Raw genomic sequence first — 72,089 nt, 5'->3', positions numbered from 1 at the left:
AAAACAATTGTTAACAATAAAGTGGCCGACCCCTCTATAAGGACCTGTCACCAGGTCAGAAGTGACCGGCTGTTGCTCTTATTTTATTCCCGCTGCTCCCCTAAGTTTTCCACTATTCGGCTCCAGAGATATGGACTTTTTTATTCAGTGCCAATTTGTATTGTTTTTACTAAGAGGGTGTGGCTCACAGGGTAATTATGCAGAGAAGCCTATATTTACGCCCTAGAGGATTCAGTGAGCCACACCCACTTGGTGAAGACCAAAAAATTAGGACTATGTGAAAAGAAAAGAAAACTGAACACTCGGGAACAGCTGGAATAAAACAAGAGCAACAACTGACCATTTTTGACCTGGTGACAGGTCCTCTTTAAGGACATGGTGTGACCAATCACCACCCCTGTGTAGTTTAGGTTTGTTCAGTTTGAAAAAAAAAATTAAATGTGGTCAGACCCTGATGAATTGCAGATTTTCACTGTCTTTCCTTTTATTGCTGTGCATCCCACATACAGTAAGGTACATTCTAAATAGCCATAAAAAAACATACAACATGTTGATCAAAATGAATGAATAATTTATGGTAATTTTGCCACAAAAGAGGAAAACATTCCCATTAATGGCAAATTTTATACATGTACGTCATGAGATCTCATGCCGCTGCCGATGTAAAAAAGGCATGTTCTGAAAACCATTATTAGATGAGCTAATAAACATCCTGGCGTAAAGTATGTTTACCAGTGATCTAATCTGTTTAATTGCACATTTTTTTGTAAAATATTACACAAATTCTCATACAAAAAAAGGAACAGACACTTATAAAAGATTTTCCTCACATCATTGAAATTGTTGAAAACCTGGATAGACGGGGACTCACTTTCTAGTGCTACATCTCAAAAAGAAAGAACTTTTTGCGTTTTAGTTTTTTAAAGCATATAGTGCACTTGTGAGAATACAATCCTTGTGTCTATGTCAAATCTAAAAATGTACTGTGAGCATAGAATAGTAACCTGTGATTTTCAGATTAGACTGAATATTATTAATGCATTGGAGGAAAATTGGTGTAGAAGCTACATTGCAAGTGCAATCCTACAGGACGTCATCAATGTAGCGGCCGTTCCATAGAATAGAGTCATAGAAAGGATAATCTGTGGGGAAAAACAAAATTGTGCCTCAAAAGATTGAGCTGGTGAGAATTTAAAACCAATTGGGGTCTAAACTCCACAGGTCTGGATATGTTGGTAAATGTGCATTAGGAAAACAGCTCACACATGGTAAGCTCGGAAGGGTAGACTGTGGAGGGTATATTACATCATTAGGTACAAAAAAAAAATCTTCATTCATATTTCATGGAGCCAGCGCATTCTCCAGCTTAAAACAGCACAGTCTAGTTTATGCCATGTCTTACCCTGTCACTTACAGTTTGTATACCAGTGTAGTTCTCAAAACTACCCCAAGCCCACTAAAGGCCTCTGTGTTGGTAAGGGGCCATGCCAAAAGTCCTTCTTTTAGAGAATCCTTAACCACAAGCTTAAAAAAGGGAGGAGAAAAGGATGTGTGAACATTAGCTTAGTGACTTCCTTTCAGAGGGCATTGATGCAGGAGCTGGTGTTATCACTGAGAGATTGATACAGGAAAGTATTTAGTTGAGGGTAACAGACTCAGTAATGCAACATGCAAGGAAATAGCACAACAGATACCATATAAAGGGGCAGCAGGCACGGTACAAAGGGGCAGCAGGCACGGTACAAAGGGGCAGCAGGCACGGTACAAAGGGGCAGCAGGCACGGTACAAAGGGGCAGCAGGCACGGTACAAAGGGGCAGCAGGCACGGAACAAAGGGGCAGCAGGCACGGAACAAAAGGGACAGCAGGCACGGAACAAAAGGGACAGCAGGCACGGAACAAAAGGGACAGCAAGCACGGTACAAAGGGGCTGCAGGCACGGTACAAAGGGGCTGCAGGCACGGTACAAAGGGGCTGCAGGCACGGTACAAAGGGGCAGCAGGCACGGTACAAAGGGGCAGCAGGCACGGTACAAAGGGACAGCAGGCACGGTACAAAGGGACAGCAGGCACGGTACAAAGGGACAGCAGGCACATTAAGTAGGTCATTATACGGAAAAAACACTGCAGGTAAACTACAAGCAGGTAGAGCACAAGGGAGATAGAAGGAACAATGCAAAACAGTACAAGGGCATAAAGGGCGCAATATTGCAAGGTACTTTAGGGCAGCATCAGACAAGTCATAGCTTGAAGAAGCTGTGATGAATGCATTGGTCAGATAAAGCAAACACTATAGTAAGACAGCCCTCAAAACAGCTTTTTATTATTTTTTTTTTGCAAGCAAAAGGGGATCAAATCTGTCTGACTTTTGCCATGGTGCCTTGTGCTTTTTCTGCATTGAAGTTATTAGGAAATAAATACACACAATAATGTATTCATTTGTTCAATCCTCTATCCTTTCCCAGATATAACGTCAACTTCTGTGATACAAATTTACCAACCATGAACAGGAAGCTTTTACATTAAAGGCCCCGTCACACTTAGCGACGCTACAGTGATCCCGACAACGATACGACCTGTCAGGGATCGTTGCTGCGTCGCTATGTGGTTGCTGGTGAGCTGTCAAACAGGCAGGCTCACCAACGATCGGGGGAGCAGCGACATCGTGGAAAGAATCTTTCCACGATGTCCTGGTTACCAGCCTGCCGAAGCAGGAGCAGGCTGGTAACCATGATAAACAGCGGGTTACTAGGGGCACACGCGCACCTAGTAACCCGCTGTTTTTCATGGTTACGAGCCTGCTACGGTGAGCAGGAGGTTACCGCTCACCGTAGCAGAGTGGTAACCATGATAAACAGCGGGTTACTAGGTGCGCGTGTGCCCCTAGTAACCCGTTGTTTATCATGGTTACCACTCTGCTACAGTGAGCGGTAACCTCCCGCTCACCGTAGCAGGCTCGTAACCATGATAAACAGCGGGTTACTAGGTGCGCGTGTGCCCCTAGTAACCCGTTGTTTATCATGGTTACCACTCTGCTACAGTGAGCGGTAACCTCCCGCTCACCGTAGCAGGCTCGTAACCATGATAAACAGCGGGTTACTAGGTGCGCGTGTGCCCCTAGTAACCCGCTGTTTATCATGGTTACCAGCCTGATCGCTGGTCACATACAGCGATGTGGGCTGACCAGCGGGAGGGCAAAGACCAAAAAATGGTCCAGGACATTTTGCAGCGATCAGTGACCTCACAGCAGGGGCCTGATCGCTGCAAAGTGTCACACATAGCGACATCGCTGGTGAGGTCGCTGTTGCGTCACTAAAACCGTGACTCAGCAGCGATCTCGCTAGCGATCTTGCTATGTGAGATGGGGGCTTTAGTTTAAGGAAACTCTTTGCAAACCACACAATTGAAAGTAAAAATGTAGATAAAAGTAGGTACCAACCACAGAAAATTGCCCATTTGCATAATACTTTGAACCATCTTTTTCAAGAGAACTAAAAGTTCATCAATAGATATAAAAATACTAGGTGAGGCGCTGCCCGTACAGTCAGCTGTCACAAGCGTTGGTGGTGGTAAAAAGGATACTATAGCTTAGGTGGGTGAGGGCGTCATCTAGAAGGCATTTTGCTAAAATTAATTAAAAATGCTCAAAATTATTTCAATTTTCCTAATTTTAGGACATTGCAAGCAATACCACGGCCTAAAACACTAGTTAAGCAACTGCAAAAAAATTCATTGCCCAAATAATGTTGACAAACATCAGTAAAATAATAGTGCTCTACACTGCCTAAACAAAAGTGACGCATGTGTTCATATGCTCCACAGATAATGCTTCCACATAATGCTAAACCAAACAGTCTCCAAATAACAATGTCATTAATTTTCCAATAATACTGCCATTTAATATTACCCTTTGTCACGATTCCCCCCTCAGTGAGTCTGGGATGCAGTTACTGACAGCTCAGCCGTCCAATATGGTACAGGAGCGTGCTGAGGCTGTCAGTACTTTGATTGACAGTTCTGCCTGCTAATCTGAGACTGGGAGGTTCTGGGCTGCCTTCAAGTGTTCCCTGTCCCAGATGATTGCCCAGCTACTTAGCTGGGCTGTCAGACCCAGAACTCTGCCAGACATACATTCAGTTCTCTGTTTGTCTCTTTATGCCTTGTGCTTTGCTCTTGGATCTTTTTGCTGCCTATCCTTGGACCTCGTTCTGCCCATCCGTTTTGCCTGCTCCCTTTGCTCTGATCCGCTTTCCTCCTGGTATTCTGACCTCAGACTGTTACTTGACTACTCCTTTGTCTCTTCCCTCTGTTTATGACGTGCCCTCCCGGCTTTTGACCTTGGACTCCTTGACAGCCCTGACTCACGGCTTGTCTGTGAGAAGTGACTCAGCGTCACACCCTTAACCCTAATTCTCATAGCGCCAATATAATATGAGCCATATTCCCTATATAATAGACTGCATCCATATCAGTGCCTGTATTAAAGAACATATCATATTAAAATAAAACAGCAAGAGAGTAATATCAGTAAGTTTAGCCGTGCCAATAAGAGTGCTAATGGGATACCGGGCAGTAGAGGTATACAGTATGTCTTGGAGACCTTCCGTGTATAGTATGCATCTTACCTTACAAACTGTGCCTGCTGCCACTAATTCTTGATGCAGGTCTTCTGATTGTTGACCTCTTGCCTCCTCAAAAATCTAATGGCAACTGGTGACAGCTTCCTTTCTGCCATGTCCAGGTAGTGTAGCCATTGTCCCTGTAACTCTGAACTTGCAAACTAGTCACCGAGCTGTATCTCTAGGAAAATTGAATTTTCATAAGAAGTCCTGGAAGATCCAGGAGCGGCCGTCACAGACTCACAGTCACTTGACTTGAAAATAGTTGATGGGATGTGAAGAAGGCGATTGCAGCAGCAAGCCCAAAACTATTAGGGAACAACAGGCCACTGCCAATGAGTAATGGGCTGAGGTTACTCAAGAACACTGCCAGAAGCTGATGTTTATACAGTGCTGGCCAAAAGTATTGGCACCCCTGCAATTCTGTCAGATAATACTCAGTTTCTTCCTGAAAATGATTGCAATCACAAATTCTTTGGTATTATTCTCATTTAATTTGTCTTCAATGAAAAAAACACAAAGAATTGTCCTAAAGCCAAATTGGATATAATTCCACACCCAACCTAAAAAAGGGGGTGGACAAAAGTATTGTCACCCTTTGAAAAATCATGTGATGCTTCTCTAATTCGTGTAATTAACAGCACCTGTAACTTACCTGTGGCACCTAACAGGTGTTGGCAATAACCAAATCACACTTGCAGCCAGTTAACATGGATTAAAGTTGACTCAACCTCTGTCCTGTGTCCTTGTGTGTACCACATTGAGCATGGAGAAAAGAAAGAAGACCAAAGAACTGTCTGAGGACTTGAGAAACCAAATTGTGAGGAAGCATGAGCAATCTCAAGGCTACAAGTCCATCTCCAAAGACCTGAATGTTCCTGTGTCTTCCGTGCGCAGTGTCATCAAGAAGTTTAAAGCCCATGGCACTGTGGCTAACCTCCCTAGATGTGGACGGAAAAGGAAAATTGACGAGAGATTTCAACGCAAGATTGTGCGGATGGTGGATAAAGAACCTCGACAAACATCCAAACAAGTTCAAGCTGCCCTGCAGTCCGAGGGTACAACAGTGTCAACCCGTACTATCCGTCAACGTCTGAATGAAAAGGGACTGTATGGTAGGATACCCAGGAAGACCCCACTTCTTACCCCGAGACATAAAAAAAGCCAGGCTGGAGTTTGCCAAAACTTACCTGAGAAAGCCTAAAACGTTTTGAAAGAATGTTCTCTGGTCAGATGAGACAAAAGTAGAGCTTTTTGGGAAAAAGCATCAACATAGAGTGTACAGGAAAAAAAAAAGAGGCATTCAAAGAAAAGAACACGGTCCCTACACTCAAACATGGTGGAGGTTTCCTGATGTTTTGGGGTTGCTTTGCTGCCTCTGGCACTGGACTGCTTGACCGTGTGCATGGCATTATGAAGTCTGAAGACCACCAACAAATTTTGCAGCATAATGTAGGGCCCAGTGTGAGAAAGCTGGGTCTCCCTCAGAGGTCATGGGTCTTCCAGCAGGACAATGACCCAAAACACACTTCCAAAAGCACTATAAAATGGTTTTAGAGAAAGCACTGGAGACTTCTAAGGTGGCCAGCAATGAGTCCAGACCTAAATCCCATAGAACACCTGTGGAGAGATCTCAAAATGGTAGTTTGGAGAAGGCACCCTTCAAATATCAGGGACCTGGAGCAGTTTGCCAAAGAAGAATGGTCTACAATTCCAGCAGAGCATTGTAAGAAACTCATTGATGGTTACCGGAAGCGGTTGTTCGCAGTTATTTTGGCTAAAGGTTGTGCAACCAAGTATTAGGCTGAGGGTGTCAATACTTTTGTCCGGCCCTTTTTTGGAGTTTTGTGTGAAATGATCAATGATTTGATTTTTGCTTCATTCTCTTTTGTGTTTTTTCCCTGCAAGCAAATTAAATGAAGAGAATAATACCAAAGAATTTGTGATTGCAATCATTTTCAGGAAGAAACTGAGTATTATCTGACAGAATTGCAGTTGTGCCAATACTTTTGGACAGCACTGTATGTGCATCACATTGGCAGCAGGTCACAACAGCCAGAAGGGCTCTACTAAACATTAAGGACACTAGTCATGAAGGTAGTGAATAATTCTAAGACTGCAGTAGTCAATAAAAATTACATTTTATACTGAATTTGATGAAACCACTTGTGCTACCCTAAAGTACCTTCTAAAATCGCACCTTCTATGCCCTTGTACTGTATCCCATTGTGTTGTTCCTTCTATCTTCCTTGCAGTCTTCCTCCTTGTAATTTGCCTGCAGTGTTTTTTGTGTTGCATTAATATTTTGGAGTTATTTAAATGTTTGATTGTTTTACTACAAAATAGCAAAAAGTTTGGAAATTTTGCTAATAAATTTAATTTACAATGGGGGTTAAATACTTTTAATATCAACGGTATTTGTCATTAAAATATGGTCTCTGGTGTGTGATAATTGAAATTTTACTGTAATTGTAATATTTAGCTCTTCCAAAACTTTCTACAACTCGTATATCCAAAAATAGGACTTGTAGTGAACTATCCTTAGCATCCATTAATTGAATAACACCAAATCAACTGAATGAGGTGACAAGTTACACGCTTTTTACTACGTGTGTAACGGTAAGAAAAAGCAATTGTAATATATTCAAAAGGGGAAATATATCAAAAAATAAACACAAAAAGTGGCTCCTTTAGACTAAAACCTTCTAAATAGAAGTACAACACACAGAGTATAGTAAAACTAGTCACACCAATCTACACTGGACACACAAACACCTTGGATCAGTGCCTTATGTGTGGCACGGATGATTATAATCAGGATGCATATGCACTATTCACACCTAGGACAGGACTCTAAAATGGTATTTACACTCTCTCATGCAGGACACACATAATTCACATGTCACAAAAGCGCCACTCACAGACGGCACAGGTGATGCACAAGAGCCACTAACTTAGCACTAAATACTGTTGTCGTCACTTCGTGTGGGACATTCTGAGACGCTGTGCATGTTACAAATTAAAATTGTCTGCCCTTATTCACACATTGAGGGTGTGGTAAGGTTTTTAATATTAGACAGTGTAGGACCGTCCCGAACGGGTTCACCTTGTCGATGGTGGGATGGCTTATATACTATTTTTGATCAAAAACAGTGTTACTAAGAACCCTATTTTATTTAAATGCACTTGCTTTTTATTTATTTACAGCAGGGTTTATGTTCATTTTGCTTCTTGTAGGTTTATCGGATTCATGGCCCTTGTGAAACATGCATTTATGTGCTGCATGTATACCAACTTATACCAAGCTCAAATTTTGTGCTTTTTTCTACAAATTAAATTGTAAAATCCAAGTACGTACAATGAGAGAAGTACCACACTGACACTCTTAAGTATCAGAACAGAACTCTGTTTATTACATCATTGGTCACTCTTCATATAGGCATTTACTGGACATACATTTTAGCAATATTATTGGCTCTGCTTATCTTTACATACGTGCTGGCACTAGCATATATACATCTCATTGGCTAAAGTTAATACTGTCTACACCCATCGTAAAGAAGTTGTCCACTACTTTAACATTGATGCCCTATGTATGATCAGCCGGGGTCCCACACGCGACACCCCCGCTGATTAGCCGTTATCGGTGCTGACGGCGGCCGCCGGCCGGAGGTCCTTACCTGCGGTGCTCGACCGTCCATCTGTAGTGGCCACCGTGGGGTACTGCACATCCGCCTCCTATTCAATTGAATGGGAGGCGGATGTGCAGTAACAAGCGCCGGCCACTACAACTTGACGGCCAGGCACGTCAGGTAAGGACTTCCGGCCGCCAAAGCTATAGATAGGGCATCAATGTGAAAGTAGTGGATAGTGTGAGTGCTGCTGACTGGCATTATCAATTCCTTGGATATTTTTTGCATCCCTTTCCTGTGTTATACAGTTCAACTACCTTTTCCCGTAGATCTGTTGAAAATTCTTTTGCTTTCCCCATGACTCCAGAAACACCAGTGGCTGGATGAAAGATGCAAGAGTCTGTCTGGATCCCAGAAACTCGCTCAGCTTTTATGCACACACACTGATTACAAGCAAACAGGTCACAGGTGAGGATTTTACCTTTAGTAGCCATTCAAACCCATTTGTGTCAAATTCTGTGCATGTTATCAGGCCAAAATCACCAGGGTATGTGAACTTTTGATCAGAGACATTTGGATGTTTTTGGTTGTCATTAAGATTTAAAAAGAGAAAACACAGCAGTTTGACAATAAATGGCTTCACCCAACCAATAACCATGAGTGGAGAAAAAGGTTTTTTGTTATCATTCATATTCTCTGAAACAAGACCAAGAAAGCAAAAATTCTGCAGAGGTATGTACACTTTTGAGTACAACTGTAGAAACCTCCTATCCTTTGGGTCCCCTGTGTAGCTGCACTCGCTGCATAGGTTGTACATCTGCATTCAATTTTAGATGAAAAGTATAGCTCTGCAATAATGCTCCTTGGAAATATCTTTTCATTTGGGCTTCGGCAATGAAAAAAAAGGTTTTATCTGCATGATTTCTACCTTTAAATAGATAATACATGTATCTAACAACTTATATAAACTACCAAAGAAACGCTCTCATTTAATCTTCAAATAAACCATCTGGAGCTCAGTTCTTGGCTTCACTCCCCGCCCCCCATTTCCTTGCGTTTTTCTTACATCCTGCTTCCTTTTCCTGCAGCCCAATAGTCTCTATCATTGGCAGATCAAATACCTTGCAAGCTATTATTTTTACATTTATCACTGTTTCTCAAGTTGTTTCCTGTTTTCCTGATTGCAGTCCTGCCAAAATCACTTTCTGGTAGAGGCGAAACGGTGTCATAGAAGTAATGTGGTATCACTGAGCCATCAGGATGGTCACTTAGCATTCCTGTATGACTGTCATCCAGCACTTATGAACTTGACCCCCCACCCCAATACTTATAGAATATATTAATTGCATATTTCCTGTCACAGTGACTGTCGACAAGCTTTATGTAAATGATGTAGCACTTCCAAAAGACAAGGCTGAGTTGGCCCTAAACTCCTTGGCTGAAACAAACTGATGTCACTGTACCCAGCATGGCGTGTTATTGGGAGACGCTCAACATGCTGACTTACATTCATTTACATACAGTAGCTACAATGGTCAAAGATAAGTAATGGGTAGAGGTGCCACTTGAAGCTCCTGGACCCCAATGCAGATTTGTAACAAATGCCCTAAACTGCAATGTGTCACACTAGTACTTTCCCGCATGGTAGAGATGTCTTCGGACCCCTGGGAAACCAGGACACAGGTGTGAATGCCCTCTGCATCCCTTATAATAAAGCCCTTGTTGATAATTAATAAAATTATTATTTTTTTATTCATAGCATTTTTATAAGTTTTGTTATTATTATTCAAAGCAGAAAGGCTTTAATCCATTGCACTGTAAAGAAGAAGACCAGCATCTCCTTGAAGAGGTTGTGACTGCTGTAATGGGTTATATTGATGCATTTTCTGTATAGAATGTTTCATGCACCTGTTCACATTATTATTTTGTCTTGTAAATGTGTGTAATTGGGAGAGAGAAAAGTGATGTTGAAGTCACAAGGCATAAAAGAAGTTAAGTTAGCCAGCATATGGGTGTGTGTGGGAAGGAGTTATGACCCCTTAGGTAGCAAGCTAGAAAAGGAACTAGTGTCAGAGAGATCTGGAAACAGAAGGCAGCTGGGGTGGCCTGAGAGTGGAGGAAACTGACAACAGACTAGAGAGCTCAGATTCCAGAGTATTGAAAGCCGTTGGCCTGAAGATATTGCTATGGGTTAGTGGGGACCCTGAGACAGCACAGGAGTGTGAAGGGACAGAGGCTTCGTGTAGGCCAGATCTAGGGGCTTTGGTGAACAGATGCTAGGTCTATTAGGCTGGTGCAGGAGCGCTATATGGGAGTGAGCTGAAGATGGAGGGTCCTATTGAAGAGTGCTGTGTTATTGTAATGTTATTCACAAGATGTGTGCCACCACCTCCAACCACAAAGTGTGAGCCTCTTTACTATACAGTAATGTATACTAGCTGCGATAGCCAAATGTAATACCTGCTACCTATTGTATATACGTTCCACCTCTTTCCTCAGTAAACAACAGTTTATTTATGTACCCCGGAGTGCCTCCTTTCCTGACTAAGCTATATGGTCCTGTTTTGCTATTTCATCAAGCAGAACACAGTTTAGAAGAAAGAAATAATAAAGGGATATTTTTGCATACATAAACCCAGGCATCCACAGAACAATTCGGTCCATGCAAATTTTACAGAAGCACCACTTTACAGCTCCGAAGACTGGTTGATAAAAAACATGGGATGTGGTAGGCTGAAAGCGTTGGTGATATAAGTCAGCACGAATGGGATCACAATAGCAGATAATGGTGAAAAATTGTGGGGTTGAACCAAGGTACTACTGTCATACTGGACACTGATGCTCAATGGTTGTCCTCAAGGACTGCTAGTTTTCTCTTAATAACGACTCCCTTACTACTGAAGAAGGCTTCTGACTTTTAGACAACTCATCATACACTGGATAGAGAACTCATCATCCATGGGAAAACCAAATGTCAAAAACAAGTTCTACTCGAACAGTACAGTATGATTCACTCGCTACTTTACCCGGAAAAACTGCTGTAACTTCTAAAAGAGACGATCTACTGTACTGAAATTTGGACTGTACATACCCAGGATCATGAGAAACCGATGTTTTAAGGCAGGTCTTGAAAATATCCATTGTTCGCATATAAGCATGCCTGTTCCTTATTATTGAATGTAGGACGTCTGGGGTCATAGCCTGAATTTCTCGCTGTATGTTCTCTCGGAGTGCCTGTAATGTTCGTAGCTTGTCACTGTACACCTGAACTTTCAAATTGCCCCAAAAGAAAAAATCTGTCTGTGTTAAATCAGTACAGTGTCTCTGAATGGGCGAACACGATCTTTCTTGGCCGCTCATTGACATGTGGAATACGACATGCCTGTCCCCTGGGAAAGCCGGTGCAATGATTTATGCGGAGATGACAGTAGTAGCTCCTTCACATCTTGAATTGTTTCCTCAGACATTTTCGGATGTCCTTCATCATGCCTATCCAGTAATGTTCCTGTACGTTTCAGCTTATCTACCGATGACAGAATACACGGTTTGAATGATGGATTTCGACCTCCAAGCTTCTTCAGAAACTCACTTTGGTACTTCTTTAAGAACTAAGTTTTCCAATAAGTTTTCACAATGAAAACACGTTCCTCCAAACCAGGGGTCTCAAACTCGGCTGGGTATATGGGCCGCACATGGAAAAAATTTTAATTTGGGGGGCCGCATTCTTTGTTCAATGTGACATTTTTAGTGATACCATTTTTTTTTGTGTACACCTTTTGAACATTTTTGCAGTGTTTATTTTTTTATGGCTTGGGTCGTTATGGATGTGGCGATAATAAACGTGCACTTTTTTGTGTTTACTTTAGTTTACATATAAAACAGCATTTTTAGTGCCCAATATTTTTTCATGCTTTATTTTATTTTTTATTTTTTTTACAATTTTATTTCCCCCAATTGGCCACATACAGTAATATTGTCTTACAATTAGCATCATATAGTAATAATGGAAAACATCTTGTAGTAATGTTCCCCATCCAAGTCCCCATCTTGTACTAATGTGCCCCATCCAGGTCCCCATCCTGTGGCTATGTGCCCCATCCAGGTCCCCATCCTGTGGCAACGTTCCCCATCCTGGCGCCCATCTTGTACTAATGTGCCTCATCCAGGTCCCCATCTTGGGGCTATGTGCCCCATCCAGGTCCCCATCCTGTGGCAATGTTCCCCATCCAGGTCCCCATCCTGTGGCAATGTTCCCCATCCAGGTCCCCATCCTGTGGCAATGTTCCCCATCCAGGTCCCCATCTTGTGGCTCTGGTCCCCATCTTGTGGCTCTGGTCCCCATCTTGTGGCTCTGGTCCCCATCTTGTGGCTCTGTGCCCCATCCAGGTCCCCATTATGTGCCCCATCCAGGTCCACATCTTGAGGCTATGTGCCCCATCCAGGTCCACATCTTGAGGCTCTGTGCCCCATCCAGGTCCCCATCCTGTGGCTATGTGCCCCATCCAGGTCCCCTCTTGTGGCTATGTGCCCCATCCAGGTCCCCTCTTGTGGCTATGTGCCCCATCCAGGTCCCCTCTTGTGGCTATGTGCCCCATCCAGGTCCCCTCTTGTGGCTATGTGCCCCATCCAGGTCCCCTCTTGTGGCTATGTGCCCCATCCAGGTCCCCTCTTGTGGCTATGTGCCCCATCCAGGTCCCCTCTTGTGGCTATGTGCCCCATCCAGGTCCCCTCTTGTGGCTATGTGCCCCATCCTGGTCCCCATGTTGTGGCTCTGTGCCCCCTGTGCTGTTCTTCACACACATAAAATAGAAAAAAAAAAAAGATGATTCTCACCTGTCCTCCGTTCCCTCGGCGGCCTTCCTGCAGATGTGGCCCGCAGGCACCACAGAGTCCGACCCCTTGACGATCCCGACCTGGTCCAGGAGGAGCCGCCGACAGCAGCGCTGCATTGCCGCACAGAGACTGTCTCCCAGCACAGCATTTTCAATGTCAGCCGCCGGCCAATCAGAGGCCAGCAGCTGACATCTGCATATGGCAATGACGTCATACTTGCTGCGCCGACACGCAGATATCAGCTGCTGGCCTCTGATGGGCCAGCGGCTGGCATTGGAAATACAGTGCTGGGAAACAGTCTCTGTGCGGCAATTCAGCGCTGCTGGCGGCGGCTCCTCCTGGACCAGGTCGGGATCGTCAAGGGGTCTGTGCCTGCGGGCCGCATAAAGCAGCCTCAGGGGCCGCATGCGGCCCGCGGGCCGCGTGTTTGAGACCCCTGCTCCAAACTGTATCTGTACATTGTTAACAAATGAAGAAGGAATTCGGCAGGAGTGAAATGCAAGCACCACACAAACTATTGACGCACAAAAAGGAGTTAAGTCTATATCATGGAAGAGATGACCGGCGGGACGTCAAGTCGGCAAGAACACTTGGCACGAGGATGTTTCTCGTCGCTGTCGTTGAGGTTCATTGCATTCTCACTTCTCATGAACCAAAGTATGTACAGTTCAAATTTGAGTACGGTCGACTGTCTCTTTTAGAATGTACAGCAATTTTTCTCCGGGTAAAGTAACGTGTAAAACACCCTGTATAAAGTCCCCGGAATGGAAGATTATAGGGAACTGCCTACAAATTATGTTTGATGAAATAAAATAAAAAAAACATCAATCTTCCAACCCCATTTTCTCTTTAGATTCTCCATCTACCACCAGAGGAAAAGAAGAAGTATAATCGGCTGGAGGAATTAGATGGGTGCTGCTTTGGGTCTTTGTTTTTATTTCTTCTTTCATTCTGACAATTTAGTGGTTAGAGAAAACATTGGAGAACAACCTATTGTAGTTAGATTTCTACTCAGTTTATATTTAATTTTAAGAAATTAAATTCTTTAAGACATTAAGGCTATGTGCACACGTTGAGTTTCTGCATCTCTTGTCAGCAAATACGCTGCGGAAAAAATATGCGCTTTTGTCGCAATTTTGACGTGTTTTGCATGTGTTTTTTGCATGCTTTTCTTGATGCGTTTTTGTACAGCAATGAATGCTTTTTGGAGCTAAATAAAGGTATTTGAAAAAAGAAAAGTGGGACATCCGACTGTAATCCAAAGGTTAAGCCGACCTGGGGTGTGTATATTGGTTAATTTAACTGATTAAAGAATGTGTCTGTTGTATTTCAAATAAAGTGTTTTATTCTCGGTGTGTGTTTATTTAACTCTTTACTTACAAGTTTAGTAATGAGGGTGTCTGGTTGACACCTCTTCATCACTAAACCTAGGGCTTGGTATCAGCGACACCTAATCCCATTACCCTTAGTCCCATTCAAATATGAAGTGTCATTTCTGGGGCAGCTGAAGGCTGCTATTTTTAGCCTAGAAAGGGGACGTTAGGTCAACCTTTTTTACCTGGCTATTAATAACAGCTCACAACTATTTGGTTAGCCTTTAGGCTACGCCCCCACGATCAGCAATCAGCAGTGCTTTGGATGCAGCATATTTTCGCTGCGTGCAAAATACTGCGTTTTAATGCCGCACTTGTTTTGTCAGTACATGCGGATACACAGCATTTAATGACATTTCAATCAGTTGACCCATTAAATGCACTGAAAAAAATGCTCCAAAAATGCACAGAGAATTGACATGCTGATGATTATGTTCTGCATCAAATCTGCAAGTCAAAAAATACTCAACATGTGCATGACACTTCACGTTTCTCATTCACTTTGCTGCAGAATTTTCGGTGTGGTTTTTGCTTGCGTTTTTGCACAGCAATTAATGCTTTTTGGAGCTAAAGATATTTGGAAAAAGAAACTTGGGACATCGCTTTAAGGGTATGTGCACACGATCAGGAGCCGCTGCGGGTTTGACACTGCATGCTTATGCAGCGTCATCCCCACAGCGGCCAGATGTTACAGAATAGTGGATGCGATTTGTAGAAATCCCATTTCCACTATGCGATCATCTGTGCCTGCGGATCACCCGCGGACACGGACATGCGGTGCGTCTTTCAAGACCGCACCATGTCAATTTCTCTTGCAGAGTCGCTAGTCTCCACAAGAGAAGTCTGATCCGTACAATTTACGGAATGCGCTGAATCCGCATGGCTCAATGAACACAAGCAGATTCACCTGCATTCAATAGAATGCAGCGCTTTGGACGCAGCATAAAGTATGCTGCATCCAAAACGCTGCCTGTCAGGATCGTGTGCACATACCCTAACCCTTGGATTATCACCAGACCAGGGGTAAGTATTTTCGTTGCATCCAAAATGCTACGTTCTAATACTGCATTTGTTTTGTCAGTACACGTGGATCCACCGCATGTAATGACATTTCAATAGGTCAAAATCTGCAGTGGAGACTAGTGTGTCAAAAACAAGCACAGTGAACATGGGATTTCTTATAAATGAAATAAAATGAAGCATTAAATAAAAAAAATGACGTGGGCTGCCGCGTCATTTTCATAACCAGCAGAGGGAAAGTCAACTGCTGGGGGAAGGGGACATTAGCCAAAAATGTTCCCTGGCTATTAATAACAGCTCACAGCTGTTTGCTTAGCGTTTACTGGCTAGATTGTAGGGGCACCCCAGAAAAAAATTGACATAGGGTCCCCCTATAAAATCTAACCAGCAAAGGTTAAACAGATAGCTGTGAGCTGATATTAATAGCCAAGGAAGGGGCCATTTTCACTGAACCCCCCCAGGCTAATAATATCAGCACTCAGCAGCCCCAGAAATGGCGCATCAATAAGATGAGCCAAATCTGGCGCTCAGCCTCGCTCTTCCAACTTGCCTTGGTGCACCACGTAAGGGGTCTAGAGTCACAAACAGGGGTCGTCCCAATCCCGCTGAGGGCCCTGCAAAGACTGTTGTTAAGGACGTGGTCTGTTGGTGTTGTCATAATCCTGAACATATTGCCGCCCGGTGCCATGTGTCCCCTGAACAAATGAACTGCAGCCTAGGCCGGCATTGTTCCTATTATGCCTATCCGGCCTTTAGAGTGGACAGTCAACCAGGTGAGGGGCCGCAGGCGTGTGCCATGTCCATTAATGGGGTGATGGTGCTTGGACTATTGGACTCGAGGAGTCTGGTGACCCTAATCAGTGTCCCCCTTCCCCACCAGCTGATCCCTGCCAAAACTGTTGGCGTTCGTTGCATACATGGGGACGCAAAGGACTACCCTGTGGCCAGAGTGACAGTGGGAACAGACTTTGGTGCCCAGTCCCTACGAGGTCGGGGTGGTCAAGGACCTAATGCATCCCATCATATTGGGGAGTGATTTTTCTTTGTTTTGGGACTTGTGGGGGAAGAGAACCGGAATGAGTCGCGTGGACAAAAGCCAGGTCCCTAGGAAAATACCCCGGTCGAAATCTCAAGTGGATGAGTTCCAATTGTGTGTCCTTGCCAGCGACGAGGACGAGACTGTGACTGAGGAGGCAGACCTCCCTGAGTTAGAGGTGTCCGGAGAGAACTTTGGGTCTGCTCAAGTTCGGGACTTGACTTTAACGGGGGTGTGGGACAATGTTTACTGTTTGTAATGGGGTTGCTCAAGAGCTGGGGGCAGACACCAGGTACCCACACTTTGCATCTCAGAGGGAGTTATTGTACCGGGTGACCAAACTCAGAGGTGAAGGGATAGTGGAACAGCTGTTAGTTCCAGGGCCATACCGACGGAGGGTATTAGATATGGCCCATTCACATGTTCTGGGGGGACATCTGGGGGTCGAGAAAACTCAGGAGAGAATAATGAGGAGGTTCTAATAGCAAGGATGTTACCGGGAGATCCTAGACTATTGTAGGTCCTGCCCCACCTGCCAGATAACCACACCCTCCTCCCACTTCCGTAGGCCCTTGGTCCCACTACCTGTGATAGAGGTTCCCTTTGAGAGGATTACCATGGACCTCGTGGGTCCCTTAGTTAAATAGGCCCGGGGCCACCAAGACATCCTGGTGGTCATATACTATGCGACCTGGTACCCCGAAGCAGTACCCCTAAGGAACTGTTCAAGCGAGAGTATAGCCTGGGAACTAGTCCATATTTTTGCCAGGACAGGTGTAACGGGTCTGGGAGGCGGAACCTCTGGGCTACTATACAAGGGAGCGGTCCTTGTAAGGGAGCGGGTGGCGACCAGGCAGGCAGTCACAGCAGGTGACCGGGACAGTCTCTGGGTGTACGGGCAGGAGGTCACGGCAAGTGATCAGGGCAGTCTCTGGAAGAACGGGCTGGAGGTCACGGCAAGTGACCGGGGCAGTCTCTGGAAGAACGGGCTGGAGGTCATGGCAAGTGACCGGGGCAGTCTCTGGAAGAACGGGCTGGAGGTCACGGCAAGTGACCGGGGCAGTCTCTAGGTAAAGGGTAGGTACGACCTGTGATGGCTGAACCTCCAGGTAGGCTAGCAAGGCAGATGGAGGATGTGTGCTCCCAGGTGAGCAAGCGAGAGTCTCTGGAATAGCAGGTGGTCACAGCACGTGACGGCGGAGCCTCCAGGTAGGCAAGCAGGCAGGTAGCGGAGAAGCGCTCTCAGGTGAGCGGGCAAGAGTCTCTGGAATAGCTGGTGGTCCCAGCATGTGACAGCAGAACCCCCGGGCAGGCAAGCAGGCAGGTAGTGGAGAAGCGCTCCCAGGTGAGCGGGCAAGAGTCTGGAATAGCTGGTGGTCACAGCACGTGACAGCGGAGCCTCCGGGCAGGCAAGCAGGCAGGTAACAGGAAATCAGGCAGGATTAGGACAGCAAGCTGGCAGGAATCTGGCAGGTAACTGGCAGGTAATTGGCAACGGGACCTGAGGGCTGAAGCAGAGTAGAACGGTGCAACAACATTGCTCGGGCACCTCCATTTTGGAGGAGGTGCCTTATATATGGTAAAGTCCTCCGGCCATTGGCCGGGGACTCCTTAGGACGACGCGCGCGGCCCCTTTAAGAGGGAGGGAGGGGGCGCGCGCGCGCCCTAAGCACAGTGGCCGGGAAGGAGCGCGCGCTGCCAGCAGAGCGGGAGAGGGACGCCGGGCACGGAGCAGAGCGGTGAGGGGAACAGCGTCCCTGCCTAGCAGTGGGCAGGGACGCCGGCACTACAGTACCCCCCCTTTAGGCCCCCCCCTTTTTTAGGCCAGATAGAAATTCAGCTAGGATGAGAGGGGCATGGATGTTCTCCCGGGGCTCCCACGTTCTCTCCTCAGGACCAAACCCCTTCCAATCTACCAGAAAAAAGGTCTTTCCTCTTACCCTTTTGGTGGCAAGAATGTTCTCTACCTCAAACTCGTCCTCAGCAGAAACCGGAGCAGGAGGCGTACCTGTAGACTTGGAAAAAGAGTTAAGCACCACGGGTTTGAGGAGAGATACATGGAAGGAGTTAGGGATCCGTAAGTTGGCCGGGAGTTTCAATTTATAGGCCACCGGGTTGATCTGACTGATGACCTCCAGAGGACCGATGAACCGAGGCCCTAACTTGTAAGAAGGTATCTTGAGTCGAACATATTTAGATGAGAGCCAGACTTTATCTCCTGGACGAAATTGTGGAGGATCCAGGCGTTTTTTGTCAGCGTGTCTTTTCATACGCTCGGATGACAGAAGGAGTGCGGACCGGGTACTCTCCCATATGGAGGAAAATTTGCTAACGAGAGATTCCGCAGCCGGGTTGTCCACAGAGGTGGAGACAGGAAAAGGAATCCGAGGATGCTGACCAAAGACTACAAAAAACGGGGATTTGGAGGAGGATTCACTCTCGTGATTATTATAAGAGAACTCGGCCCATGGTAGGAGATCCACCCAGTCAGAATGGTGGGCATTAACGAAGTGCCGGAGGTAACTGGTCAGGTTCTGATTGATCCGCTCCACTTGACCATTGGACTGTGGGTGGTAAGCGGAAGAAAAGTCCAGGGTGACGTCTAGTAGTTTACAAGTGGCTCTCCAGAAACGTGAGGTGAACTGTACCCCACGATCCGACACGATGTGGAGGGGCAGGCCATGAAGACGGAAGATGTGGCGGATAAAGTCTTTAGCCAGCTCGGGTGCAGACGGAAGGCCTGGCAGGGGAATAAAGTGAGCCATCTTGGAAAAGCGGTCAGCGACCACCCAAATGACCGTACAACCGGCAGAGACGGGGAGATCAGTTATAAAGTCCATTGCTATATGCTGCCAGGGGGCAGCAGGTACAGGAAGCGGAAGGAGGCGTCCGGCTGGCAGATGTCTCGGGACTTTGTTGCGGGCGCAGGACACACAGGCAGAAACAAAGTCTATTATGTCCTTGTGCAGGGTAGGCCACCAATAGTGCCGGGCAATAAGCTGGAGGGTCTTTTTCTGACCGGCGTGGCCAGCTAGTTTAGACGAATGGCCCCAGTGTAGGATCTTCTCCCGATCAGGTACTGAAACAAACGTCTTACCGGGAGGGAGACGATTTAGACTCACGGGAGCCACCTGCATTACTCTGGCGGGATCGATGATATGTTTAGGTTCTTCCTCGAGATCGGACACCAGAAAGGATCGGGACAAGGCGTCTGCTTTGACGTTTTTGTCAGCCGGGCGAAAATGAAGAACAAAATCAAAGCGAGCAAAAAACAAGGACCACCGGGCTTGGCGCGGGTTAAGTCTCTGGGCATGCTGGAGGTAAGCCAAGTTCTTGTGGTCAGTGTAAATTATTACCGGATGAAGAGCCCCCTCGAGTAGGTAACGCCACTCCTCCAACGCCAGCTTGATGGCCAATAACTCTCGGTCTCCTATGGAATAGTTGCACTCAGAAGAGGAGAAGAGTTTGGAGAAGAAGCCACAAGTTACCATTCTCCCGGAAGATGATTTTTGAGTAAGTACCGCTCCGGCTCCAGAGGAGGAGGCGTCAACTTCCAGGAAGAACAGCTTGTTGCCGTCCGGGCGATGCAGCACCGGGGCGGAAGAGAAGGCCTGTTTTAGGGAAAGAAAGGCCTCCTCTGCTTCGGGCGGCCACTCTTTGGGATTAGTACCCTTACGGGTGAGCGTGGAAATTGGGGCAGTCCGGGAAGAGAAGTGCGGGATGAAGAGGCGGTAATAGTTGGCGAAGCCCAGGAACCGTTGAATAGCCTTCAACCCCTCTGGTCGGGGCCATTTCTCGATGGCAGACAGTTTCTCAGGATCCATTTGTAGGCCGGTCTGAGAGATAATGTAGCCCAGAAACGGAAGCGAGGTCTGCTCAAAGAGGCACTTCTCATATTTAGCGTAGAGATGGTTCTGCCTGAGCCTGAGCAGGACCTGACGAACATCCCTCCGGTGAGTGAGAAGATCCGGAGAGAAGACCAATATGTCGTCCAGGTACACCACTACGCAGGAGTAGAGAAGGTCCCGGAAGATGTCATTGACCAACTCTTGAAAGACGGCAGGAGCGTTACAGAGGCCAAAGGGCATTACCAGATATTCATAGTGGCCGTCACGGGTGTTGAATGCCGTCTTCCATTCATCCCCCTGACGGATACGAACCAGGTTGTACGCCCCACGGAGGTCCAGTTTGGTGAAGATTCTAGCCCCCCTCAGACGATCAAATAACTCCGGAATGAGCGGAAGGGGGTACTTATTCTTCACTGTGATCTGGTTAAGGCCTCTATAGTCTATACAGGGACGGAGAAAGCAGTCCTTCTTTTTGACGAAAAAGAAGCCTGCTCCTGCCGGGGAGGTAGATTTCCGGATGAATCCCCTGGCCAGATTCTCCTCAATATATTCGGACATCGACCGGGTCTCAGCAGCGGATAATGGATAAATACGCCCACGGGGAGGAGAAGTACCAGGTAACAGGTCGATAGGGCAGTCGTATGGTCTATGAGGGGGTAGTGTCTCTGCCTCCTTTTTATTAAAGACATCAGCATAAGACCAATAAGGAATCGGAAGTCCAGGTAGATTAGCTGGGGTAGGAGAAGGACGGACGGGATGAACGGGAACTAGACAGGTCTTATGGCAGCCCTGTCCCCAGCGAAGGACTTCTCCGGTCTGCCAGTCAAGAACGGGTGCATGTTTCTGGAGCCAAGGTAGGCCTAGCAAGAGGGCGTGAGAGAGTCCAGGCAGAACATGGAAGGAGATACTTTCAGAATGCATCATTCCCACCTGCAGAGTAATGGATTCGGTGATGAGTTGGATGGGGCGTGGTAAGAGCCCCCCATCCACGGCAGCAACAGACAAGGGTACAGCCAGAGGTTTGGTGGGGATGCGGTATTTCTCTACCAGGGACTGTGAAATAAGATTCCCGGCTGCTCCAGAGTCCAGTTGGGCTAGTTCGAAATAACGGTTCTCCCCGTAGACGATTGAAACTGACAACAGCAGGGATGGAGAGGATTTATTCTTGTCTAGGTGGACCTCTCTGAGCGAACCTAGACACAGGCGTTTCCCGACCTCTCCGGGCAGGCACGGATCCGGTGCTCCTTACTGCCACAGTAGAAGCAGGTCCCCTCGGCACGGCGTAAGTCCTGACGGGTCTTGACCATCTTGGTCTGGTCGACCTGCATAGGCTCAGGAGGGTGTACCTGGTTAGAGACAGAAGGAGTGACGGGTTTCTGAAAAGTAGGAGCTAGACGTGGTAACCTCCTCTCACGGGTGACCTCTCTGGCACGCTCCTGGAACCGTAGGTCAATCCGGGTGGCAAGAGTTATTAAGTCATCGAGAGTGGTAGGAATGTCCCGACCGGCAAGTTCATCTTTAATACGGCCGGACAGACCCTCCCAGAAGACGGAAACCAGAGCGTCGTTATCCCAGGCCAGCTCCGAGGCAAGGGTACGGAACCGTATGGCATATTGGCCCACGGTGAGACTTTCCTGACGGAGGCGTAGCAACGATGATGCGGATGAGGTCTTCCGTCCGGGTTCGTCGAAGACTTTCCGGAAGGCCGTGAGAAAAGCAGGCAAGTTGGACACCAGGGGGTCTCCTCTCTCCCATAGAGGATTTAGCCAGGCCAGGGCCTCCCCGGTGAGATGGGACATGATGAATGCAATTTTGGCTCGGTCGGAGTTAAACTGGTGGGACAATAGTTCAAAGTGCAGGGTGCACTGATTTATGAAGCCCCGAGCCTGGGCTGAGTCGCCTCCGAAGCGAGGAGGTGCAGAAAGCCGAGGTCCGGGGTAGGATATCATGGTGTTAGTGGACAGCGGAGCTGCCGGATTGCGAGACATGGCACTGGCGGAGGTTGTTGGTGGAACAGTCAGAGTGTCCAGGCGAGTATTGACATTCCGCAGGTGACCCAGGATGGACTCCTGTTGGGACCTTTGACGGGACAGTTCATGACACAGGTCCGAGAGCGAGGGAGCTTGGGTGCCACCGGGTTCCATGGCCCGAGCAAACTGTAAAGGGTCTGGGAGGCGGAACCTCTGGGCTACTATACAAGGGAGCGGTCCTTGTAAGGGAGCGGGTGGCGACCAGGCAGGCAGTCACAGCAGGTGACCGGGACAGTCTCTGGGTGTACGGGCAGGAGATCACGGCAAGTGATCAGGGCAGTCTCTGGAAGAACGGGCTGGAGGTCACGGCAAGTGACCGGGGCAGTCTCTGGAAGAACGGGCTGGAGGTCACGGCAAGTGACCGGGGCAGTCTCTGGAAGAACGGGCTGGAGGTCACGGCAAGTGACCGGGGCAGTCTCTAGGTAAAGGGTAGGTATGACCTGTGATGGCTGAACCTCCAGGTAGGCTAGCAAGGCAGATGGAGGATGTGTGCTCCCAGGTGAGCAAGCGAGAGTCTCTGGAATAGCAGGTGGTCACAGCACGTGACGGCGGAGCCTCCAGGTAGGCAAGCAGGCAGGTAGCGGAGAAGCGCTCTCAGGTGAGCGGGCAAGAGTCTCTGGAATAGCTGGTGGTCCCAGCACGTGACAGCGGAACCCCCGGGCAGGCAAGCAGGCAGGTAGTGGAGAAGCGCTCCCAGGTGAGCGGGCAAGAGTCTGGAATAGCTGGTGGTCACAGCACGTGACAGCGGAGCCTCCGGGCAGGCAAGCAGGCAGGTAACAGGAAATCAGGCAGGATTAGGACAGCAAGCTGGCAGGAATCTGGCAGGTAACTGGCAGGTAACTGGCAACGGGACCTGAGGGCTGAAGCAGAGTAGAACGGTGCAACAACATTGCTCGGGCACCTCCATTTTGGAGGAGGTGCCTTATATATGGTAAAGTCCTCCGGCCATTGGCCGGGGACTCCTTAGGACGGCGCGCGCGGCCCCTTTAAGAGGGAGGGAGGGCGCGCGCGCCCTAAGCACAGTGGCCGGGAAGGAGCGCGCGCTGCCAGCAGAGCGGGAGAGGGACGCCGGGCACGGAGCAGAGCGGTGAGGGGAACAGCGTCCCTGCCTAGCAGAGGGCAGGGACGCCGGCACTACAACAGGTCTGCCAGAGGAGATTTTGACAGACCTGGGAACCCCCTTCATGAACAAAGTGATGAAAGAGCTTTGTAAGGTCCTTCAGATTGTCCAGCTATGGACCTCAGTGCTTTAACAAGATCTTAAAGGCGATGTTCAGGAAGGTCGTTGAGAAGGATGGGTGAGACTGGGACTACCTGCTTCCGTTTCTGCTCTTCTCCATCAGAAAAGTTCCTCAAGCCTCCACTGGCTTCTCTCCATTCGAGCTCTTTTATGGTCTGCATCCAAGAGGACTCCTAGACACCACCAAGGAAACCTGGGAGCCCAAGGTCACGCCCCACCAGAGAATCATCAAACATGTCACCCAGTTGCAGGAGAGAATGGTGAAAGTGATGCCCATCATGAAGGAACAGCTCCTCCAAGCGCAGGAAACCCAAGCGAGGGTGTATAACCGGTCAGCGAGGGTGAGGCAGTTCCAGCCTGGGGATCGTGTTCTGGTACTTATTCCCACCGTCGAGAGCAAGTTCCTGGCCAAGTGGAAAGGCCCTATGAGGTGGTGAAGAAACTCAGCAAAGTGAACTACAAAGTCCACCAGCTTGGCAGAAGAAAGCCGCACCAAGTGTACCATGTGAACTTGCCCAAGCCATGGCGAGATTGGGAAACGCTGGGGGCTCCTTGTTTGGGAGTCAGTCCCAAAGCCAAAGTGGACGACGTCACTATAGCAGAGACTCTATCTCTGCAACAGTGTGGAGAGCTGCTGCAACAGAACCGTGACCTCTTCTCGGAGTTGCCGGGGCGTATGCAGGTGGTCAAGCATGACGTGCTGACGGAAGCGCATGTTAGGGTAAATCTGAAGCTCTATAGGATTCCTGAAGCCCACCGTCTCGATCTCAGCCGAGGTGAAGAGGATGCTGGACCTCGGTGTGGTAGATGAATCACAGAGCGGATGGTCGAGTTCCATCGTTCTCATGCCAAAGCCCGATGGGGAGTGGAGGTTTTGCAATGACTACTGCCGGCTTAATGAGGTATCCAAGTGTGACGCATACCCGATGCCCTGCGTTGATGAACTCATCAAGAGGTTTGGACCTACAAGGTATATTACCACTTTCGACCTGACGAAGGGCTACTGGCAGATTCCCATGTCCCAGAGGGCCAAGGAGATGACGGCGTTCTCAACACCTGATGTGTGTTTCCACTCGAAAGCCTTTTGGACTGCAGGGGGCCCCAGCCACCTTCCAGAGGGCCATGGATCAGATCCTCGGCCCCCATAAGAAGTATACCGCAGCCTATCATGATGACATTGCCGTCTTTAGCCCAGACTGGGATAGTCATCTACCAGAAGTACAGGCGATTCTGGATGCTCTGAGGAAGGCGGAATTTACTATAAATCCGAAAAAATGTGCCAATGGAAAAGAGGAAGCCAAGTACTTAGGCTTTTTCGTCGCGAGAGGCGAAATTAAGCCACAAATCAATAAAATCGAGGCAATCCAGAACTGGCAGCAACTGCTCTTCAAGAAGCAGGTGAGAGAGTGTTTATTGGAATAATGGGATATTACTGGTGGTTTATCCCAAATTTCGCCATGATGGCCGCGCCACTTACGGATCTTCTCAGAGGTACCAAATCAACGATGGCAAAACGAACGGTTGAAATGGAGACTGCGTTCCAACAGCTGAAGCTGGCACTGTGTAAGCAGCCCGTTCTGGTCGCACCAGACTTTAATAAGGAATTCGTGGTCCAGACAGATGTTTCAGAAGTTGGTCTAGGAGCTGTGCTGTCCCAAGAGATAAATGAAGAGCATTCCATCCTATAACTGAACAGGAAGCTCTCTTCCTGCGAGAAAAACTACGCTATAGGAGAGAAAGAATGCTTAGCCATAAAATGGGCCGTAGATACGATAAGATATTACCTACTAGGCCGGAAGTTTAAACTTGTGTCAGACCATGCCCCTTTGAGATGGTTGAGGGAAAAGAAGGGTAAGAATGCCCGGGTAACTAGGTGGTTCTTAGGTCTCCAGGACTTTAATTTTCATGTGGAGCATAGACCCAGGAAGTTACATGGCAACGCTGATGCCCTCTCCAGAATTCCCTGTCTGGTGTCTGAAGGTGGCCAACCCCCCCCGGTTTTGGGCAGAGGGGGGGAATATGTGACAGAGTCACTGGTGATATATGTGAGGGGAGATATGTTTCACTGCGGCTACTAGCCTCCGTAAACTGAACCTAGAAGTTTCTTCAGCATGTTAGGTGCTGAAGAGGTTAATGAGCCATTTTGGGACGGGTTCTGTGTGAGTAAGTGTGAGATGGGTGGGACTTCTATTCTCCATATCGCCACCTCAAGGGTGTGACTGGAAAAGGTAAATCTCCAGCAGTGAGTTTTTTTTTCAGTTGTTGTGAGTTTGGAGATGAAAGTCTCCAGACTGTGGAACTTCAGCTCAGGAGGAGCTGAAGTGTGCTGCAAATTGAGCAGGCAAACCACACACACATATGGACTGTGCTATCGTTTGTCTTGCCGTTATGCCAGCAAGGCTGAGTTTATTTTGCTGAACCTGCAGTGTTTTATGCCGTTATAATAAACCTGCAGACTAAACCGTTCCTGATTCTACTTCCGAAAGCAGCCGAGTGAGTCGTCTTACCACACAACTTAAAGATACAGTACAGACCAAAAGTTTGGACACACCTTCTCATTTAAAGATTTTTCAGTATTTTCAGAACTATGAAAATTGTACATTCACACTGAAGGCATCAAAACTATGAATTAACACATGTGGAATTATATACTTAACAAAAAAAGTGTGAAACAACTGAAAATAAGTCTTATATTCTAGGTTTTCCAAAGTAGCCACCTTTTGCTTTGATGACTGCTTTGCACACTCTTGGCATTCTCTTGATGAGCTTCAAGAGGTAGTCACCGGAAATGGTTTTCACTTCGCAGGTGTGCCCTGTCAGGTTTAATAAGTGGGATTTCTTGCCTTATAAATGGGGTTGGGACCATCAGTTGTGTCGTGCAGAAGTCAGGTGGATACATAGCTGATAGTCCTACTGAATAGACTGTTAGAATTTGTATTATGGCAAGAAAAAAGCAGCTACGTAAAGAAAAAACAGTGGCCATCATTACTTTAAGAAATTAAGGTCAGTCAGTCCGAAAAATTGGGAAAACTTTGAAAGTGTTCCCAAGTGCAGCTGCAAAAACCATCAAGCGCTACAAAGAAACTGGCTCACATGAGGACTGCCCCAGGAAAGGAAGACCAAGAGTCACCTCTGCATCTGAGGATAAGTTTATCCGAGTCACCAGCCTCAGAAATCGCAGGTTAACAGCAGCTCAGATTAGAGACCAGGTCAATGCTACACAGAGTTCTAGCAGCAGACACATCTCTACAACAACTGTTAAGAGGAGACTTTGTGCAGCAGGCCTTCATGGTAAAATAGCTGCTAGGAAACCACTGCTAAGGACAGGCAACAAGCAGAAGAGACTTGTTTGGGCTAAAGAACACAAGGAATGGACATTAGACCAGTGGAGATCTGTGCTTTGGTCTGATGAGTCCAAATTTGAGATCTTTGGTTCCAACCACCGTGTCATTGTGCGAAACAGAAAAGGTGAACGGATGGACTCTACATGCCTGGTTCCCACCGTGACGCATGGAGGAGGAGGTGTGATGGTGTGGGGGTGCTTTGCTGGTGACACTGTTGGGGATTTATTCAAAATTGAAGGCATACTGAACCAGCATGGCTACCACAGTATCTTGCAGCGGCATGCTATTCCATCCGGCTTGCGTTTAGTTGGACCATCATTTATTTTTCAACAGGACATTGACCCCAAACACACCTCCAGGCTGTGTAAGGGTTATTTGACCAAGAAGGAGAGTGATGGGGTGCTACGCCAGATGATCTGGCCTCCACAGTCACCAGACCTGAACCCAATCGAGATGGTTTGGGGTGAGCTGGACCGCAGAGTGAAGGCAAAAGGGCTAACAAGTGCTAAGCATCTCTGGGATTGTTGGAAGACCATTTCCGATGACTACCTCTTGAAGCTCATCAAGAGAATGCCAAGAGTGTGCAAAGCAGTCATCAAAGCAAAAGGTGGCTACTTTGAAGAATCTAGAATATAAGACATATTTTCAGTTGTTTCACACTTTTTTGTTAAGTATATAATTCCACATGTGGTAATTCATAGTTTTGATGCCTTCAGTGTGAATGTACAATTTTCATAGTCATGAAAATACAGAAAAATCTTTAAATGAGAAGGTATGTCCAAACTTTTGGTCTGTACTGTACATAGAGGAGGGCCTCAGTAACAAAATGTTCCCATTATAAAAAAGCGGGTCTCCAATACTGTTATTGCATATGCAGTGAATGCAAGGGCTGCCAAAAATTTGGATGCATCCCAATACCCCTTTGAAGAGACATAGAAAAGAGCCTCAGTAAAAAAATGTTCCCATTATGAAGGAGTGGGTCTCCTATAGTGGTAATGCACATGCAGTGAATGCAATGGGTGCCAAAAAATTGGACGCACTCCAATACTCCTTTGAAGAGATGTAGAGGAGGTCCTCATTCAAAAAATTGTTACCATTGTTAAGGAGCGGCTCTCCCATACTGGTAATGCCCATGCATTAAGTGCATGGGCTGAAAAACATTTACCCCTAGGGGGTATACATGAACATACCGTACATCATACAGAATGCTAGAGGTAGGCCTCTAAAAAAAATTCCTATGGGCATCATAAACACCCTTAAAAAATTATGTGGGTGTTGCATCACGGTCACAATGGTAATATGGTGGTGGAGGATGAAAAGAAGGAGGAGGACAACAGAAAATAGACAAAATAAGGAAGCGTATACCCATGTCTGGGTGTGAAGAGGTGCATGGGAATAGACCTTCCAAAAAAAGCTACTGGATTTGAGCTTATCTTCCGCTGCTATCAATCCGTGGTGTTGAGAAGTCTGGCCCAATCCAGCCTGTCAGCATTTTCAGTTGACAGGCGGATGCGCCTATTAGTTATATGCCCACTGCCACACTAAAAACCCGCTGTGACAAAACGCTAGCGGCAGGGCAGGCCAGGACCTTCAAGGCATAGAGAGCCAGTTCATGCCACGTGTCCAGCTTGGATACCCAATAATTATAAGGCACAGAGGAATCAGGGAGGACGTTGGTACGGTCGGCAAAGTACTCCTTCAGCATCTTCAAAAAATTATCCCTCTTTGTGAGGGCCTGTGCGATGGGAGGGTCTGAGAAAACTGTCCCAGACCTTTGACAGTGTTCCCCTGCCTCTGCTGGATCGTATTTGTGTCTCTTTCACCTGTACTTGTTGGTTGTCCAACGAACTGTGACCTCTGGCGCCAGCGTTTTCAGATGGGAATTTTTTTAATAATTCTGCAACAAGGGCCTAATGGTACTGCAACATTTTAGTAGACCTCTCCGCCGAGGGAATGAGAGATAGAAAGTTCTCCTTGTAGCGTGGGTCTAGAAGTGTCATCAACCATTAATGACTGTCATCCAAAATTTGAACAACGTGAGGGTCACAGGAAAGGCAGCGAAACATAAACTCAGCCATGTGTGCCAGACTGCTAACAGGCAAGACTTCCATGTCCTCACCAAGAGGACGACTGACCATGCTCTCCTCCTCATCCTCCTCCTCCTCATTCTCCCTCTCCTCAGGCCATCCACACTGAACAGACGGTATGACAGTTGTGTGGGTAGTACTGTCTACAGCGCAGGAAACTAGCTCCTGTTCTTACTCCTCCTCCTCTTCCTCATTGTCACCCAATCCGCGTTGGGATGAGAGGAGGCTGGGCTGTGTGGAATCACCCTAAATGATTCCTTACTCCATCTAATCACGCTCCGCCTGCAATGACTCCTCTTTAATTCTGAGAAGAGAGTGTTTCAGTACACAGAGAAGCAAGATGGTGACGCTAATTATGGCGTCATCACCGCTCACCATCTTGGTGGAGTAAACTCAACAACTGCCCTGTGCTGCTCACAAATCCTTCCCAACATCTGCAAGGTTGCGTTCCAATGCGTGGAGACATCGCACACCAGTCGGTGAGCTGGAAGCTGCAAACGCTGCGTAAGGACGGCAAGGGTGTTGGAAGCTGTAGCTGACTTTCTAAAATGGGCACACATGTGGCATACTTTGACAAGCAGACCAGGCAGATCTGGGTAGGTTTTTAGAAACCTCTGAACCACTAGGTTGAGCACATGGGCCAGGCAGGGTACGTGAGTAAGCTCGCCTAGCTTCAGAGCCGCCACCAGGTTCCGGCCATAAACACACGACCATGCCTGGCTGTAGGTTCAGCGGTGACAGCCACAGATCAGCCTGCTCTTTTAGTGGTGTGCGGTTTGTCACCTAAGCATATTAGCTTCAGAAGTGCCTGTTGCCGCTTGGCCGAGGCAGTGCTTCCAGCTTCCGACTGATGTGGTCAATGCGTAGATGGAGTCTGAAGAGGAGAAGGAGGTGCAGGAGCTGTAGATTATGGGGGCAACCCTAATTGACCCAGGGCCCGCAATCCTCGGCGTCAGGAGGACATGTTCCGCCCCAGGGTCCGACTGGGTCCCGGTTTCCACTATATTAACCCAGTGTGCCTTCAGAGAGATGTACCGTCCCTGCCCACAAGCACTTGTCCACGTGTCCGTGATTAGGTGGACCTTTCCAGTAACTGCCTTGTTGAGGGCATGGCTAATGTTCTGGGACACGTGCTTGTGTAATGCGGGGATGGCACACCGGGAGAAATAGTGGCGGCTGGGGACAGAGTACCAAGGGATGGCCGCTGCCATCAGGTTGCGGAAAGATTCCGTCTCCACGAGCCTAAAAGGCAACATTTCAAGTGCAAGAATTCTTGAAATGTGTGAGTTTAGTAGTGTGGCCTGTGGGTGGTTGGCTGCGTATTTTCGCTTGCATTCAAAGGACTGGGGTAGGGACAACTGAACGCTGTGCTGGGACAAGGACGTGGTTGATGATGGTGGTGGTTGCAAGTGTGCAACGACAGGTGCAGGGTGGGAGGTATGTTCGCCATGGACGGGGGATTGGCGTGCATGCACAACAGCGGAACAGGCAGTGGTGGCACATGCAGACACTGTTTCTGGACCCTGGCGTTCGGCCCACCTAGTTGGGTGCTTTGCTGTCATGTGCCTGAGCATGTTGGTGGTGGTCAGGCAGGTAGTTTTGCTGCCCCTGCTGATGCTGGCCTGGCAGATACTGCAAATGGCCTTTTTGGGTTTATCTGGACAGTCTTTAACCCCTTTAAAGTCCAAGACATACTAATACGTATCTGAGCCCTCAGACTTAAGAGCCTGATACGTATTAGTAAGTCATGGCGATCGCGCCCGCACACAAGCTGTTCGGGCGCGATCGCCGCCGGGTGTCAGCTGATTGTCACATCTGACACCCGGTGCTATGTGGTTCCGCACTGCTCCTGGTACATTAACCCCCGCAATGCTGCGATCGCTGCATAGTGGTGGCAAGGGGAGGTGATCGGGATACTCACCTCTCCTGCCGGCGTCCAACACTGTCTACTGCGGCTTCCCGAATGTTGCCATGACGACCCAAAGTCGTCATGACAACATCCGGGTCACCAGACAGCAGGAAGATACTTTGGTCATGCACAGTGCATGACCAAAGTATCTTCTGCATCTGCAGCGCTGACAGCCTGTATAGCACAGGGATGGTGCTCCATCCCTATCATATACAAGCGATCAGAATAAAAAAAGTGAAAGTCTCATAGTGGGAAAAATAATAAAAGTAAAAAAAAAAGTGTTTAAAAATGAAAAAAAAAATAAAATGTTATAAAAATATTAAAAGATAAAAAAAATAATCCTCCAAAATATTATTATGAAAAAAAAAAAAAAAAAAAAAAACAATAAAAGTACACATATTTGGTATCGCCGCATCCGGAACGACCTGACCTATAAAACTGTCCCACTAGTTAACCCCTTTAGTGAACATGGTAAAAAAATAAATAAAGTACTAAGCAGAAAACGCTTTATCATACCGCCAAACAAAAAATGGAATAACACGCGATCAAAAAGACGAATGTAAATAAAAATGGTACCGCTGAAAACGTCATCTTGTCCCACAAAAAAACAAGCCGCCATACAGCTCCATCAGCCGAAAAATAAAAGTTATAGCTCTCAGAATAAAGCGATGCAAAAAAATTTTTTTTTCTAGAAAATAGCTTTTATTGTGTAAAAGCGCCAAAACATAGAAAGACTATATAAATGTGGTACCGCTGTAATCGTACTGACCCGAAGAATAAAGCTACCTTATCAATTTTACCACACGTGGAACAGAATAAAAAAAATGAAAAAAAAAAAAAACAATTCTTGAATTGTTGGTTTTTGTTTATTCTGCCTCCCAAAAATCGGAATAGAAAGCAATCAAAAAATGTCATGTGCCTGAAAATGGCACCAATAAAAGTCAACTCATCCTGCAAAAAACAAGCCATCACATGACTCTGTCGGCCAAAATATGGAAAAATTATAGCTCTCTAAATATGGCGATGCAAAAACTAGATTTTACAAAAAAAATGCGTCTTTTAGTGTGTGACAGCTGTCAATCATAAAAACCCAATATGATTCTGGTATCGCTGTAATCGCACCGACCAGAAGACTAAAGTCGTCTAATCACTTATACCTCACGAGGAACAGCGTAAAAAATAAACTCTAGGGTTAGGGTTAGGGTTGGGCTAGGGTTATGGCGACTAGTGTTGAGCGCAAGTGCTTGCTACTTGAGTTTGCATCGGGTACGCACCAAGTATCGCAGGTGCTCAAGTGAAATGCTCGAGTATCCACCCCATATGCTTCGCGGCCAAAAAAAACTTGCGGGGATTGCCTGCCATGCACGAGCGATCCCCGCATGGTTTTTTTTTTGGGTGTCTAATAACCGTGAAACATGTGGGCGGGGACTCGAGCATGTCACTCGAGCACCCACAATAAATGGTGCATACCTGAGTACCCGATGCAAACTTAAGTAGCGAGCACTTGCGCTCAAGACTAATGACAACTTATTCAATATGATGACCTAATGTTATCAAATTCTGTGTCGTACTTCTGGGTTCAAAATGTTCATTATACCCCTTGATAAAATCCTTGAGGGGTGTAGTTTCCAAAATGGGGTCACTTGTGGGGGGTTTCCACTATTTAGGCACATCAGGGGCTCTCCAAACGCGACATGGCGTCCGCTCTCAATTCCAGCCAATTTTGAGTTCAAAAAGTCACACAGTGCTCCTTCCCTTCTGAACTCTGCCGTGCGCCCAAACACTGTATTTTCCCCACATATTGGGTATAAATTGCACAAAAGTTTTTGGGGTCCATTTTCTCCTCTTACCCTTGTGAAAATAAAAAAATTGGGGCTAAAACATAATTTTTGTGGAAAAAGTTAGATTTTTTTATTTTCACCTCTCCATGTTATAAACTTCTGTAAAGCACTTGGGGGTTCAGGGTGCTCAACACACATCTAGATAAGTTCCCTGAGGGGTCTAGCTTCCAAAATGGTATCACTTGTGGGGGGTTTCCACTGTTTAGGCACATCAGGGGCACATCCGCTAATTATTCAAGCAAATTTTACATTCAAAAAGTCAAATGGTGGTCCTTCCCTTCCGAACCCTGCCGTATGCCCAAGCGGTGGTTTTCCCCCACATATGGGGTATCTGCTTACTCAGGAGAAATTGCACAACAAACTGCATGGTGCAATTTCTCCTGTTACCCTTATGAAAATGCAAAACTGGGGGCTGAAAAACATTTTTGTTGGAAAAATGTGAAAATTTTATTTTTACGGCTCAATGTTATAAACTTCTGTGAAGCACCTGGGGGTTCAAGGTGCTCACCGCACATCTAGATAAGTTCCCTGAGGGGTCTAGTTTCTAAAATGGTGTCACTTGTGGGGGGTTTCCACTGTTTAGGCACATCAGGGGCTCTCCAAACGCAACATGGCATCTGCTAATTATTCAAGCAAATTTTACAATCAAAAAGTCAAATGGTGGTCCTTCCCTTACAAACCCTGCCGTGCGCCCAAACAGTGGTTTTCCCCCACATATGGGGTATCTGCTTACTCAGGAGGAATTGCACAACAAACTGCATGGTGCAATTTCTCCTGTTAACCTTAATAAAATGCAAAATTGGGGGCTGAAAAACATTTTTGTGGGAAAAATGTGAAAATTTTATTTTTACGGCTCAATGTTATAAACTTCTGTGAAGAAAATTTTACATTCAAAAAGTCAAATGGTGCTCCTTCCCTTCCGAACCCTGACGTGCGCCCAAACAGTGTTTTTTCCCCATATATGGGATATCTGCGTGCTCAGGGGAAATTGCACAACAAATTTTGGGGTCCATTTTTTCCTGTTACTCCTGCGAAAATAAAAAAATGTGTCTAAAGTAACATTTTTGTGAAAAAAGTTAAATGTTAATATTTTTCTTCCACATTCCAAAAATTCCTGTGAAGCACCTGAAGGGTTAATAAAGTTGTTGAATGTGGTTTTGAGTACCTTGAAGGGTGCAGTCTTTAGAATGATGTCACTTTTTGGTATTTTCTGTCATAAAGACCCCTCAAAGTGACTTCAAATGTGATGTAGTCCCTAAAAATATGGTTTTGTAAATTTGGTTGGAAAAATGAGAAATTGCTGGTCAACTTTAAACCCTTATAGTTCCCTAATAAAAAAAATTTTGGTTCCAACATTGTGCTGATGTAAAGTAGACATGTGGGAAATGTTATTTATTACCTATTTTGTGTGACATATCTCTCTGATTTAAGGGCATAAAAATTCAAATTTTGAAAATTGCAAAATTTTAAAAAATTTCTCCAAATTTTTTTCACAAATAAACGCAAGTGATATCGAAGAAATTTTACCACAATCATGAAGTACAATATGTCACGAAAAAACAATCTCAGAATCAGGGGGATCTGTTGAAGAGTTCCAGAGTAATTACCTCATAAAGTGACAGTGGTCAGAATTGGAAAAATTGGCCTGGTGCAAACCACCATGGGTTGTAAAGGGGTTAAAAAAGAGCCAGACTCTGGAAGACCAAACAGTTGGAATGGCAACTTCATTCATGTTGGTGTTCCGGATAACAGTTGCCCACCTTGTGTCTGTGGCCATTCCACTGCTTGTTCCTGCCTGTTGTGGTGCTACGGCTCCCTCCCCCTCTATGCTGCTGAACCCGCTATGCATGTCACCTTGCCAGGTTGGGTCAGTGACTTCATCGTCCATCACCTCGTCTTCCACTTCCGCACCCTGGTCCTCCTCTTGACTTTCTGGCCATTGTCTCATTATCATCATCCACCTCTTGCAACCTTAATTGCACTTTCCCACCGTTGCCTTTGTGTGACCGCGGCAGCTCAAATATTTGGGCATCGCTACATGCGATCTCCTCTTGCCCTGCTTGAAGCTGGCCAGGCGAGAGTCGCGAATCTATAAATGGAAAAGTGAACAGCTTTTCGGAGTGTCCAAGTGTGGGATCAGTTGTGGTCCGAGCACTCGGCATGGTTGGAGGAAGGAAGATCAGGTTGAGGAATATGTGGTCCAGACTCACGGCTACTGAGACTTGACCGTGTGGAAAACAGGGTGGTGGTGGTGGCAAAGTGACTGGAAGCATTATCTGCTATCCAAGCAACAACCTTTTGACACTGCTCTGGGTTCAATAGTGGTGTGCTGCGGTCCCCTAGTAATTGGGACAGGAAGGAAGGGCGACATGATATGGGTGCTTGTTGTGGCACAATTTCAGATGGCCACGGCCTCGGCCTCTGCATGCACTATCACCGCCACGTCCACTTCCCCATCCCTTGCCAATTTTAAATGGAGTATAATATCTTGAACGTCCCTTACAAATTGCTGGATTTGTACCGAAGTAATATCTGATAATTGTGACGAGACGCCCACGGTTTTAAGCACTGCCCTTCTAGTTTAGTATTTCTCAGTGACCCCGTGTGACTAGGTTCACTACCACACTGCTGCTAAACTGTAAATGGAGTAGAATATTTTACACGTCTCCTACAAATTTCTGGATTTGTACCACAGTAATATCTGATACGTGTGACAGGAATCCCACAGTTTTAAGAACTGCCCTTCTAGTTTAGTATTGCTCAGCCACCATGTGTGAATAGGTACACCAACACACTTTTGTTCAACTGTAAATGGAGTATAATATCTTGCACGTTCCCTACAAATTGTGGATTTGTATCCCAGTAATATGGGATCACGTCTGATGATGGAAAAGATCTGGCTGTATTCTGCAGTGCTAACAAGCAAATGGAGCAGTTAAATGTTGGACTGTATTACTTTTTAAAGAAATAATAAGAATTAATTAGCCCTGATATCTAGTCCAATGGATATCTGGAACAGGCAGCAGTAGCCAATAGAACGTGTAATTGACCCTATTGTTCTGTATAGTGTCCACAATCTCTGCCTGCCTAACTCCTGCAATCACCACTGAATATATGCAGCTGGATTAGTCCTCAGAAGGACTGTTAGTTCGGATATATATATATATATATATATATATATATATATATATGTTGTGGAATATCTATACTAACTAATAAACAAGCAAATCTCTCCCTCACTCAGCAGTAGCTCTCCCTACTCTGCCTGTTTCCAGGGTACACTGTGACGAGCATAGGTGTCACGGGGTTACTGCGACAGGTTGGAGCCAGGAGACCTCAGCACCGGAAGCTTCTGCTCCAGCTCTGAGAAGAAGCACTAACTCAGGAGTTAGGGCGAGGGTGGAGGCCTCGGCATCCTCACCTTCAGAGGTATCCAGGGGAATAGGGCGAGCTAGGACGCCCCCTAATGTTAGGGTCAGGGTAGGAGCCCCTGATCACCCGATAGCTTTGTCGTGACAATAGGATCACCAGGTCTGATATAGACCCGATGACGCTATGCGGCCAGCCAGTCACTGTAAAGCCACAACCAAGATAGCTGCGGCATTACAGTGATTGGCAGGCAATTCCTGCATGTTCATTGGCTCTCTAAGGAGCGCCAAACATGTGGGCAGGGGACCCGAGCTCCTGCCCGAGCATCCCGAAAATACTCGAGGAGCGTCGAGCAGTGAGATGCTCGTGCGAGTACAGAGTAGTGGCGAGCACGCTCGCTCATCACTTCTTATGAATGTTGTATATGAATCTCTGAATTGTAAAGCGCTGTGGAACATGCTGGCGCTATATAAAGTTTGGAGAAAAAGGAAAGCAGCACTCACAGTACCGGTAAAAGAAGTAGTCCTTTATTTCATCACTGGTTAAAAGACAATGGCTAGCAGGGAGTGCGGGGAGGGAGAGGACGGATGACAGCCGTTTCGCGCTACAACGAGCGCTGCTGCAGGTCCAGCTGTTTCGCACTCGTTGTAGCACGAAGCGGCTGCTGTCCATCCTCTCCCTGCCCCGCACTCCCTGCTAGCCATTGTCTTTTAACCAGTGATGAAATAAAGGACTACTTCCTTTACCGGTACGGTGAGTACAACTTTTCTTTTTCTCCAATTTTTTGCTATGAACTGTCTATAAAGCATTGCACCACCATCTCCGGATTATACAGAACTGTGCCTAAGTTACTTCTTACGTGTCTTGGCTATTTGTCAGGTGGTGCAGGTACCCCTTTGATTGCTATATAAAGTTTATTATTATAAATTTGGTGTTCACAGACGCATCCATCCAATCTCACTGAGCTAGTGCGAGTGTGCAAAGAAGAATTGGCAAGAATTTCAGACTCTAAATCTGCAAAGCTGGAAGAGACAGATCCCAAATGACCGGCAGCAGGAATTGCAGTGAAAGGTGGGCCTACAAATTATTGACCGTAAGTGCTGCTCTTTTTGAGGGTATTCCGTGTGTTTGCGGCCCTCTTTCTTTAATCCGGTGATTGAACCCTATTCCTCTGATGAATCCATGTGAGGAAACATGTCGGGAGGTTCTTCTAAGTGGATAATCGCCCCTATGAAGGTTGGATGTGTGGTCTATAACATCCTTGGGTGAGATCCCTCCATTGTTCTTACCTTACAACACTGTCATATTGCAAATAAGGGGATACCTGTGTAAGGGAACAAGGATTGGTGTGGATGATATTCCTTTTACCTGTGGGTTAATGGTGTCTGTTTAGTGAAACTACATATACCAGGACAGGATAAGGGATTTGAACACTTTTGCTGCAACATAGGTGGTTGATACCATGTCATGAAATCTGATTCAATTTTCCATTGGCTATACTATTGATGAGGTGTACAAAGGCATTTGGCCCATCTGGTCTCTTATATGCCTGTTTACAAATCCAGGGGAATTGCACATGATTGGAGATTATTATGTATTAATCACTGATAATCATTCCCTCATGAATAATTGATAATCTATCTGTACTCTCTGACTATACTGTGTCTCTTATTTTACCTTTGTGTTGGTTTGGAAGAGCTTCTAAACCTTACGGTTGAAGAGAACACAAATGTATGTGATGCTATGTCTATTTAAAGGGCTCTAGTCCATTGTAGATATTGAAACAAAATCTGAACACAAATCAATGCAATAAAATATTTCAACCCCCTTTAGGACACCTTTTTGTCTTGCTTACATATTGTTGATCAAGACTCTCTGGCTAAATGATCACGATTGTCAATATAGGTCACGCTCTCCTTTTTCTGTGTTTTATCGGTTGAGCACTTTGCACTTTTTTTTTTATATACCTACTTTTTAACTAAGACAAAGGTTATATTTTATTTATCTGATTTATTGCTATAGTATAAACTGAAGGGTTAACAAATTTGCTGGATGCGATTTTGAAAACTTCGAGGAGTTACAGTTACTTTAAAAATGAAGTGGTCCCTAAAGAAATAGTTATTGCAAATTTCACTGAAAAAAAAATGAAAAATTGCTGCTAAACCTTTAAGCTTCAACTTCAACTCTAAGTATCAAACGTGTAACCAATAAACATATAGGCCATACTTACAATTTAAAAAATCAGGCCATATGCCCTATTATGGCATGATGATATCATAGTCTACACAGTCTAGGGTCTCCTGTAGAGTCTACAGACCACTGGATCTGCTAAGTCTAGATGGTATCCCTGTAGACTACAAGGGAATGGATCCTAATCCATTTTCCACCAAGGATATCACACTTTTACTGGTTCATTTGAAAATGACTTCTTTACTGACTCTCCAGGGAGAAGAAGGCATCACTGGAGATAAATTATGTCAACGAATGACAAGAGTCCGCACTTTCCACCAGTGGCCTTCCCAACTAGATCACCAGGAGCATCAAACTTTAAAGGGATTGTACCAGAGAATGTAAAAAAAAAAATTGAAAAACAAAATCTATATAAACTAATATCTTAAAAACAAGTTTTGAAGACTGCAAAAGATACCACATATTTCCCCGTTTTGCCATCTGTAACTTTTAGGATGTGGTTGTCACATACTTACATTACTCTCTTTGCATAATTTTCAGTATTTTAAAATGATTTCCTGGAATTCTTGCACAATTGTTTTTGATAATCAGGCAGATTTCATATTTTTTTCCTCCGTAGGTTACAAGTATGTTCACCATATATGATCCACATCAACCGGCAATAACGTACACTCTGAGTGTGAACAGGAAAGAGACTCATTTTGGGTGTCTCTTTATATAGATCAAAAGGTTTTCTGCTTCTTCATAATAAAGAGACCTGATTTATTCTATGGTAAAAAGCATATGGTGAGAGCAATCTGACCAGCTTCTCGGAGCCTCAGGCTCATGTTGGCCCATGGCCAGATTGCCCTTACCATATGCGGCGGGCAGGGAGCGATCCCTGCAGCTCCGCTGCCATTAGCAGCGGAGTGGAGCTGGAGGGATCCATCTTCTGCTTCCTGCCCGGCAATTCCTCCCTGACACAGGCCTGCGCAGCTTTATGACGTCATCATGCAGCGCGGGCCTGTTTCAGGAAGAAAGTTACCGGAGACGAGCGGGCTGAGAGGTAAGTTGTGTGTGTGTTTTTTTTTTTTTTTTATATACTGATACACTGGGAGAGGAACAGGAAAATGAGGAGAGGTGGGGGAGAGCAATGACGGGGCTGGGGAGAGCAATGATGGGGATGGGGAGAGCAATGAAAGGGTTGGGGTGAGCAATGATGGGCTGGGAAGAGAAATGATGGGGCTGGGTTCAGCAATGATGAGGATGGGGAGAGCAATGATGGGGATGGGGAGAGAAATGATGGGGCTGGGGTGAGCAATGATGGCGATGGGGAGAGAAATGATGGGGCTGAGGTGAGCAATGATGGGGCTGGGGTGAGCAATGATGGGGAGAGCAATGATGGGGCTGGGAAGAGCAATGGTGGTGATGGGGAGAGCAATGACGAGGATGCGGAGAGCAATGATGGGGATGGTGGGGAGAGAAATGATGGGGATGGTGGGGATGGGGAGAGCAATGACGGGGGTGCTGGTAGAGAGCATTGATGGGGGTTTCACTTTGCTTGTACTGTAAAGCCTTGTATATTTTCCGTGTGCATAGCCTTACAGTTAATTGGGGAGAGTCACAGAGACTGAATAATTTATATTATTGGCTGGTGAAGATTATAGTTAATGGGGGGCACAGTGCTGCTTATCACTTTATATTTTGATTACTAAGTGGTTAATAGTTTATTAAGGGGGGGGGGGACATTTCTGTAGTCAGGAGCGCAGTGCGGGGGAGACACATGTATGTATACAATATATGTGACCTTGTTATTTTCTAGGCTGGAGATCATCGTGACAAGACGAGTCGTGGCTGGGAGATGTCGACATGAAGGTCTGACAAGATGGAGAAGAAGCAGCAGAAACCGACTCTGATCAGATGAGACGTCAGCAGTAAATGCCTGGATGTAAATATTATTCTATCTCTGCACTGTGTGAGTTGGAGTGCTAATGTTATCTGTAAAATCCCTTAGGCCACATTCTCACATTTGTGTGAAATGTCCGTGTACTGCCAGATTTTTTTATGGAATAGTCCACTGACTTGTAGAGTTTTATAAATCCATTGACACATCCATGAAAATCACGAATCTGAAAATGAGATCTGAGAGGGTCAGAGAATGTCCTGTTCTGATCCGATTTTGAGGATCAGAATAGGATGTGCTCAATGCGTCTGTAAAAGGGGCAGCACACGGACACTGCATACAGATACAAGAATGTAGCCTTATTATGTATAGCACAGTCCATTAGTATATAGTGTACGCACTTATTATGTATAGTGCCATCCTTAGTTATATAGTTTCATCTTTTATTATGCATAACACTGTCCCTTATCACCTACCATCCTCTCTAGTCATATATGGTGCCGTCTCTTATTATATAGCTTCCTCTGCTGTTATGTACAGGGCTGTCCCTTACATAGAGTATTCTTGTTATTTTTGTCAGTCATAGCGCCCTCTCTTTATTACATAGTTGTCTCTTGTTAGATATAACATGACTGCTGATGGAGCAGCCGGTGACCAGAAGACCAGTCCATCAGCTCCTCCATCAGAAAAGAAGCTTTCCCATGCTCCATCAGCCGTCATTGCGTTATATATCAAACAAGAGAGGACGGTATATAATAAAGACAGGGGGCTATAAATAATTCAATATGTAAGGGACGGTGCTGTACATAACAAGAGAGGGCACTGTGTAATAAGAGTCGGCAATATACATAATAAAGGAGGCTATGTAAGATGTATATATGTGTGTGTGGCTATATATACACATCTGCAGCTTTGTCTCCATAAAAGGAGGGGGGCCCAGACACATTTCTTGCACAGGGGCCCCAAGCAGTCAGTATCCGCCCCTGTATCTGGGATTACATATTCTAATCAAATGTCAAAATACAATTCAAAATTATTGGGTCCTACTGTCATATCTTTCATAACCCAATGATTACCCTTTGTTAAAGTGGTTGTTTGATGAGTACAGCCACTATTCATATGCCTTGGGGCATAGGGGTGTCATTCATAGGGATCTGCCATATCCATGCTTAGATCGACCACTTATTTATATTCCTCCATGTAATATCACATTTCAGCAGATGGAGAGGAAATTTATGGAGAGAAACTGGACCAATGGCACTTAGCGGATTTTAGTTGTGACAACACAACTCTTTCAATATTGGAATTCACTTTTTTGTAGTTTTCTATTAAGAGATGATGAAAAAGATTCGCATTACCCTGGTCCAGCGTCCACTTTGATACTTCAGCCGGAACTTGGCCTCATGTGATGTTATTGACGCGCCCCCTGGGCCGTGTGGGGAACCCGGAACCGGGCCTTTTGTGGGATGCTGGGGGTTGTAGTCACCGTGGCGATGACCCGGTCCCGTGGCTCAGGGTGGTCAAACCAATGGCAGTCTATTGAGGTGGTTTTCATTATTTTCAAATGTCCGACTACGCCACCCGTGGATTGCGGTCAGAGTGAACCGCCGCTGCAGGACAGACCGCCGCTGCAGGACAGACCGCTGGGGCTGGTGTTGGTGAGCAGCACAGGAATGGTATAACCCCCCACGGGAGGAGTGTAGCCCCAGGGCAGTGTAGGTGGATGATGGGGGTGATGGTGCGTGGGAATAATGACTCGGAGTCTTTGTAATGAAGTCCAGGATCTTTACTCACAGTTCGTTATTCCACATTACTCCGGCCGGCTGTAACTTCCCGCGTCGCACCATGTTAACCAGGTGAGGCGGCTCGGCCAACTCCCAGATGATTTTGGAGCGCTTCGCAGGACCCCCTTTGCGTATCCTTCCTCTGGCCTGTCATACCCCACCAGTGACCACGCTTCTGTCCGGCTGCCTCGGGCCTTCTCTGGGTAAACCTCGGCGCCAGTTTCCCTGACCCTATGTGGTGCCTTCCTAGCGGGTATAGTGAGGGGCTGCGCCACATGAAATGTCACAGCCTCCGGTTTCTAGCTGAGGGTAGTTCCTCGCCTCCACTAGTTTCGGGGACCGGTCTCCCCCTTGGCCTGACCCCTCTACTCAGGTAGATGCGGGCATATGGTGGCTACCAGCCGGTCCACACCCCTGGGGCCCCTTCTTTCCTCTAGGTTCCTGGAGCCTCCTCCGCTCCTCTTCATTTCTCTTCTTCCCCAACTCTCTCTCTCTCTTTTTTCAGTGCTGACTGGGCCTCACAGGCTAGACCCACGTCCGGAGCAGAGCTCCACAGAGTCCTGCTCTGTCACATCTTCTCTCTGCCTGAACTCAACTCCGATCTAAGATGGTGCCCACCTTTTGTACCTCCCTCTAGGTGCACCCAGGAACTGCTTCCTCCCTGCTCCTGCACTACAGGGTTCCCCCTTCCTCGGTGTTCCCTCCCCCCACTCCAGCCAGGGACAGGGACTGTCGTGCTCTACTTGGAGCATATCGGTCGCCCTGCCCCCCGGAAATGTGGTGTAATGCATGCAGGTGTCGGGGTCCTGATCCACACTCCATCCTTACCTGAGAGTGAGATATCACACCTCTGGGTGAGGTGCAATACCTCTGTAGCAACCAAGCCCCCAGGGTGCTACATTATGATGTGTGTTGTACTGCGATGTCATGATGTTGCGTGCACCTAGTAATCACATGAAGCGCCAAAGATGCGGGCATTCAAGTTCTGGCCAAGGAAGTTTCCACTGCCCTGAATCGGTTGCCATAGAGCACCGAAGTTCCTCAACATGACAAGTACAAATCAGTCCAAATTGAGCTGCTCCAGTTCATAGTCGGCAAATACCACAGCTCCTGGCCAGGGAAGAAGTATAAGTCACTTATAAATAAGGATACAGAGAAGACGGCAGGGGCTCAGAGCTGAGCTTTCTGAGATAACACATTCTCCCCACGTGTTTTATCACAGGAGTGTGTTTCTGCTGCATCCTCAGTCCTATGGCTTATAATAAATCAACTCAATGACAACAGCTCAGCCGCTGCTTGAACTTCTATGCCACTGACGTGATTTATGTTAAGCTCAGAGGGCTGGAGACATGGTAGAAATGCTCACTCCTGTGATAAAACAAGGAGGGAAATGTAGTACCTCAGAAAGCATCAGTTGCGAGCCCTTGCTGTCTTGTCTTGATTTAAATGTAATTTGTTCGTGGGACCGCCCCTGAAATATCTTTTTCTAAGAAATCTGGGAAACAACTTGTAGCCATCAATATTGTCAACTACTGCCAGTGTTAGCATACTTCTAAATGGCGATAAATTGATTTGCACAGTTTAGAAACCTAGGAACGCTTAGTACCCTTGTGGGGGCTATATTGATTGTCAACCAGTTTTATTTTTAATTAAAGAAAACTGAATAAAGCAAACAAGAATATGACATGAAAATGTATTTTTAGCTTAAGGACATTTTTTTTTTGCCAAAGTAAAGTGGTGGGTGGTGGCACTCAATAATTCCATAGAGACCATATATGATATAAGAACTTCACATTTCACATTTCATCAGATAAAAACATACTTTACTGCATATCTAGACTAAGATTGAAAACTTTTGGCACTGCACATGAATTTCACTCTGTGTAGTGAATAAAAACATTTTCAGCAACGGATAATGAAGCTAAAATGTCCAGAGAGAGAAGAAAGAAAAAAAAAAGTTCACCAGATGACAAAGTGGAAAGTCCTATTCATCGTCTACTGAGAGCAGCCATTCAATACGCTGCTTCGCTGAGAAACTTCCTGTTGTGTTAACGGGTTTGAGACCTGAAGTAACAATACTATAAAACAGTGCAAAGGGAAAATAAGAGAAGAAGCGTGGAAATGGTACATGCTCTGAAGGAGGTATGCATTTTTACTGACTATGTCTTGTATGTACTTTTTAAACGTCTCCATGCACTTGGCTTACACAGTTGTAACAGAGCATTACTTGGGGCTGCACGTAGTTGCAGACGAGTGCACTGAATTGTATGGATCTCAATGCAATCCTCTGGACTTCAGTAATCACTTGGAAGTTAAAATTGTAAAATCCCACTAAAAAAAAGTATCAGTGTAGCCCCAGAGTAAGTCAGGGCTCTGCGATTCTCCCTGTGTAACCCGAACGTATGCACAAACTTTTTATATTGAAAGTTTAGAATTTTTTGAAACTAGTGAATATTGCAGTCCAAGGAGTAACACTAAAATTAGATATTTCTCAATACAAAGTCTCTGTGTTGTCCCAGGCTCAAAATAATACGTAAAGCTATAGATGAGATCATGCCGTAAAAGAAAAGACAAGCCAAATCCACTTTGGCAGATGTAAGTTTTATCTTATCACATCGATCTGAAAGCACATGGTATGTAGATAGTAGATATATGGTGTCACTGCTGGAACAGAATTAATGCAGAATATAAAGAAAATGAGTTTCATGTTTCTGTTACTATTATTACTGATATATTCCAATATTTGGGGTCACTGAATAGCACTTGTAGGAAGATTTGTTGGTTTATAATAACGCATGTGCTGTGGAACAGGGCAGTGCCCCTCAATTAATTTTCATTTCCCATAAGAATTACTAATTTTTTTCCACCAGTGTATTACTCATGCACAGAATTGATTCATACAGCGGCTAGAAGTACAAAATGAGTCCTGGCTATAAATATGCTGGGTGATGAAACGTAAATGTAGTCTCCCCTCACATTTTACCAGCTAAAAAAAATAAACTCCCCACCCTCCTATTGTATTTCTCATGTATTAGAATAAGTTCCACCCCCGACCCCTTGTGGGAACCCCCATCCCCACCTAGAACGCCCCCAGCCCACCTGGTGTTCGCATAAACCCTGCGCACTTTTTGTCCAGCAGTCCAAGCATGCAACCATGCAATAAATAACACAGGGCGGTAATGTAGCACATCCGCGCATCATAAGGAAGCAATGCAATAATCAAGACAATGTAATGCAAAGAAATTGAGGAAGTCGGTGAAAAATAATTGCAAATAAAACCCAAAAGATTTGCCGTCTGTCACTGCGGGAAGGGCTTGTCTGGTTTAGAAAACACTGGTAAAAGGGAAGCTATCATCAGAAAATCACCTAGTGTTTAAATAATTTTTTTTGTGTTACATGTATTTATTTGGCAATTTTTGTTTTCATATTACAAATTTATAATCTTGCACTTTTCCCACTGGCCACTAGGGCTATTTTAGACTAATACTGTCCTTTCAGGAAGAGTTTTCAGCAGACTCCTTATCAGCAGAGACAGGATGACAGTGACAGGTAACACCTCTATAGACACCTGATAACACAGATTGCACTAATAACAATAGGCGATGTCACAGCTCCCCTGCTCCTTCTCCCTTCACAATGACTTTTGCATATGCTCATTAGATGCTTCAAAACAAAAGATAGGATCAAGGTCTGTTCATTGTGACTAATGTAATTGTGAATTTCCTAAAACAATAGGAAGATAGAGTTAGAAAGCAGCCCGAGTGGCTGGTGTGAAAATTGTAAAATTTCTCTTTTTTAATACAGATGTTGATAAAGGAAAAAAAACATGACACAAAACTTGATTTAAACTATAGACAATTTTCTGATGATATACTGTTAGGGCATTCTGAGTTATCAAGAGTTATTTTAAACATTGAAAGTTACTCGTAGATGGGTGGGCCTCTGGAACAACAGCTGGGACCCCAACTGAACCATGAGAACAGGGCAGTAAAATACCCAACAGCTCCCCACCAATCTGCAAGTAAAGATTTGTGCGCACGTTGAGTATTTGCAGCAGATTTTTATGCACCAAAGCCAGAGTTTAGGCAGGAAAACACTGTGTAAAATACACGTTTTAATGTGCTTTTTTTTCCACATTCCATTAGAATGGGTGAAAAACACTGAACGAATTAACATGCTGCAGATTTGAAAAAAAAACAAAAAAAAAACACTACGATGGTTCAAATACCCAGGAAAGAATAAACAGCATGTGCATGAGATTCCAGAAATCTCATTCACTTTGCTGGTACTGTTAAGTGCAGTGCTTTTTTCATCCTTGAAAACCACACGGAAAAAACACAGTGTGTGAACAAGCCCTAACTTTAAATGTTGGGATTAAACCTTTAATATTCCCTTGTTCAGGACCCTATCAACAAACCATGCTACAAATAGTGTTTCATTTTTCCCTCGAGGACCTGGTGTGAATGACATCGTTAGTCCATTTATTTTAATGAGCACCCTATAATGACTAATTGCCTCTCTGGTGGTTCAACAGTGAAACCGAACATTTTTGTCTGGGTTTCCCCACTAATTAAAGCTGATTAACGGGGATCTCAGAAGCAGAAAAAAACTTTCATCAGCTTATTTTCAGGGGACCCTTATAACAAAAAGGGAATTCCCTAAGTGAACAACCCATCTAAATCTTATATTTACAGATAGTATTTAAGAATTCACCTTCATGATCTAAGTAATCTGATCTTACTGCCAGAAACAGCACCTCTCTGGTCCACAGGCAGCATCTGGTATTGCAGCTCAGCCACATTAAGCCAGTGGGTGTCTGGGCAGCATTAAGAGACATAGTGCCCGATTCATCAAAGCTTTAACACGTAAAAAAAAAACTTTGAAAAGGTGCAAAATTTAGGTGCAAATCAGAGTTGTGCCAAAATTTTGTCACTTTGGCATCTTCACTCCAGTTCCTCCCAGCTCTGACAAATGGCCAGAAGGAGATATGGCGACCACCATTCATCAAATTCATGACGAACGGCGTCATTCGCTACGTCACATATCTTAGTTCAGCAGGTGCTGGAGTAGGATTTGTGGTAAGGCGCACACAGTGGCGTACACCTGTTCATGAACAATGCACATCGGACTCCAGCACGTCCCCTCATCAAGACCGGCTTGATCAATGCCAGTCTTGATGAAACTGGCCCATTGCTTGTGGACAAAAATGGTGCCTCAAAGGCCTCCATGCATCAAGCAGTTTTTGACAATTTTTCTGGAATAAAACTGCATGAAATGTCGCAAAGTTTTTCTGCAAAAAAGTTGGCGATTTTTAAACAACTGTTGGCAAGCTCTGCCAATTCTTTGAAAATTGGCCAGAGCTTCGCCCGTTATGGGACACAACCGAGAGCAGCCAGCAAATTCATGATAATTTACCCCATAAAAGTGGCGTCAATTATGACAGTAATATATTCCAGTACTTGACTGAATAATCTCTCTTGCGGTGGTGTACGACAGCTGAAATTGATTAAGAAGCACATGCCTATTAATTTGATGCGTCTTACTCCACCGATCTTTTCATCAAGTCTATTGTGCAAAATGTCAGTCTTGATGAATCGGGGAATAGTTGGTATAGGCATGTTACTACATTTTCCCTGACATCACTAATCAAACATTTAGGTTAACACACACTATAGATGAGCATAAGACTTTGTACATATTTCCTGTTGTGAAAGTGTTAATTCGCTTACCTCATCAGCGCTGTGGGGAGCTGCAGTATGATTTCCTATCAAACAAAAGAGAACTTCATCAAAAATCTAGAACATTATTTTGCAAAATGATTGTCTGTTTAAAAATATTAAAGGCAACCTGTCATCAAAAGCACTGGTAATTACCTGCAGCTATATTGGTAATCTGCAGGTAAAATAGAATTTTAATCCTATGTGGCCTTTGTTATGCACGCAGGTGGCGCACGTGGTTTGTGAACCCACTGTGTCACAGGGCCAGGCTTCCATAGCAGGGGCGTAGCTAAGTGGCTACCTGGTGTTCACTGGAGCTCCTGATGGTGGAGTGAGGCTTGAGCTGCAGGTAGCCACCAGGTACCACTCCTAGGTACTGCAGCTGCTGAGGTACGCAGGAACGGATAGGTCTTGGGTTCCATTCAGACTGATAAGTTCAGGATCCACGAGTAGAACAGTTACTGAAACAGAGTCTCTCTCTTGGATACTGATTCAGGTACCTCCGGAGCGGCTTCAAGGTTCTGGCACCCACCACGCAAGGACCAGGAGACCTAACAACTCACTAGCAGTAAACCTAACTCACTGATGAATTAATGTTGCTTCAGCCCTCCCCTATTGGGGAGGGTGCCTTTAAGGCTTAGTGCCCACGATGCAGAAATGAAGCAGAAATTTTCCTGAGCATTTCTGCATCTCCTTGGCAGAAAAACTCATGCAGTTTTTACATGCGTTTTGACGTGTATTTGCATGCGTATTTGCCATACGTTTTTCCAATGCATTGTATAGGAAAATACGCATGCAGAAACGCACAAGAATTGGTCATGTCCGTATTTTTTCTGCGAGTAAAATACGCGCAGAAAAAATCCTGACCATGTGCACAGAACTTGCACAATGTCATAGGAAGTCATGGGATAAGGTATGCAATGCATTTCTGGAGCGTTTCCGCACTGCAAATCCGCACCAAAAACGCATCGTGGGCACACAGCCTAAAACAAAATGCCTCCCAGCTAATAGCTAGGGGCCATCTTGCAGGTGCACGCGCTGGCCCTTTTAGAACAAGGCAGCGCACGCACACACTAGGCGCACTGCCAGGAACTAGACCAGGATGGTCGCGGGCGGTGCTCATAGCAGATCGGCTATGACAACCACAGGGTCTCCTGCAGAACCTGGGTTGTCATGCCAACCCATCAGTGCCCCGCGATCATGTGAAGGGCGCGCCGATGGGCAGGTCTTATGACACGCTTCCGGTGCGGCCATGTTAAATGTCGGAGATTGACAGCAGCATTTAACATGTTAACAGCCGCAGGAGGATCTCAATTCCACCCGCTGCTGTTAGGGGCTGATCAGATCAGCTGTCATGTGCCGGAAAAGATGCGGGCTCAGTGCTGGAGCCCGCGTCAAACAGGCGGAGGCGACCTTGGAAGTACCTATACGTCCAAGATCATTAAGGGGTTAACTATTTCACCTCATTTGGAATTATTTTCCCATTTTTCAGTACATTATATGATAAACATAAATGGGGTCATTCAAAACTCCAAGTTGTCCTGCAAAAATGAAACCATTCTACAGTTATATTGATGGAAAAATAAATATGTTATGGCTCTTGAAAGAAGGGAAGGAAAAATCAATAGCATATACAGTGGTGGCCAAAAGTATTGGCACCCCAGCAATTCTGTCAGATAATACTCAGTTTCTTCCTGAAAATGATTGCAATCACAAATTCTTTGGTATTATTATCTTCATTTAATTTGCTTGCAAGGAAAAAACACAAAAGAGAATGAAGCAAAAATCAAATCATTGATCATTTCACACAAAACTCCAAAAATGGGCCAGACAAAAGTATTGGCACCCTCAGCCTAATACTTGGTTGCACAACCTTTAGCCAAAATAACTGCGAACAACCGCTTCTGGTAACCATCAATGAGTTTCTTACAATGCTCTGCTGGAATTGTAGACCATTCTTCTTTGGCAAACTGCTCCAGGTCCCTGATATTTGAAGGGTGCCTTCTCCAAACTGCCATTTTGAGATCTCTCCACAGGTGTTCTATGGGATTCAGGTCTGGACTCATTGCTGGCCACCTTAGAAGTCTCCAGTGCTTTCTCTCAAACCATTTTATAGTGCTTTTGGAAGTGTGTTTTGGGTCATTGTCCTGCTGGAAGACCCATGACCTCTGAGGGAGACCCAGCTTTCTCACACTGGGCCCTACATTATGCTGCAGAATTTGTTGGTAGTCTTCAGACTTCATAATGCCATGCACCCGGTCAAGCAGTGCAGTGCCAGAGGCAGCAAAGCAACCCCAAAACATCAGGGAACCTCCGCCATGTTTGACTGTAGGGACCGTGTTCTTTTCTTTGAATGCCCCTTTTTTTTCCTGTACACTCTATGTTGATGATTTTTCCCAAAAAGCTCTACTTTTGTCTCATCTGACCAGAGAACATTCTTCCAAAACGTTTTAGGCTTTCTCAGGTAAGTTTTGGCAAACTCCAGCCTGGCTTTTTTATGTCTCGGGGTAAGAAGTGGGGTCTTCCTGGGTATCCTACCATACAGTCCCTTTTCATTCAGACGCCGACGGATAGTACGGGTTGACACTGTTGTACCCTCGGACTGCAGGGCAGCTTGAACTTGTTTGGATGTTAGTCGAGGTTCTTTATCCACCATCCGCACAATCTTGCGTTGAAATCTCTCGTCAATTTTCCTTTTCCGTCCACATCTAGGGAGGTTAGCCACAGTGCCATGGGCTTTAAACTTCTTGATGACACTGCGCACGGAAGACACAGGAACATTCAGGTCTTTGGAGATGGACTTGTAGCCTTGAGATTGCTCATGCTTCCTCACAATTTGGTTTCTCAAGTCCTCAGACAGTTCTTTGGTCTTCTTTCTTTTCTCCATGCTCAATGTGGTACACACAAGGACACAGGACAGAGGTTGAGTCAACTTTAATCCATGTTAACTGGCTGCAAGTGTGATTTAGTTATTGCCAACACCTGTTAGGTGCCACATGTAAGTTACAGGTGCTGTTAATTACACGAATTAGAGAAGCATCACATGATTTTTCAAACAGTGCCAATACTTTTGTCCACCCCCTTTTTTAGGTGTGGTGTGGAATTGTATCCAATTTGGCTTTAGGACAATTCTTTTTGTGTTTTTTCATTGAAGACAAATTAAATGAAGATAATAATACCAAAGAATTTGTGATTGCAATCATTTTCAGGAAGAAACTGAGTATTATCTGACAGAATTGCAGGGGTGCCAATACTTTTGGCCACCACTGTAATTGAACAAATACAGGTTTTGAAAATGTTAACAAATTTGAAAATAATCCTTTCAGGGTGCAGTCAGATGGCCGTGTAAATTGGAGCACAATGCACAGACTGCTCAACGGCTCTCCCACTCGGGTCGGGAGAGCCGCCGGCTAGTCCGTGCATTGTGGTCCGATTTATACGGCCGTCTGACTTCATCCTAAACCACATTAACAGATCCTAGGGACCATGGAGAGACAAATCACTCTCAATATAACTCTTTTGACAAACTGCTATATCGACAATAATGTACATATAAAACTCCAAAACTTTAGGTGTGGTGCTGTTTCTAGAAAAATGCAACCATGTTTTTCTAATTTTCTAATCCCTTGCTACCTCTTACAACTGTGAACAAAAACAAGCCCTGAGATTATCAGACTGGCTCTAAACTCTACCAAATTAAAAACGTCTAGATGGGGAACCGTCTCTATCAGCATAACATATCCTAATAAGGTATATGGGAATGAATTGTGAAAACTAGAGCAGACAACTAAATTTAGGGTTGTTTTATCTATGACTCTGTTGATAGACACCTAACACTATACTACAAGGAAGTGTGGGTAGGCAGTGGTAAACCTACGTGTGACTTCATCAGCACGCTCATCTATTCTCTCATGACCCAACTTGTTATAGTTTATGGTATGATAGATAATATCATTATAAGATAAGTTATATGGACAAACGTATTAGGACTCCTACACATTCACTTTACAGGATTTTTTATGACCTGCAACTCTAAATCCATAGGCATCAATATGGAGTTGGTCCCTTAAAAGCTTCCACTCTTCTGGGAAGGTCTTCAAAGCTTTTGAAGCATGTGTGGGAATTTTTGCCCAGTCATCCAGAAGAGCATTTGTGAGGTCAAACACTGATGTTGGGGAAATAAACTAGAAGAGCAAACAAAGTTGGAGTGAACAAGAACCACCAAGCAAAGGGATAGATAAAATCACCTTTCATTTTATCAAATAATTAAAAAAATCATCACCAATAGAGATATATAATAAAGGTCTAACAAGGAGAAAAATGTTTGGTAGGAAAAAGCATCATAATCCAATGCAGTACATATCAATAATCATACTAGCATGCACCATCATAACTAGTTCCCTATTAGAACATGTGAAAATCAAAGGAGAAGTATATAGAAATAGTTCAGAAAGTGCTATATACAGTGGCGACCAAAAGTTTTGCATTTTTTTTTAAAAGTGTGATTACTTCTGTCTGGTTGTTGTGATGCCATTTTTCTGGTGATTTTAGTAAATCGGAAGCAAATGGTTGTCAGCTATAAGGAAGAAAATTGTGTTTGACATTGTTTTATCCCTTTATGTGTTAGTTTTCATTATCTGGGCCAAATGTTTTGCATATTTCGCCATGGGTAGTTGAATTTTGCCTAAAATATATGACTCGCCCAGGGGGATGGGGACGACTCGGTACCTGGGCCTTTGCCTGGTCTTTGGGGATGTAGCGGTGGTCGGCTCCCGGGCCCGTACCCTGGGGTCAGCTTTAAAAAGGGGATTGTTTGTTAATTTTATGAAAGTTCGTGACGCTACCTGTGGCTTCTGGTGAGAATCACCAGCGCTGCGGCAGTCCACTGAGGCTGGTGATAAGGCAGCTCGATGGTGTAGCTCCCCACAGGTGGAGCTAGGCCTCAGGGCAGCGTACGGAGATGGGAATGCAGGACAGGCGAGACCCAGCTGGGTCAGAGCAAGAACGGGGACGGACACAGTAGTCACTTCAGTACCTTTTACTGGTGGTAATTCAGGCACATCCCGGAGCACTGTAGGGTGAAGGGTGCATATCAGGATCCTCCCCAATGAGCGGGTGTAGGGCCTCCTGTTTCTTGCCTCTTCTTAGTAAGTTTCTGACCTGCCTGGAGCTAGGCCTAACTTTGTCTCTGTCCTGCACCGGCTGACGTTGTGGTAGGGCTTTCTCTTGGAGTGCACGCTCCCAGTTTACGGGGCCTATGTGTCTCCTGGCTCTGTTACGTATCAGCTCTCTGGTGAACCTGGGACCTGTAGTTCTCCAGGGATTCCGGTTATGCTTTACTGGGTCATAGAGATCCCTGTAAGCTCGGACCCGGTGTCCGGTCAATGCTTCGGGGTGAGCTGGTTAAGCTCCTCTGCCCCCACTGCTACTCACTTTCCACTCGCCTTCGGCCACGCTCGGGCCCTCACTAGGCTACTCACACTAACGGCAGCTGGCCACACTTCACCGATCTTATGGCGCCGGCACACCTTAAGCTCTCACTGAGCTCCCTGAATCTAGCTAGCAGGAGCCTCGTGCTCCACTGCTGAACTATAAACTGAGTTCTCTAAACTAGACTGAGCTCCACTGCAGACTAACCTCTCTCAGGCTTCTCTACTGCAGGAACTCTTCAGAGGAACTGAACTGCCTAGCTCCACCTTCCCTATTTATATCCCTAAAGGGCTCCCTCTGCTGGTGTCACGCTGTCTCTGTATACTGGAGGTAGGGGGCCTAAGCTGACCCTAAGCTGGGGCCCTGACTAATCCCTCAACCTGGAGGTACTGTTAAAGGTACAGAGGTCCAGGCCGCCAGCGTAACCCCTACCTCCTGAGGATCCCTGCACCTAAGTAATCTAGTCCTGAGAAGGACCCCGATCACAACAAAAGAGGACAAGTAATAATATGCCCACACACAGTACTTAGACGAACGAGACAGTACAAGGGAAAAACCAAAACCACCTTGCATACAAAAACTACACAACTACAACAGAGGGAACACCAACGGGAAAGGAGATAAATGATAAAGCGAGGAAGGGAAAAAACACTCCAAATACACTTATCTCAGAAACTCCAAATACCACGATCCGCTCTGTAAGTCTGTATGAAATGCTTTCACCGACACTTCCCAAACAGACCAGCAGGCATTTGAAGGAGACTCACTACAGCAGCATTGATTGCAGCTGGGCGAGGCTGAACCTCGTCTAGCACAGAGAGAGAGAGAATTAACTCCCTCACTGCCGAAAACACAAAGCACCAAAAAGTCAGCTGCGAGAAGTCAGGCTGTGTAATCGTGACGATCTTCGTGGTGACACACCCGTGACAGTACCCCCCCTTCTACGAGGGGCCTCCGGACCCTCAGGGCCTGGTTTATCCGGGTGAGTCGTGTGGAAGGCCCGAACTAATCGGTCTGCGTTAATATCCGACGCAGGAACCCACATCCTCTCCTCAGGACCATACCCTTTCCAATGAACCAGGTACTGAAGGGACCGGCGATTAAAACGTGAATCGATGACCCTTGATACCTGGAACTCCAAGTTACCATTGACCACCACTGGAGGGGGAGGTAAAGGTGACGGTACCACCGGCGCCACATACCTCTTAAGCAACGATCTGTGGAACACGTTGTGAATTTTAAACGTAGGGGGGAGGTCAAGACGGAATGCCACCGGATTAATAATAGAACTGATTCTGTACGGCCCGATGAACCTGGGACCCAGTTTCCAGGAGGGAACCTTAAGTTTAATATTCCTGGTAGACAACCATACCCGATCGTTCACACTTAGGTCCGGACCAGACACTCTCCTCCTATCAGCCATACGTTTGTATCGGTTCCCCATAGTATTCAGATTCTTCAGCACCCCTCTCCATACTGAAGCGAGTGATGAGGAAAATCGTTCCTCCTCAGGAACCCCCGAAGAGCCCCCCCTACTGAAAGTACAAAACTGGGGGTGAAAACCATATGCCCCAAAAAACGGGGACTTACCAGTGGACTCGCTCCGCCTATTATTAAGAGCAAACTCTGCCAGAGGTAAGAAAGAAGCCCAGTCCTCCTGGTTCTCTGACACAAAACACCGGAGATATGTCTCCAAGCTCTGGTTCATACGTTCCGTCTGACCATTGGTCTGAGGGTGAAAAGCCGATGAGAATGACAAATGCATCCCCCGCCATGCACAAAACGCCTTCCAGAACTTGGACACAAACTGAGACCCCCGATCAGACACCACATCGGAGGGTACCCCGTGAAGCCTCACAATCTCCCCAATGAACACCTGCGCAAGAGTTTTAGCATTAGGGAGAGCCGGAAGAGCGATAAAATGTGCCATTTTGCTGAACCTGTCCACTACAACGAGTATGACCGTTTTACCCGAAGATGGAGGGAGGTCCGTAATAAAGTCCATAGACAGATGAGTCCAAGGACGCTCCGGGATCTTCAAAGGTAAGAGGGCCCCAGACGGACGGGTATGTGAGGTCTTAGAGCGCGCACAAACCCCACAGGACGCGACAAAAGTTACCACCTCCTTATGTAAGTTAGGCCACCAAAACCGACGCGAGAGGAGATCCACAGTTGCTTTACTCCCCGGGTGTCCTGCCAAAACTGAGTTATGGTGTGCCTCGATCACCTTTTGTCGCAACTGATCTGGAACAAACAGTCTCCCCGGAGGTCCAACAGGGGCGTCCCCCTGAGCCTCCAATACCTCCTCCTCCAGCTCAGAGCATACTGCCGAAACCACCACCCCCTCCTGAAGGATAGGAATCGGGTCGTCCGTATTCCCGGCCCCAGGGAAACTGCGAGATAAGGCATCCGCCTTTACATTTTTTGACCCAGGACGATATGTAACGACAAAATTAAACCTGGTAAAAAACAATGACCACCTAGCTTGTCTGGGATTCAGACGTTTCGCGGACTCCAGATATAGCAGGTTCTTGTGATCGGTGATGACGGTGACCGGATGGACTGCCCCCTCCAAAAAATGGCGCCACTCCTCAAAAGCTAACTTAATGGCCAAGAGTTCCCTATTGCCGACATCGTAATTCCTCTCAGCGGACGACAATTTTTTAGAGAAAAAGGCGCACGGATGCCACTTACCAGGGGACGAACCTTGTGACAATACTGCTCCCACCCCTACCTCGGAAGCGTCTACCTCTACAATGAATGGCTGTGACGCATCAGGTTGAATGAGTATGGGTGCCGAGGCAAAACATTTTTTCAAGCAGGAGAATGCTTGACAAGCCTTGTCAGACCACCTAGAAAAATCCGTCCCCTTTTTAGTCATGTCTGTGAGAGGCTTAACCATGGACGAGAAATTACGAATGAACTTCCGGTAATAATTAGCAAACCCCAGGAAACGTTGTAGTGCCTTAAGATTCTCTGGCCGATCCCACTCAAGAACTGCCCGCACTTTCCCAGGGTCCATACGAAAACCGGACGCTGAAACCAGGAAGCCTAAAAACTGGAGTTCCTGTACGGCGAACACACACTTTTCCCATTTGGCATACAGTTTATTATCCCACAAGATCTGTAACACCTGCCTAACGTGCTCCTGATGAGACACCAGATCCGGCGAGTAAATTAAGATATCATCCAGATATATGACAACAAACTGTCCCACCAGGCGGCGAAAAATGTCATTAACAAAGTGTTGGAACACCGCCGGGGCATTAGTCAGACCGAATGGCATGACAAGGTTCTCATAATGCCCCTCCGGAGTGTTAAACGCCGTCTTCCACTCATCCCCCTCCTTCATCCTAATCAGATTGTACGCCCCCCTGAGATCCAACTTAGAGAACCATTTGGCGCCCACGATCTGATTAAAGAGATCGGGAATAAGTGGGAGTGGATACGGATCTCGGACCGTAATCCGATTAAGTTCACGGAAATCCAGGCAAGGGCGTAGGCCTCCATCTTTCTTCTTAACAAAGAAGAACCCCGCAGCCACCGGTGAAGATGAAGGTCTAATATGCCCCTTAGCCAGACTTTCTGAAATATAATCCTTCATGGCCTGCCTCTCAGGACCAGAAAGGTTATACAACCTAGCTTTAGGTAACTTGGCCTCAGGGAGCAGTTTTACAGAACAGTCATACTCGCGATGAGGAGGTAGTTCCTGACACCCTTTCTCCGAGAATACATCCTCAAAGTCCGCCAGAAATGGAGGTAAGACCCAAGGAGTAACCGCACCGATGACCGTGTTCATGCAGTTTTTATTACAGAATTTACTCCATTGGCTTATCTCTCTGGTTTGCCAATTAATAACCGGGTTATGCTTAGTTAACCAAGGAAGGCCCAACACTATAGGAGTGGGAAGACCCTCCAACACGTAGCAAGACAACAGTTCTTTATGTATCGCCCCCACTTGAAGTTTTACGTCATGCACAGCTTGCAAAAAACTTCCCTGACCGAGAGGCCTGGCATCGATCGAGAATATGGGGATGGGTTTAGCCAACTCACTCAATCGCATACCTTGAACCCGGGCAAACCGAGCATCAACCAGATTAGCCCCGGCCCCACTATCCAGAAGAACAGATATCCTCTCAGTTCCCGTACCCACCACCACCTCCGCCGGTACGAGAAACTGAGACGAACCTAGGGACGAAATACCTACTCCCAGATTGCCGTCCACCACACAACCTGGGATCAACAGTTTTCCGACGACTCTTCACTCTGCAAGGGACGGGATGGACACCCCCCAATAAAATGTCCCTTTCTCCCGCAGAAGAAACACCTTCCTGTCTTATGGCGCACCACCGGTCCCCTCCCCCGAAATGATGTCCCTCCTAATTGCATAGGCTCCTCTGGACTGACCAGGGGAACCACCATATGAGGGGACCTTGTAGGAGGTGGAGTCATCACAGGGGGTCGAGTTATCCCGCACCTCTCCCGAAGCCGTCTGTCAACGCGAATAGCCAGGGCCATAGCGGCTTCCAGTGACGCGGGAGAGTCATACTGTGCCAACACATCCTGTAATTTGTCGGATAAACCTTGACAAAACTGGCTCCTAAGAGCCGGGTCATTCCACTGGGTGTCCGTGGCCCACCTACGGAACTCCGAACAGAATTCCTCCGCCGGACGATCTCCCTGCTGGATCCTACGTAACTTAGACTCAGCAAGGGAGATCCGATCTGGGTCATCATATACGAGTCCCAGAGCAGCGAAAAACCTATCCACTGACTGGAGAGCCGGGGAGCCCGGGGGAAGAGAGAACGCCCAAGATTGTGGGTCCCCTTGTAGGAGCGAGATGACAATTCCCACCCTTTGTTCTTCACTCCCCGATGACCGAGGCCGCAGCCGAAAGTACAATTTGCATGCCTCCCGGAAAACAAAAAACTTGTCCCGCCCCCCAGTGAACCTGTCAGGGAGAGCTACTTTAGGTTCTGGTCCGGCTTGCTCCTGAGGATGCAAAACCTTGGACCTAACGTCCGCCAGCTCCATGGACAAACTCTGCAACTGCCGAGCTAGACCGGCTACTGGATCCATGGTAGCTGGAGAAAAACTAAGTGGGTCGGTGAAAATGTCTCGCTGTCTCTGTATACTGGAGGTAGGGGGCCTAAGCTGACCCTAAGCTGGGGCCCTGACTAATCCCTCAACCTGGAGGTACTGTTAAAGGTACAGAGGTCCAGGCCGCCAGCGTAACCCCTACCTCCTGAGGATCCCTGCACCTAAGTAATCTAGTCCTGAGAAGGACCCCGATCACAACAAAAGAGGACAAGTAATAATATGCCCACACACAGTACTTAGACGAACGAGACAGTACAAGGGAAAAACCAAAACCACCTTGCATACAAAAACTACACAACTACAACAGAGGGAACACCAACGGGAAAGGAGATAAATGATAAAGCGAGGAAGGGAAAAAACACTCCAAATACACTTATCTCAGAAACTCCAAATACCACGATCCGCTCTGTAAGTCTGTATGAAATGCTTTCACCGACACTTCCCAAACAGACCAGCAGGCATTTGAAGGAGACTCACTACAGCAGCATTGATTGCAGCTGGGCGAGGCTGAACCTCGTCTAGCACAGAGAGAGAGAGAATTAACTCCCTCACTGCCGAAAACACAAAGCACCAAAAAGTCAGCTGCGAGAAGTCAGGCTGTGTAATCGTGACGATCTTCGTGGCGACACACCCGTGACAGCTGGTCTGAGGTGGAAGGTGGAGATGTGTGAATGTTTATGGGGGCCTCTTGTGGAGGATTCCATCAATGCACTCTTCCAGGATCTGTGGTACCAAGCGCAGCTGGGCGCCACATATATATATTTTTTGTGTGTGTGTTTTAGGTTAAAACATGGCAAAGACAAAGCCAAATGTATAACCAGATGTCAGGAAGCTTATTATTCTGAGAGTAAAGTCAGGCAAAAGCCAAAAAGAGGTAGCCATGGAATTCACCTGTTCTCAGAGTAAAGTGTAACTTACAGTACAGACCAAAAGTTTGGACACACCTTCTCATTTAAAGATTTTTCTGTATTTTCATGACTATGAAAATTGTACATTCACACTGAAGGCATCAAAACTATGAATTAACACATCCCCCTGATTCTGAGATTGTTTCTTTCGTGACATATTGTACTTCATGATTGTGGTAAAATTTCTTCGATATCACTTGCGTTTATTTGTGAAAAAAACGGAAATTTGGCGAAAATTTTTAAAATTTTGCAATTTTCAAAATTTGAATTTTTATGCCCTTAAATCAGAGAGATACAGTACAGACCAAAAGTTTGGACACACCTCATTTAAAGATTTTTCTGTATTTTCTTGACTATGAAAATTGTACATTCACACTGAAGGCATCAAAACTATGAATTAACACATGTGGAATTATATACTTAACAAAAAAGTGTGAAACAACTGAAAATATGTCTTATATTCTAGGTTCTTCAAAGTAGCCACCTTTTGCTTTGATGACTGCTTTGCACACTCTTGGCATTCTCTTGATAGGCTTCAAGAGGTAGTCACCGGAAATGGTCTTCCAACAATCTTGAAGGAGTTCCCAGAGATGCTTAGCACTTGTTGGCCCTTTTGCCTTCACTGTGCGGTCCAGCTCACCCCAAACCATCTCGATTGGGTTCAGGTCTGGTGACTGTGGAGGCCAGGTCATCTGGCGTAGCACCCCATCACTCTCCATTTTTGGTCAAATAGCCCTTACACAGCCTGGAGGTGTGTTTGGGGTCATTGTCCTGTTGAAAAATAAATGATGGTCCAACTAAACGCAAACCGGATGGAATAGCATGCCGCTGCAAGATGCTGTGGTAGCCATGCTGGTTCAGTATGCCTTCAATTTTGAATAAATCCCCAACAGTGTCACCAGCAAAGCACCCCCACACCATCACACCTCCTCCTCCATGCTTCATGGTGGGAACCAGGCATGTAGAGTCCATCCGTTCACCTTTTCTGCGTCGCACAAAGACACGGTTGTTGGAACCAAAGATCTCAAATTTGGACTCATCAGACCAAAGCACAGATTTCCACTGGTCTAATGTCCATTCCTTGTGTTCTTTAGCCCAAACAAGTCTCTTCTGCTTGTTGCCTGTCCTTAGCAGTGGTTTCCTAGCAGCTATTTTACCATGAAGGCCTGCTGCACAAAGTCTCCTCTTAACAGTTGTTGAAGAGATGTGTCTGCTGCTAGAACTCTGTGTGGCATTGACCTGGTCTCTAATCTGAGCTGCTGTTAATCTGCGATTTCTGAGGCTGGTTACTCGGATAAACTTATCCTCAGAAGCAGAGGTGACTCTTGGTCTTCCTTTCCTGGGGTGGTCCTCATGTGAGCCAGTTTCTTTGTAGCGCTTGATGGTTTTTGCAACTGCACTTGAGGACACTTTCAAAGTTTTCCCAATTTTTCGCACTGATTGACCTTCATTTCTTCAAGTAATGATGGCCACTTGTTTTTCTTTACTTAGCTGCTTTTTTCTTGCCATAATACAAATTCTAACAGTCTATTCAGTAGGACTATCAGCTGTGTATCCACCAGACTACTGCATAACACAACTGATGGTCCCAACCCTATTTATAAGGCAAGAAATCCCACTTATTAAACCTGACAGGGCACACCTGTGAAGTGAAAACCATTTCCGATGACTACCTCTTGAAGCTCATCAAGAGAATGCCAAGAGTGTGCAAAGCAGTCATCAAAGCAAAAGGTGGCTACTTTGAAGAACCTAGAATATAAGACATATTTTCAGTTGTTTCACACTTTTTTGTTAAGTATATAATTCCACATGTGTTAATTCATAGTTTTGATGCCTTCAGTGTGAATGTACAATTTTCATAGTCAAGAAAATACAGAAAAATCTTTAAATGAGGTGTGTCCAAACTTTTGGTCTGTACTGTATCTCTCTGATTTAAGGGCATAAAAATTCAAATTTTGAAAATTGCAAAATTTTAAAAATTTTCGCCAAATTTCCGTTTTTTTCACAAATAAACGCAAGTGATATCGAAGAAATTTTACCACAATCATGAAGTACAATATGTCACGAAAGAAACAATCTCAGAATCAGGGGGATCCGTTGAAGCGTTCCAGAGTAATTACCTCATAAAGTGACAGTGGTCAGAATTGTAAAAATTGGCCTGGTCATTAACGTGCAAACCACCCTCGGGGGTAAAGGGGTTAAAGAAAGAAAAAGAAGGTTATGGAACAGCTGACAAACCTAGAAGTGGACGACCACCGAAAACTTTCTCCAGAGTTGATCACATTATTAAGAAAAAGTCAGTATATGATGTCCAGAAAAGTGCTGTACAGATTTTACACAAAATGAAAGAAGAATATGGGGTCAAAGTGAGTCGTCAAACTGTGGTGCTAAGAGCAGGAGGGCTGAATGCACGAGTTCCTGTCAAGAAGCCTTTCATCTCTGCAAAGAACCGGAAGGTCCGACTTGAGTTTGCCAAAGAACACATCCAAAGGAAAAAGACAGATTGGTCTAAGGTGTTGTGGTCAGATGAATCCAAGTTCAATCTGTTTGGTAGTGATGGCAACCATTGGAAAATGTAATGATGTAAGGTACCAAACACCTACAGTGAAACATGGTGGTGGCAATGTCATGGTTTGGGGCTGCTTTTCTGAATCTGCCATTAACACTCTGCATAGAATTGATGGAAATATGAATGCTACCATGTACAAGGATATTGTTACGCTGGCGTGTCCTTTAACGAAATAAAATAAAACTTAAAGGACACGTCGGGGTCCACCGGACTGCAGAGGAGCTGCAGCAGCTGAGTCCCAGAGGAATGTTCAGCTAAGCACAGAGAAAGAAATGAACTAGTGTGTTACGTGCACACACAAGTAGTAACAAAACAAGGTACAATGCTGGGAGTTAACAACACTCCAGAAACGAAACTAATAAACTTCAGCACTGCAAGACACGGCTGTGCAGAGCAGGAAGGATTTGGCAGCATGAAACGCCTGAGCACTAGATGGCGGAGTATAGAGCTGCAGATAGCTGCAGGCCAGGAAAGGCTTGGAACCTAAGTTCCTAAAGAGAGGGAGGATCTCTGCAGCACCCAACACATGGGTGTAAAAGCGGCAGTGTGACCACACATACAATGGCGGACCCTGGAATGCTGGGTCGGTAGCAAGGACGCCTCCGTGGCGTGGACACCAACCGGTGAACAGACACGGTAGAGCGTGCTGCTCACAGCATTTCCCTAGCCCTAATTGATGGCTAGGATGACTAGGGAGCTTTCAGCAGGAACCCTTGACAATGACTCACACACTGCATTTACTGCCAGAGACCTCACCCCAGGTTAGAAAGAGATAGACTAGGCACCGGGTCGGAGCCCACGGAGCCCTTAAATACACTAGAGACAGCCCCAGCCCCCCAAGACAACTAACCATGCTGTACCAGACAGCAGGGGGCGTGGCTTAGCGGCACATGCCAGAAAGGGGGCGTGGCTTAGCTGGACATGCCCTCAAGGGCGTGACTTTGTGGCACATGACCTCAAGGGGGCGTGGCTTAGCGGCACATGAGCAGAAACCACACTTAGAATCCCTAGAACGGAACCTAAATGCTGACAAATACTGACCAGCAGGAAAGGGCCTGGCCGGACGCCGCGAGAAAGCCCTTCACCTGCGTACCGGCCTAACAGATATACTGGAGAATGTAATGCTGTCACATGGTAAAACCAAAGTAGGCAAAGGATGGAAATTCCAGCAAGACAATGATCCTAAGCACACATCCAATTTAGTAAAAAATTGGTTAGCAAAGAAAAATGTTCGCCTGTTGCAAAGGCCAAGCCAATCACCTGATTTACAACCTATATAGCACCTTTGGGATGAGTTAGGGCGACGAGTTGGGGCCCGTACCATAGCAATAAAGATGAATTGTTTGTAGATTTGCAAATGGAATGGAGCAAGATCCCTCAAGATGTCTTGAATACTCTAGTGGCTTCAAAGCCCCGCGTGTATGATGCAATAATTAAAGCAAGAGGTTATGCTACAAAATACTAAGTTATGGCATTGTAAACAATGAATTACTCTCTATGTTGTGATCAATAAATAGTATATGCAAAACTTTTGGCAGTCAGTTTTCTTTAATTAAATGACCATACCTATATTCAAAAGCATTTTGGTTAAAATTAAGGTCTTGCATGGTGACAACTTCATGCGCTTTACATTCATCACCAGGAAAATGGCATCACAACAACCAGACAGAAGCAATCACACGTTTAAAAAAAATGCAAAACTTTTGGTTGCCACTGTATTTGCTCAGTATGCCATGTAGTGCTTACCAATAATATATTAGATGCGACCACCAGAATCTGCCCCGACGCACATTTCGTGTTGTGTATGTGAGCTGCGGTCCCCGCTATTAAGATCGGCGCTCACCTAATATGGTGAAGGGTGAGCGCGCATAATGAGGTCGCACTTACCCTTGAGAAAGCACAATGTACTGCATTGGATTGAGATGCTTTTTCTTGCCAATCATTTTTCTCCTTGTTAGACTTTCATTATATATCTCTATTGGTGATGAATTTTTTAATTATTTGATCAAATAAAAGGTGGTTTTATCGATCCCTTTGCCTGGTGGTTGTTTACTCCAACTTTGTTTGCTCTTCTAGTTTATTGCTGCTATGGGGGTACTCCACTATCTATTTGGCTCATTTACTTAGGGGGGACTATATACCATTTATCCTCAGCCTGGATTAATAATGTGTTTTTTGAACATCTTTGTATTGACTGAAGTTGGGGAGAAGGCGGGAACACAATCTCCATTTTGATTCATCAAAAAGGTGTGTAAAGGGGTTGAGGTCGGGTCTCTGTGCAGCCGGTCATGTTTTTCTATACCAAACTCCCCCAACAATGTCTTTGTAGACATTGTGCACTGGACACAGTCACGGGGAACAAAAAATGTCCTTCCCCAATCTGTCCCCTCAAAGTTGGAAGCTACAATTGTCCACAATGTCTTGTGCAGAAGTATTAAGATTTCCCTTTACTAGAACTAGGGGGCCGAGGCCGACCCCTGAAAAACAAACTCATTATCCCCACCCCCACCCCCTCCAAAAAAAAAACTTTACAGTGGGCACAATGCTGTTAGCTGGGTAACGTTAACCTGGGATTCGCAAAACTCAGACTCGTCTATCAGATGCCAGATAAAGAAGTGTGATCCATCACTGCATAGGACACGTTTTCAGTGCCCCAGAATGCAGTGGTGGCGGCTTTACACCACTCCATCCTTCGCTTGGCATTGTACTTGGTGATGAAAGGCTGCATGCAGCTGCTTTGCCAAGGATACCCATGCCATAAAGCTCTTGGCGAGACCACAGGGACTCTGCAGATATGGAGTCAGCAGAGTGTTGGGGATTTTTCTGTCCTCTGCTCCTCAGCACTCTGCCCCCTGTTCTGTAACGTTACGGGGTCTCTTTGTGGCTGAGGTTCCTTTCACTTCTCAATATCACTCACAGATGATTGAGGAAGATTTAGGAGTGAAGAAATGTCATGAAGTCACTTGTTACCCCAATGGCTTCTATTACATGACCGCGCTGGTATCCTTCTGTCACCCATGTTAGTGAAAGGCAGACTGCATGGCGAGGGGCGGATTTTATACACCTGTGGTAATGGGACTGAGGAGAAAACCTGAATTTAATAATTAAAAGGCATATTCCAATACTTGTGTCCATGTTGTGTAATATAATATGATAGAAAATGAAATAATGGGAAATTTAAGAATTCCTTAGCACAACATTATTATAATAGAGAAGTTCACCAATGCAAATATTTTGTGAAACATCGCAGCTTGTTTTTCATAGAGGATTGATGACCTTTATGTGAATATGATATCTACAATACAAACATAACAAACTTACTGCTGGATAAACAGAACACAGACCTCCCAAGAATATGACATTCTTATTTATAGCCTTGTCTTTTCTAGGGCTTTTCCAAAAACAGTTAAATATGTAGCTGAGGTTAGTAAAAATATGGTCTTAAAGGCACTGTACAGCAAGGAAAAGATCTTGGGAAATTGTTCAGAAAAATGTAAAGGGACTCTGTCAGCACCAAACAACAAACAAGCTCAGGCGCTTGGTGTACCCTAGGCATGGCCAAGCAACTCAACGAATTTCCCACCTACTTGGCTTCTATTGATCTCCACCCTCATTTTGCGCCTGTAAAGCCAGAGCTATCAAATCAAGGAAAAGGAGGTCTGAGAGAGATGAAAAAGGCAGGAAGTTGCACTGAACTGTTTGGCCTGTGTATAGAAAAACTATACTACATTTCTAATTGGAGGTATTTGCTAGTATTATTATTATTACACCTATTACATATTGGGATAGGATTTGGGGGATGAGAATACCTCTTTAAAAATGGTGTCCCTACTTTTTATTGGGAAAACCTGGTGACAGGTTCCCTTTAAGTTCACATTCCCTATCCTACCTAAACTCACAAAATACTATGTTGTTGTTTTTTTTAACATTCTAGGGGTGCTCTTACTCATACATATGACACAGCTCCTCAAAAGATATGTAGAATAGGTTGTACAAGACATCAAGTGTCTAGATATAACAGGTACACAGATATATTTTTCATCTCATTTTGTGTGGTTGAATTATCACACATTTATAACTTGTTTCTCACACCCAAAGCTTAAAAAAAAATGAGGAAATGATGATTGTAGATTCATATTTTATCGGAATTATTTTTTAGTATTTGACCTAGAAACTGTTAATGATCAGATTACTCATCCCTACTTATCGCACCTCCTTCAGCACATTGCATTGCAGAAGCGTGTGCACGGTGTATAGGCATATAGAGTATATGGACTAGAGCCATAGGCACTCCATGTGCTGCCATTCAGTGAACTAGTATTACTGAGATAGTCTCCTCCCGCAGCAATGCTTTCCACCTAGAATACTCCAGATGGAGCATACCACCTTTTTTTTCAAAATTAAACTAAAGACCCTCACTCCTAAAAAATAGTACAGCGGCATAGACTTTTACTGTCTTAAGACTATGTACAAATTGTAGGTTGTATAGAGCTGTAATAGACCTGTGTGCATGAGCTCTTAAAGGGATTGTCTAGTTTGACTGTACATATTAAGTCCTAAAGGCTTAATATGAAAATAACAAAATTAGCATTAATTCCCTATTAGCAAGTAAAATGACACCCCTCTTCTGCTTCTTCTCAGTTATTGCCGACAGGCTACTGTGGTGATGTTGTGTCTACAGAACATGACCCACTGCAGACAATTACTGGCACAGTGTAATTGGGCCATCTACCTCAGCATAACCGCTGAGCCCAGTGATTGACTGCAGCGGTCATGTGATGTAGTCAGGATGTCACTGCTGCAGACCTGTCAACAAACACAAGCAGGGAGCAGTGGAGGGGCAGTAGATAAAGGCTGATTAAACTTTTACGTCATTTTACTATGAAACCGGGCAATCCCTGTAAAGACGTTGTCCATACTTCCCAAAATTTACAATGCAAAATTCAAGACATTGAAGCCCTGCCACCAGAACAGCCCAAAACTACCCTCAAATCAACCAAAAACTCACCAAAATGCCAACTATTGGGCATTATTTTACTGAACCTCACCTCTTTTGCGTTTCGCTGGACTGCCCTGATAAATTCGAGACTGCTGGCCAGTAGGATTGTCATGCCACAGACCTTTAATACAGTCAGCACTTTCTAATGTTTTATACAAGGGGGTACAAAGTCGGGGTCCCTTCTCTACGATGTCCATACTCCCTGACAAATTGTTTGTTATTGCAGTTCAGCCCCATTTCCTTAATCGGACCTGAGCTGTAATACCAGACACAACTCATGGACAGGGGTGGCGCTGTTGAGAAGAAAGCAGCTATATTTCTGATCCTGCACAACCTATGACTTCACCATGACAATCACTGAATTTGTGCTTATTTTGTCCTCGTTTATCTAACTTTTTTTTTTCTGTGTATTCAGTTCCAGTAGCCAAAGATGAAGCCAGAAATTGCAGGAGGCAATGTTTCCTTGAACCTAAATATTTCAATAGTAAAAACGAACAACTCCTCGACTGAGTTACAACAGTGCGATCCTCCCTATGATGACAGTGCCCTATTTGTCATCATACTCTATAGCATTGTCCTCGTCATTGGAATCCCGGCTAACGTCTTGACCTTATGGCTGACTTTCTTACAAATATGGAGGAAGAACGTGCTGGCTGTGTACCTGTTCAGCTTGTCTCTAAGCGAACTTATGTACCTTGCAACAATTCCCCTTTGGATCCTGTATGTGAAAAATGACCATAACTGGCATTGGGGACCAATGGCGTGCAAAATTACTGGATATATTTTTTTCAATAATATATATATTAGCATTTTGCTTCTCTGTTGTATTTCTGTGGATCGTTACTTGGCGGTGGAATACGCCTTAGAGTCCAGAGGGGTAAGGAGGCAAAAAATTGCCATGGTGGTCACTGTGGTTCTTTTCAGCTTGGTGGCACTTATTCATTCCCCAGTCTTCATCATCAGAGATGGTGTCCAAACGGTCAATCAAAGTACTTGTTTCGAAACTTTGCCTATACCGTCATATATAGCTCATTTTTATGTTGCTAGGTTCCTCATTGGATTTCTGATTCCTCTGTTGACTCTGATGTATACCAACTTTGTAATAAAAAAGAGGATCGAGACCAGTGGCAGCTTCACGGATCAGCAGAAGACCAAAGTGAAGTATCTAGCTATCACCATAATAATCATATTCATGATCTGCTTCGCTCCGTACCACTTTGTGTTGCTCATCCGGGGTATTGCTTACTATGTAAATGAGAATTCGGACTTTTGTCAATTCGAAGAGGAGATTTATACAGCTTATTCTATATTTCTTTGCCTGGTCACTGTAAACAGTGTGGCAGACCCTTTCATCTACGTACTAGTCAGCGAAAACGTACGGAAAGATATCTGTCGCGGAATGAGGGGTTGGAGAAGACAATTCTCTATCAATACCAGGAGTGACAGTACCAATCCCAACATTCACAATTCTAGAGATCAACATTTGGAGAAAGAGTATTCGACACACAGTGGACTTGGGATAACAGATATACTGCAGAGGAATTGATCCAAACGATGATTTGTCCGCATACTACTTATTTGTGATGCTTGGGATTTTTTTTAATCTTATTTATGTAATTTATTTTCATGACAAATATGTAAATGTCCATTACTGCTCTTTTTCCATACCCAATCCACCAATGAGCAAATTTCAACTAAAGTATTACCGAGGTCTCATAAGCTACTTTGTCACTGTCGTATTATACTTGGCATGAATCAATAATACAGGCAAATATAAGAAACTTTGTAATATATCTTTTCTGAGAAATCGGCTTCTTTCTCCACTTATTGGTCATTCAGTCTGAAAAACGGCTAAAAATATGTGTTGGCTAATACAAGACCATTTGCCAGCTCACTTAGAGGTCAGATAACAGTTTCCTATTAAATTCATGAAGTGGAGGAGCAGAGTGCAAAAACAGGCAGATCCGGCTGAAACTTTCTAGTTTTTTGTTTTTTTTTAAAGAAGATGTCCATTACTTTTTACTATCCCCTCAATGTATTCCCCCAGGGGCCATAAGGGTTTTTGTAATTACCGTGCGTTGCAGTTACTGCCTGTGAGCGGCACTATCGCGGGCCGCTCACAGGCATCACGTGATTCGCCACTGATATCGCGTCAAGTGAGGCGTGACGCGGTCCCCGCCGTAGATGCTGGGTTGTGGCCGGGGTTTCCCCACGCCTCACACCCAGCATCCACCATGCGCTTTCCCAATGAATGAGGAGAGGGAAAGCGCGCGGTGGATGCCGGGTGTGACGTGCAGGGTAACCCTGCCCACAACCCAACATCCACCATGGAACGCAGCAGTGAGTCACGCCCGGCTGTAGCCAGAACTTGACGTGACATCAGTGGATGTCAGAGCCGGCTGCAGCGGGGGGTCACGTGATGCCTGTGAGCGTCCATCGCGATCCATCCGCGGCTGTTAACCAGTTAAATGCCGCTGTCAATCTCCGACAGCGGCATTTAACTCTCGCTTCCGGGAAATGCGTAGTAGGCCCCGCCCATCGGTGACCCCGTCACATGATTGCGGGTCACCATTGGGTTGGAATGACAACCCGGGGTCTGCAGTAGACCCCTGTGGTTGTCATGTAAAGATTGCTATGAGCGCCACCCAGTGGTCGGCGCTCATAGCAAGTGAGCATTTCTACTACAACCCCTGGCAAAAATTATTGAATCACTGGGCTTGGAGGATGTTCATTCAGTTGTTTAATGTTGTATACAAAAAGCAGATCACAGACATGGCACAAAACTAAAGTAATTTCAAATGGCAACTTTAGGGCTTTAAGAAACACTAAAAGAAATCAAGATTAAAAATGTGGTACTCAGTAAAGGGTAATTTTTTTCAGACCAAGCAAAGGGAAAAAAATTAAGGAATCACTCAATTCTGAGGAAAAATGATGGAATTGTCCTGTAAATTTTAATTTCCAAAACTAACACCTGCATCAAATTAGATCTGCTCGTTAGTCTGCATCTAAAAAGGAGTGATCACACCTTGAAGAGCGGTTGCACCAAGTGGACTGACATGAATCATGGCTCCAACATGAGAGATGTCAATTGAAACAAAGGAGAGGATTATCAAACTCTTAAAAGAAGGTAAATCATCACACAATGTTGCAAAAGATGTTGGCCGGTCACAGTCAGCTGTGTCTAAAATCTGGACCAAATACAAACAACATGGGAAGGTTGTTAAAGGCAAATATACTGGTAGACCAAGGAAGACATCAAAGCGTCAAGACCGGAAACTTAAAGCAATATGTCTCCAAAACAGTAAATGCACAACAAAACAAATGAGGAACGAATGGGAGGAAACTGGAGTCAATGTTTGTGATGAACTATAAGAAACCGCCTAAAGGAAATGGGATTTACATACAGAAAAGCTAAACATAAGCCATCATTAACACCTAAACAGAAAAAAACAAGGTTACAATGGGCTAAGGAAAAGCAATCGTGGACTGTGGATGACTGGATGAAAGTCATATTCAGTGATTAATCGCGAATCTGCATTGGGCAAGGTTTTGATGCTGGAACTTTTGTTTGGTGCCGTTCCAATGAGATTTAGAAAGATGACTGCATGAAGAGAACATGCAAATTTCCACAGTCATTGATGAAATGGGGCTGCATGTCAGGTAAAGGCACTGGGGAGATGGCTGTCATTACATCTATATATATAATTGTCTTATCCCGTCTGTCTGTCTGTCTGTCCAGGAAATCCCGCGTCGCTCATTGGTCCGGCCGCTGTCTGTCAAGGAAATCCCGCGTCGCTCATTGGTCCGGCCGCGGAAAATTAGCGACGCGGGATTTCAGAAAAAGATGGCGGCCGTTAGTGGCTCATCTGCCGCACGGAGGTCAGCGGCGATGCAGCCGGGAGATGAGTGGTGCTAGCCGCTCATCTCCCCGCTGCTGGCAGCACAAGTACCCCGACAGGCGGCGCCGCTCACCTCCATGTGGCTAACGTCGGGAGATCAGCGGCTTGGCCCGCTGAGCTCTGGACGGCAAGTGTGAACGGAGCACCGGGGAGCGGCGCCGCCGGTCGGGATGCTTCTGCTGCGAGCAGCCGCTCATCTCCTGGCTTCTCGCAGCGGAAGTAGCCGCACAAGCAGCGCCGCTCCCTGGTCCTCACTAATACGACGCTGATTGGTCGCGGTCGACGCCCGCGACCAATCAGCGATATGGAAGGAAAATTTAAACGCCGCTCTGCTGATTGTTCGCGGCCGGCGACCGCGACCAATCAGCATTATTGGCGCCAAATTTAAACCCCGCTGTGCTGATCGGTCGCGGTGGCCGGCCGCGACCAATCACCGATATGGGCGGCAAGTTTAAACGCCGCTCTGCTGATTGGTCGCGGTCGCTGGCAGCGCCCAATCAGCATTATTGGCGCCAAATTTAAACCCCACTCTGCTGATTGGTCGCGGTGGCCGGCCGTGACCAATCACCGATATGGGCGGCAAATTTAAACGCCGCTCTGCTGATTGGTCGCGGTCGCTCAGCATTATTGGCGCCAAATTTCAACAACGCTCTGCTGATTGGTCGAGGCCGCCGGCTGCGACCAATCAGCAATTTTGGCGCCAAATTTAAACCCCGCTCTGCATCGCTCTGCTGATTGCTCGCGGTCGCGGGCCGTGACCAATCAGCAGTGTTGGCGCCAAATTTAAACAACACTCTGCTGATTGGTCGCGACCGCCGGCCGCGACCAATCATTGATTTTGGCGCCAAATTTAAACACCCCTCTGCTGATTGGTCGCGGCCTGCAAACGCGACCAATCAGCATTATTGGCGCCAAATTTAAACACCGCTTTGCTGATTGGTCACGGTCGCGACTAATCAGCGATTTTGGCACCAAATTTAAACACGCTCTCCAGTCCTCACTAACACGGTTCGCTGATTGGTCGCGGCCGCCGCCCGCGACCAATCACCGATATTGCCGCCAAATTTAAACACCGCTTTGCTGATTGGTCGTGGCCGGCAACTGCGACCAATCAGCGATTTTGGCGCCAAATTTAAACACCGCTCAGCTAATTGCGCCCGGTCGGCCGCATACATATTCTAGAATACCAGTTGCGTTAGAATTGGGCCACCATCTAGTCTTCAATAAATGCCCAAGTTTACATTGATATTTTGGACAGTTTTCTTATCCCATCAATTGAAAGGATGTTTGGGGATGATGACATCATTTTTCAAGATGATAATGCATCCTGTCATAGAGCAAAAACTGTGAAAACATTCCTTGAAAGAAGACACATAAGGTCAATGTCATGGCCTGCAAATAGTCCGGATCTCAATCCAATTGCAAATCTTTG

At 45.7% G+C, this 72,089-nt stretch overlaps 1 protein-coding gene across 1 annotated transcript; it reads left to right on the top strand.

Annotated features, from left to right (window-relative positions):
* The first annotated feature begins 43,858 nt into the window (after window positions 1-43,858).
* Window positions 43,859-68,764, top strand: GPR132 (G protein-coupled receptor 132). The gene is made up of 2 exons (XM_073637512.1): window positions 43,859-44,177; window positions 67,174-68,764. The coding sequence occupies exon 2, from the start codon at window positions 67,189-67,191 to the stop codon at window positions 68,302-68,304; it is 1,116 nt and encodes a 371-aa protein (XP_073493613.1). The 5' UTR covers window positions 43,859-44,177; window positions 67,174-67,188; the 3' UTR covers window positions 68,305-68,764.
* The last annotated feature ends 3,325 nt before the right edge of the window (window positions 68,765-72,089 follow it).

Source organism: Phyllobates terribilis, unplaced genomic scaffold (assembly GCF_046119375.1).
Source record: "Phyllobates terribilis strain yellow unplaced genomic scaffold, ASM4611937v1 Scaffold_7__3_contigs__length_470593459, whole genome shotgun sequence".
Classification (NCBI taxonomy): Eukaryota; Metazoa; Chordata; class Amphibia; order Anura; family Dendrobatidae; genus Phyllobates; species Phyllobates terribilis.
This window is presented reverse-complemented; position numbering and strand designations above follow the sequence as displayed.

Bases quoted from the DNA above. Each gene is read 5' to 3' on its own strand.
- GPR132 (XM_073637512.1), top strand. From the start codon at position 67,189: ATGAAGCCAGAAATTGCAGGAGGCAATGTTTCCTTGAACCTAAATATT.